We start from the raw sequence: 72089 nt of genomic DNA, 5'->3' as shown, positions 1-72089 counted from the left end.
TTCATCTATTTTTCATAATCATGCATTCCTTGAAATTAAGTTATCCTTCTTTTGCTTACTTTGCAGAAATAACATACAGTACTGTATGCATATTGCACGTTAGACACTGATATAGTAGGAAATTTCAGTTCCTCATAAGTATACATCAGTAAATGTTTAGGACAAATGGTTTTCTCTCAACAGAATTTTAAGGCAACCACTTTCATTTTCAAAGAATATTATCAGTCAAATTCAATTGAAAACATCTACTATATATTATTATTTTCTGTATCTTGCTGTGTACCTCTTGTTTCATTCTGTTTTATGTCTGTAATGCTGTAATTGAGTTAGCAAGTTGTACTTTTGCTTCTGTGACCACAAAGGCAGCAGGAGATTTAAAAACTAGCTGGCCCTAGTGCATGGAAAGCTCTACCAAACCTGGCATACTTCCATAAACCATACCAAAGGACCAATTTGCTGCTGTTTAAATGTTAACCTCAGGACTGCTTTTTAATTTACCATTGGTTTCTTGGAACTTTGTTCTTATGCTGTGAAAACAACCTTTCAGATATTCCAGCTAATGAAGTGAATTTCAATATTCCTGGCCACACTATGTCATTGATATTAATTGCTTTACAGATTCAGAAAATAAAAATTTTGATCAATTTGAAATAACAGTAATTTGGGAGTCAAGCAATGAAGGTGTTGAATTTTTATTTTATTTCTATGAAACCAATGAAAGCATAAATTGGAAACCTGATGCATTGTTTAGGACAAGCCATGTGTTTTGGCCACTGTTCTAGATTTTCAGTATCTGAATTCACTTCAGACCAATAGGAACAAATGTGGTGTATACTGACATGGAGAGATTCCATCTCAATGTTACTGCCATGTTTAATGTATTTTAAAGAAGCTAAAATAATATTAGTATAAATTATGCACTGGTATTTCGTTTCTCTTGTTTGTAAAGACGAATGTTACCATTTGTTATATCCTTGCCAATTTTACTTTTAAACTACAGTTTTACATTAATTCACAGTATAGCTCAACTTAAAAATAGTCAAATTATTGAAAATAATTTGTGGTTGAATGTGGAGTTCAAGGTTAGAAAGCACTATAGTGTTCTCTATGCTATTCTATTCTGTTCTCCAGAATTTGTAATTGAAATATTGCTCTGTATACTGTGGTAATCTTTAAGCAACATTAAGCAGTGTATACTGTATATAAAGCCAAGTATAAACACCTTTTACAAATTTGTGATCTGGTCTACTGTATTATCTATCAGAGGTTATAGTTATTAACCAAGTTCTATTATACTGTAGGTCATATGTTCTCAACTTGCTATAATGCATGTTTTGCAATACTACAGTATATATTTGCTTGGATTTTTCCTTAGTTTCAGCAGCCAAAGTGCATTCTGTTCTATGTACAGTACAGTATAATAAAATCCTTTTTAAAGATTAATGATTATTTACCACTCACCTTAATAATAAAGAAAATACATTATTTTATTATTTAAATAAATTAATATAATTATATTAAAATAAATAATTTTATTTTGGTACATTTTACAGATGGTACAGTATATATAGAGCAAATATTCCTTACATTTTGATAAACTGCAAGCAGTGTTCTATTATGGTAAAAATAACCTTGGCTAATGTCTAATGCTCTTCCACGTCTATCAAAGATGTGGGAGTGAAATCAAACTCAAAAAAGCAGTTATCTCTAAAATGCCAGTCAAATGCAGATTAAACACTTGAAATTACATTCCTCACATATCTACATAAACTATTAACTATCAATAAAATTACTGATGAACCCATGTGTGTTTATTACAGGTCATAAGAAAGAGTCTAAGGTAAATGGATTCCGTAATGAAGTGGATTATAATTGGAATGAGATTAATCCATTGCATGTCATTTGAATTCACAGCACTAGCTATCGGAAAGAAAGGAATAAAATTCCATCCCCCCCGATTTTAAAGAAAAATATGATTTTAAAGGGAAAGAAAGATGTTCAAGAGCTTAAAGGTGAGTGACTGACTTTCCAGTCCATATCCAAGCCTGCAGGTAAAATGGATTTTATGTCACCTGAAAGAGGTGCTGGACAGTGTGTGAATAATATAAATGCAGTGTACTGTATAATTTATGTATTTGAAATCTGTGAATTGTGTGTGCCTACAGTATAAATGAAATGCCATGCAAAACCCGAGGAATAGCCATGGCACCACTATGGCCACGTGTTGTTTATTGACAAGATGCCTTTGACCAATGCATTAATGGCTTCATAGACATGGAACTGTCTTCCTAGACATGGAACTGTCTTCCTTCTCTGAAATGGAGAATTTTAAATGAAGCACCTTGATCTAAACAATTGTGAAAGCTTTGCAATTCTTTGTGGTCCAATAATAAGATACAGCATATGTAACCTGAGGTAGACAGGTAGGGGACCGAGACAAGAAGATCAGTAGGCAATTCAAATGGATTGAAGCACATGCCATTTATTGTAGCAGATGTCAGAAAGTGAAAAGCAACATGAAGCACATAAACTGAAAAGGTCAGTATTTCAGAGATTAATTAATTCTGAGATACAAAAAAGCCATTATAATTAAGACAATTATTCATGTTGATGACTTTGACCAGGATTTCAGCTACTGGATCCAGTTATTACAGATATGTGTGTGTGCCCAAAAGATTGTAATTGCAAAGCTACATTTAAAGGTTTTGCTCCACATTAACAGCAGAACATGCTTACATTGTCTCAGGTGTTAAAATTAATCAGTTGTGAGCTAATGGCATACAGTAAATACTGAGGCCAAGTGTTAAAATAAAATTATTTTTTCTCTAGTCTCATAAACAGTGAAAACGTCCAGCAATGGCATCTGAATTTTATCCCAATTAGCACTCGTCAGTGTTACAGTATATCTTGACGGTTGTCCTCTTAAATATGTGTACTGCATCCATTAAAAAAGCATGTTTTTTTATTTATTTTCTTGGGGTGCACTGTCAGGTGTTATCTTATTGAATGTTCTACAGTAAACAAATTGCTTTCATCTTTTACCTCTGCTAACAGAGAAAATTGTCTTTGGTAATATACTGCACAGTGAACTCCAAAACTTTTGCTAGACCAATGCAAGGAATTACCCCCAAAATAACAGGTATATTGTATTCTACTTACCAAATTAATCTCATTATCACAAATCCAAAACACATTTGCAACCCCAGTACATTTGGAGGGCACTGTAAATGTACCACTATTGCAGATGTATCCGTTTTCTGTCATTTTGTGCTACCGTTAACTGCAGACATGTAACACAACTATTTTCTGAGGTCACCACCTAGCATAAACAGTATTCCCGAGACATTGTGGGAGGAAGGATAAAAATGCAGCTCTTGCAAAATTTACGTTAACACAACTTATTGCTTGCTGTACTGTTTTGAGCCTGTGCTCCTGGAGATAAATGCTGAACTAAAGGAAGCAGACTCTGTTCTCAACGGATGCAGTCTTTATCCAGAAGTTGGGAACTTTCACAGCTGATGAAATGAAGGTGCTCTGTTCTTTATAACTGTCTGTGCTCCCAAGGACCCTGGTAAAAACATTCTTTCACAATCCCTACAGCCATTGATCTACAGTACTTTTCCTCTATGACCTTTTCAACTTGAAGCCAAAGTGTCCAATCTCTTGTGTTTTGTATTCATAGTTTTATTTAGAGATTGCTTTTTTTAATTCAGGAACTTTGCCCTGGATTGGGCATTGCTGATGCTTCTAAAGAGGGTGCCGTTTAGAAGAATGATGGGGTCCTTCCTTCTGGGGGAGGAGCTGGTGAATACTTCACAGCTGGGCAAAATAAACAGTGCACAATGTTAAAATAGGAGTGCCTCCATAATTTGGGTTGTCTCAGTTAGAGAGAGAATCCATTTGTTCTATTGGATTTGAAGTTATTTTAGAAACAGACATGCACACAAAATGCTGTTTAGTGATAGCTAATCAAACTGAAGAAATTTGAGGTTTTTTAGCAAATGGAATTTTAAATGAGCAATCTGTGTCCATCAAGAATTGCATGCAGCATTAGACATCCGGTTAGAATAAAGTGCGCTTAAATGAGTTAAAAAAAGCTCAAATTCGTGTGGTAACAGCACAGAAGTTAAAGCTACTGTGGCATGCAAGCCCAATTATGGGCAAAGTTTAGCTATTATTAATGATCTCTTTCCCAGAAGCTCTGCAAAGATGCTTAAGCATACTTTCTTTCTTAAGATGACATGTTTAGGCTGATATTATGTATAGCCACAGAAAAGCTAAATTATGAATAAGTACTCTACATGCAAAATACAGTAACTGTCAAGAAATGCATTGCAATTTGTAGAATGCTAGTGATAGTCAAAACATTCTTAAAGAAGTCAAAAAGCCCTTTTTGGAAGCATATACAATACCTGTGTGTGCAAAGGAACAGGTAAAGGTTCATATTCCATGCTGGAAGTAAAAGAGAAACACTCTTACCTGCTCTCTGCCCCTTCTTAACTACTTTGTCTTTTGTTCTCCTATGCCATATTTATCTGTTACTTTCCCTCTCTCCCTCAGACCTGAAAAAAGCTCCACAGCTGAAACTTTGTTTCTTTCCTTTACCTTTCAGCGTGGAACGAATCTCTACCTGTTTCTTTGCAGCCTTACTCAAATGCCTTTTACCAGCTGTATGTATTAGCAGAGTGTACTGTACATGCTAAAGCTTCAAAGGGGAAATACCCACTTCAGGTGGTGTACTGTATCATGGTGCACAGCTGCACTGTTTACGCTTGTTAACAATAAATTGCCTAACAGCTCAGGTGTTTGTGAGTGAATCATGCGGCTGTGCTGCTTGATCTTACCAGGGCATCTTTTCAGGGATCGCTGAGAGAGAAAGGACGGTGACATCTGGGTCCCCAGCGTGGAAGGAATTCGTGTCTGAATGAGATGTCATCCCCTGCTGCGCAGTTTTGGCTTCCAGTCGGTGGAATATCAGATAGCATTGTATTATTACTGATGACAGTTCAGCAGGGGTTACGCCCCTGGGCATGTTGTTCTCTGTACCACAGGCCCCACTCTCAAAGGGCCTGCTAGTTGAGCTTCTGGAGTTTAGTCTAGCAAGTATGCTGGGGTCCTTCCTTCTGAGGGATGAGCTGGTGAATACTTCACAGCTGGGCAAAATAAACAGTGCACAATGCTAAAACAGGAGAAAACAGGGGACACAAAGCAGTTACTGCCAGCTGTCTGTTTTGTAAAACATTTCCCCATACTGCACTGGGCAGTTATAGGTTTGATCTTATTGAGCCATAGCAGATCTGTTTCAGATCTGTTTCCTGAAATTATTGTATAATAGTATGACGATCTCAATCAAACATCCTTAGAATGCTGTTAGGAATCAGCTGCTGCCCTCAGTCACTTGACCGGTTCTGACAAATGATTAGTCAGGTGATAATTTAAAATCAGGAAGCTGAGGCTGGTTAGTCTATCCACTGTCTGGGGACAGAGACAACTTCCGTGTCCCAAAGGTCGCGCAAAGCCCTGATCCTCCAGGTGCGCTCTTTTGTGACACAGAGCAGATGTGGATCTAAGGTGTGATTGCACTGTTATCAAAAGGGCACTGGGACACCCTCACATGACACTACTCGTTTGCCTATGACTCATGGTATAAATAAAGTAAACTTGGAAATACCTCTCTATGTTTATTCAAAGATTTGTAAGACTAAATATTTTGTCTTTCCATGTGCAGTACGAAATGCACCACAGTTAAACGAATATTCATCAGTCGAAATGGGGTACTTGACAGACTTCATGTCAGCAATTTGTACCTGGAATACCTGTGAATCTGAATTAGCCCAATGCAGTAATGCCTAATGCTTGTTGTTACATAACCTATTACAAGTTTTAGAACTGTAATGAAGTAAAATGCTACGTACACTTGAATATTTTCTTCTCCAGTGCAAGCTCACTCCGGTTTGGTAGATTAGAATGTGAAATGTCACAGTTTCACACAGAATTTTGGGTAATTCCCTTCAGCGAGGTCTGGTCTGATGCAGATATAAGAGAAGGGCACCTAAAGGACTCATTGGGGGTGCTCACAAGCACCATGTGAAATACAAATTAAAAATGGGATACCCCAAGTCCGTGCAGACCTTTGTGGGAATGTGCGTATGAAGGCCACAAGACCGCAAGTGTGCACATTGGGACAGGAACAGCCTGCTGTAGGTGGGACAAACTTACACAGGCAAGAAATGTGAAGGAAATCAATGACCAAGAATCCAAGAGACAACAGGTCTTGGACATAGTCTCAAAGAAGAGACTTGTGTTTGAGAGTGTTTTTGAGTGGTAAAGCTGCCCAGCAATAGAAATAGTAAGGGACTAATGAATAAATGCAGTTACCAGTTCAAAGAGAAGCAAAGCTTTTGCTTCTGTGGTTTGATTCCCCCCCCCCAACACTGTAAATAAAAGAGCAGTTTTCCTCTGGGGTGCCACAGGAAGTACAGTGCAACCTCAATAAGGGGTGTTGCCTGAACACTTCCACACTCCCATCCGAGTCACGGCACCAATGCAATCTTTGCAGTTCCACGTGGGGTCGTGCCCCCCGCCGCCTGTTCCGTTCCCCACACCTGGGGCGCGAACCCGGGTCTTCGGCGTAACGCAACAGGGCACCGACCCTGTGAGCTAAAGGAGACCTCCCCCAGCCCAGGCAGCTGAGGACCCTGCTACGCGCAGTGAGGGCGCTGACGTCACCACACCAGCTCTGGTACACGGACAAAGGAAGAAGTCAGAGCCCCACTTTGAGTTACTTTTGATTGTTCGCAAGACGCAGCTGTGATACACTGTGATTCAAACCATCTCATTTCTCACCCTCTGACACTATTATTAAAGATCAGGGTTTAGAAGTTTCCACCCACCTATATCATTGCCTAGAACGGTGACCAGAACCTTTCCATGTCTAAGTTTGGAATTTGGGTATTTATTACTCATGCTGAACTGCTAAGAATGCCATTTTTTATGCGACAGGCCATTATTTAATTACATCCAGCTAATATTTTAACATTGTGAACATCTATGGATGAAAGAAAGCAACATGTATTATCATTTTCTACTTATTTTTGACTTTATACATTATGCTTGGCAGCAGAAATGCATATTACTAATCGGAAATCAATCTTTCATCCATTCATTCAGCCACAAATACTTGCATAGATCTTCAACAATGAAATTGTTGCATTTGGTTGTAAAGAAAAGCTGGTGAAAGGAAGAAACCATTGAAATTGCCACATCAGAATTGCTTTGTGTGGGCTGAATTTTAATGAATTCAAAGCCCATGTGAAAAAGCTTCTTCACTAAAAGGGCAAAACAAATTTCTCTATACTACTGCATTAATGCAGTACTAGTGTACTGCCTGTTTCATTCTAATATCTGTATTAGACAGTCTACTTCCTTAAAGTCTGAGACCATCCAATTTCTCTTCCTTAAAACAAATCTGTTTTATACCTTGAAGTGCACAAAGGTCATCTCATCCTTTTGATTGTGTCAGTGGAGTAGGTGAGAAGGAAACTAACTGCTCAGGAGCTTTAAATTCAGGATGCCTAAGACAGCTGGTTGTATCCCTACATTGTCAATACAGAACGGTGACCCCTGTCGCAACCCTTGCATCAGTTGGCTTTTACTAATTCAGTAGGATAGGCTATTGATGATGGCATTCCAATGTGTAGCATGTCCACTTCAACTTCACTTCAAGCATAAGATAACTTGGCATGCCACGTGATTTCCTAACAGCAAAATTCTATACTGTAGTTTCGTGTTTATACCAGTGCAGATATTGGGAAAACATGTGTTGATGGACCAGAGCTAAACACTGTCATCACATTAGGCAGATTGATGTGTTTTACTACAATCTGAAATTTTTATGAAGTGGTTCTCTTTGTCATTTTGAATAAGCATGTAATAAATTAACCATGGCTTCCATGATTAATTGCTTCTTTCAGTCTCATTCATAGTGGCTAATTTTTTTGAGCTGCCACGGGGGAGGCGGATAGGGCAGGTGGGGGCGGTGTGTGTTTAGTTTAGTTCTTGCAACACCTGGGTTTTGCTAAACCACAAACCTAAATAAAATTGATAGATTGCACTTTACAGCACATTCTATATTATTATGTGTATTTGTATTGTTTCCTCAATAATGAGGACTTTCATACAAGATAAAAGGTTGAAACTAGGCAGCTCAACCACAGCACAGCAACTAACCATGGCTTTAATTGGACTCAATGGCATTAAGATTCAGGACCTGTAAGTGTGAACTGACAAGCTGGTGAAGGAAGTCAAACTTATTCTCCCAGCTGTCACCGAAACTATGTAAGTCAAGAATGTCGCAGGTCTCAGACGTTTTAAAAGGGCACCCTGACACACAGATGGGTAAGACAGAGCACCAGACTTGGCTGAGCTTGCAAACATACTGTAGAATATACTGTAAGCAGACCTGGGTGAGGAAGAAGACTCCAGAGTTTACTTTATTGTTTTCTGAAAGGATAAGTTATCTATTTCAGTGACAACTGAAATATCAATACCTCTCTCCTCTCAATCACTAGGATGAAACACAGTTAGCAAGAGTGATACAAGAAGGCACAAAACCTAAATTAAATACATGGGGGACATATTCCTGTGATATCTGGGACATTTGGGTTATACTGTACAGTATGTTGAATAAGTCACACTTGGATTAGCTGATTTAATAAACCATATCCAATTGATCTCTTAACAGAGGTTAAATCACAACATATTTTTTTTTTTTAGTGAGCACCCATTCAGGAACAATTTAATTCCACTTTTTAAGATCATGGAAAAACAGTATACAAATTATTTTTCTTATTCATTTTCACTCCAAAATGCCTGAGGACTAAAGACAATGAAACATTTGTAAGTGTATTCCTGTAAGAAAGCTCTTGTATGTATTTTACATAATATATTTTACAATATATTTTAAAACTTATCGTTCATCCAATAAGTATGTTTTTTAAAGCAACTCGATATTTGCCTTGACTTTTAAACTCAAATGCTGATAACACAGTTTTAAATGTTAATAGAATGCTACAGCAGGACAATTTCTAAAACAGTATTAATTAATTTTTGTTGCAAAAAAGTGTCTTAATAAAGCATCAAAAAGATCAAACTATTTAATTAAATGTCCAACCTACTAATTTATTAATTAAAAGTAATGGACATACTACACAGGGTATTGAGAATCTGAGCTCAGAGAAAACAATGCATTAATAACTTAAAGACAGCAGAAACATTATAGGTTTATAACTGAGCAATGTCCGGTGAACAATAATACCAGCCTTAGTAAAATACACAAAATTAATTCCTTTTATCAAAAGTATGGATTTTTAATATCTCTGTGATATTGCTGTCTAAACATACACTTTGTGATTCAAAAATCAATAAAAAATAACTATAATTTAGAGTTTGCGTTCCAGACCCACCTCAGTCTTATGAATTGTGAATGATGTATTTTGTACCCTTATATAACACAATTTTAAATTATCTGAGCATAAAACACTTATGATCAAATACATGTATAAGTTGAGATGCAATAATAGATGTATTATATGCAGATATTCACAACATTAAGGGGGGTCTTTCTAGATCAACCAGCTGTGCTAAAAGCAAAAAAAAAGTTAATATTTTCTTTTAGTGCAATTTCAAAAAGCAATTTTGAACAAATTGAAATTCTGCAGAAACAATTTAATTATAATGCTTTAAAATTAGATGTACTGTATGTGCCTTCTGGCTAGAAACACACATATATATTTCTTACCTTGTAGTAAGGCACTATAACTTACCTTGTGCTGTATGTCAAACCTGAATACTATCAATGTGAATCATTGTACAATGGCAAACTATTTTTCCAAGTTACAAACCTGGGTGGTGGAGATTGTGTGTGAGTGTACATGTGTACTGTATTTGCTTGTACTGTACATCTGAGTGCGTGTGGATTTGTCTGCTCTTTGGCTTCTGTTATGCAGCTATGTTTTCAAACCAGTATACGAGAGCAAATCAGTGCATAAGCTACAGCTTTCCATTCCTTTCCATCTAGAGGCCTGCTTCTGCAGATAGTGGCATGCTGAAGGGCTATGGAAGATTGTCAGTTTCTGCCTGACAAATCACGATTCTCCAAGAGGCATTTCTGATGGCCTTTATCAATGCTCATCTACTCAGGACAATTGCATTATTATGGAAGATGGTACCGCAGCTCAGAACACCCATGCAAAGCAATGATAAGAAGAGAATCTTGGCCTCATAGTTCTGCTTTAGTTTGGCTAAGTACAAGACATGAATTCCTTCAAGCACTACAGACATGAGGGCTATTCTTAATGCAGCACTGTGAAATCATCCCAGTAACACCTAAAGAAGATTTATTCCCCCAGGGTGAGTAGAAAGACTTCAAATAATAATCTCAGTTAACTACCTGCTTCTAAGACTCAATTGTGAGGATACAGGAATAATGTATGCAATGTTGTGCCACTAAAAAAAACACTAATTTCTTTCACTAAACTAAACTATTGTTTTGTTGCTTATAAATCAATTTGGCTAATTCAACCCAATTTTAATCATTCTTATCATAATCAAGAAAAAAATACTTTAATATTGTATCTTATTATATAATATATTTTTATCTATTTTGAAAAACCACCTAACATCCCAGCTGGTATGTATTATTTAGCTGAGTTAAGTCTATTAAGGGCTTTTTCACATGCATGCCATTGACAATTTGTCAAGCATCACATGTCTTTGACTTCACAAACACTACGGATTTCTGCCAATCTTAGCTAAAGTAGTCATTTGGATATAAAAATGTTGGAAAGACATTAAATCTGGGCATCAGCTATACAATGTATTAAATAAATTAAGCAGAAGACATAAATCATTGAAGAAGTAAGGTAAGTTTCCAAGGACTGATATTACTTTTTTCTAAAAACTAACCCCCATCCACATTTGGTCTGTCACACACCATCTTTACAGCACTTGTTTCTTAAAGAGGAAGGTGTGCACAAATTTTAATGATAAAAAAATGTATATGCATAATTAAAAAAGGAGACAAACAGTTTTTTTAAAACAAATATACCATAGCAAAACTGGCGGTATAAAACAGGAATTGTATTGTACAGTACATAAATAATTTTAAAATCCACATCTCTTAAAATGTTATAATTTATATATCATCCTACTTCATGTTCTTTATTATAAACAAGTGCTGAGAATTACTGCATTTCACATCTAAATTTTTGTTATATTATGTCCTTTATTAGACCTTCATAAACATTAGGCTTTCCCCTAGCCAAATGCCGTGTACATGACAGTAATTTATATGATTTTGACATTTTTTACAATGCTTTACTAAGCAAATCATTCATGTACAGTACATACAGTTATATCTATAAGTGGATTTTTGTGCTGTATGGGTTTCATTGTGAAATGCCCATAAGGATATAATAAATACAGCCTATAAACTGTTATGTGCAGTATACATCTTTGAAGAAAGAGACTGACTACTGTGGATGGTTTAATACAGTATGCTTTCAAAACTATTGTATAGCACAGTACTTCATCTGAGGTAAAACTGTTGTGGGGGCATTCGGCCCTGTCTGATTTCTTGTTTTATAGGTTATGTCAGTCAAATTTTCGACACCAAAAACTGTTGTCAAATGGGCCTAGACTACATGTATCATTTAATTTCAGGCAGAAAACCAGAAGACTCTGGCCCTAAAAAGGCCAGAGACATTCTGCCCTGCCCCTGACAACATTATCAAACACGTCTGTGCTTACTAAAAGGTTGTTTTATTGCTCTTTTTCATTTGTAAAATATAAAAATATAAACATTACAGTAACGGTGTATTTTAAGGGTTGTGAATTACGATTTCTGTTTGTATTCCAAACAGGCTATTAACCATGAATTACATTTCTGCAATGCATTTATATATGAGAACAATCTTCTTTTTGGTGACAGAATCCCATAAATCACTTGTAGAGGTCAGTTACTGCAAGGTTAATGATAATTTCCATCTATTAAAACTGTGTTAATATATTATAGGTTATAAAGAATCTACAAATTTAATTTGCAAATCCATAATCTCAAGTATCACCCATGTTTCATGACTGTAATTCACTGCATGTGTTATGGTGTTTTACAACTGAAAAGTTTGAGTCTGCTAGGAGTCTGACTATATTATAAAGTCTGTTATAACAGAGTCCATGGCATGAAGGAGGAACACATTTATTCAAGCCACTATTACTCACATACTGTACACAGTATGTCAATACAAATTGTGTATTGAACGTATTTACAAATGGAATATGCAGAATTTCATTTGCCTTTTAAAGATTAACACAATCTGGAATCCAGATGTCTTTATAAAAATGTTCATATCTATTCAGTTTCCTTGAGGATCCATCCATTTACATATTTTCTAACCACTTCATTCAATTCAGGGTTGCAGGGGAACCATTGTGCTGCCTGTAGGGGATCCAATTAAGTTGCACAAAATACTGTATGTTGATATTTGGAAGTTTACATTTAGCACATTATACAGTACTTGAAGAACATAAAGTACATGAAGATGCGCTTATTTTAACAATCAATGCATACCAATTTTGGTACATTAGGACCCTTTGAATTGAGTAAACAGGTTTCTAATAAAAATGCAAGGGTGATGAATATGTTGATTCTAACCAGGCCCTCATTGTTTTAAACAAAATGAAAAAAAGGAAAGAAATACTCTCAAGATTGTACAGGATTTTACCATATTATTCACATCTTATTTTTTTTTCATTTGGACCAAGAAACCCCCTTATTTCTTTTTCCCTAATTTTTAACATTTTGCTGGTCAAATATGTTAACTCACTGGATTTGACACACCTCAAAGATTGCATTTGATTTGCTCAACATTTTACAAGACATTTTTAAGAACCTCCACAGAGAGACTAATCCCTACGTGGATAATGCTGAAGAAAAAAACAAAAGTACGAATCCAGTTAGTTGTTCCCCATTACACTGTGAAACCATCCGCAAGAGAATTACCCTGAAGACTGGGTTTTATTTCTGTTGAAACTTAAAAACAAACTAGAGACCTTTAATAATCCCCTATGGTAGCCAGCTATGATTAAAGCTCCCAGAATACAGTAATGCTCTTTAGTCACAAACTGCAGCTTTCCAAAAGAGTATTGTGTTCCAGTGTGTACAGTACTTATATTTATTTTCAAAACCAATTAAAAATGACTTTTATCATAACATCTTTTAATTCTGATGTATCATGACTGCATATGCTACACAGTGATTGAATCTAGACCATCAAAGAGTATCTACTTAAGATATACTCATTTAATGACCAAGCACACTGTGTACACTTCTTAAGCATACACACTCAACCAATCTTAACCTTAAACTCCTTTCAGTGGAAAAATCTTTTCAGAACCTAACTAAACAAATGTTTTGTTTGAATTTATCGTTTTTATTGTTGTGAATACAACAGCTTTTCTGAATCGTTTCTTAATCATTATCCATCCAATTTAGTTTAAATTGCAGTTGCTGTTAACATGTCTTTTTAGTTTAATCTCGAAATAGTTTAGTTCCATATGCAATTTTGAAACCTTATATCCAGCAGAATCTCCAGGTGACTGAATTTAGCATGAAAAATGTTTTACTGACACATTTACAGTATGCAGTAACTTGTAATCCATTTCTTACTGACATTGCTTATGTACAGTTATAATAAAAAAGTGACAATACCTGTTTTCATACCTAATTAAAGACAGGTAGAACAAAGAGCCCATGTACTGTATATCCATAATATCTATAATGTGTTCACTGTGACTCTCTAAGATGTGAAAGGCTACAAATTAATCCAAGAACTAACAAACTGCAGGCAACATGTCTGAGGTTAAACATTAGAGTTCACTAGTAGCAACTACAGTAATTGTTCCAAGGATATCATCCAGCTGTTTCTTGTGAGAAGACAGAGATATCAGCTCGTCTGGCTGTTGGTTTTCTTTCAGAATGCTCCACATGTTGCACCTGCTTAGGGAACCATTTTAGATATTTTATGTTTTTTTTTTAGCTTTTTTAGCTTCAGCCTTCACAATCATCCAGAAAAGTCAGTTTTGTTTTCTACAGAGCACAAGCACATCTGTCAATATCAGTGTCATGAACTGTCTTGTTAAGATCTACTTTAACATATTGTTCAAGTTCTCCCTAGTCTTGTACCAACTAGTTAAGACCATGTTATATGTTTTTCTTTCTTCTTCTTATAATATCTTATAATTCATATTTCACCAGCGCTTTGTAAAGATCAGTCACTTTATTCGTCAGCTACCTTACCCATCAGCAGAATGCCCATGTGGACTGAAGCCACCAGCAGAGGGACAGCAACATACAGGATGCGTACCAATATTTGCAGCAAAGGGATTTTTAACGGCACTTGTAATAATAAATCTAATAAGCCATGAAGAAATTAAGTTAATAAAATCTAAAAACTACGCTTGACTGTTCTGTAATTCTCTACAGTATGCTAATAGAAAAAATAAGCTCTTTGTCACAGAAAAAAAACAATTCACTTGCTCATTTAATGCATTATTTTTAGCGGGATAGCCTATTGCTTTTAAAGCAAAGCTCGCAATCTGTGCCACTGATAACATTTTTAGCATGAGCTAATTCTTGCCATGTCCTTCTGAATGCTTGCCGACACCTCCACAATTGGAAGGTACCGCACAAATGTCCAGTGTTTGGACAATGAATCCCCACTCTGCCAATCGTACCTGCCGAAACACCAATTTGATTTATAACTTGCTCATAAAATGACTCCTTGAAACACCTTGAGCTGCTGATATAAATTACAATTTATAATACCATTCAGTCATCATCTATAAGCCTAATGACAATCATGATATAGTGACAGCAATGATACTCACCTGAGCACTACTACCTTATTTCTACCTAAGTGGAAGAATCAGTTGATGCCGATCACCCATTTTGGGTGTGCAAAATACCTACTGAAGCGCTGCAATGACTCACTTGCTTCTCTCTCTGAAGAAGCAATGCACAGAGGCCACAGAGGTACTGCCTATTCCATTTTCAATTAGGCAAACCCTTCAGCCCATGAATGATTGATGATTTTACCATGCATGCCTTATTCAGGCATTAGTGTCTTAAGAGAATGTAATCAACCTGCAAATTTTAAGACGTCAGGCATACACATCATATTAGTTTTCTTACAGATTTTCATTTTGTATACTGAAAAATGCTTATGTAGTTTCAGAAAATAATAAATGTAATGCACTTATTTTGGAGGCAATAATCTATGGAACATTAACCAGCTACATATACAATATAAAAGTCTGTATATTATCTGGACACTGTCCAAGATCTTCAATATATGTTACACTTTATGTCTTGGGTGAGCCCAGCCCATTGAGGCTCACATTCCCCAGAACCTCTGGGGGAAGAACCTGTTGCTCTTGGTCACCTGAGGCTTCATGGGTCAGTTAGTCTGTGGGAGGGGCCAGAGAGCAGAACCCCTGGGGTTCACCACTCACGAGATAGAGACTGAGGATGGACAAAGGAATCCATGTGTGCTGTGAGTTTTGCTGATTTGGGGAGTTTTCCTTTGAAGAATCTGAGAGAAATGGGTTTGTTTATTTGGAGGATGGTAAACAGTTTAGTTGCTTGGCTAGGATAGATACAGACTTCAAGAAGAAATGTAGACGGTAACTTGTAAAGGTGTTTTTTGCTTTTAATCTCAGCACTGTGAATAAAAAGCAATAGGGTGTTTTTGAGCCTAATGGCTGTGTTTGTGTGTCTGTTAACCTGTATCTTTTTAATGATCCTGTTATGACATGCCCAGCAGCTTGTCACAGTGCTGTATATGCAATATGAGGCTAGAGAAGGCAGCTCTGACATGGCCTAGCTAATCACTGGACATGAACCCTGCATGTGTGGGATATTCTTTTAATCCTCTCAACATGACCACCTGAAAAGGAAGGATTTTTACGGAAGATGGAGCCCCATCTTACAGTGGTCATGGATTACAAAGCCAGCCTGTCACTGGACTGAGACATCATTGAAGATGTGAGCAGTGTGCAGAAGTCACTTCCCAAGACTCCCTTGTAATGATTCACACAAACCTTCTGCTAGGAATTTTATAAGTGTCACACCTGTACTAGGGGTTTCCAGAGAAAATTATGTAGTGCATTGCTGTCGTCAACCAAAGAACAGTACAAAAACCATCATTATCATGTTTTAAAAGACAAATTATATGTTTTTTTCCCAAACTTTAGCACCTATTTACTCATTCCTACTGTCTCCATCACAGCTGTAGTCATTTTGTCACTGTAGATACTGCTGTTGGTTCAGCCCTGGGTCTTGAGTGTCTGGAATTGTTTCCAGACCCTCTATAAACCTTCACCAGAATAAGTGACTTCCTGATAACTGGTACTGTAGATGGCTGGCACTGGATAATGAATTAGCTTGTAAAAGACTGGGATATATATTGCAACTTATTTTTTTTTTCTGTGCTCATTCATAACTTTGAAGGCCTTAGGGATTTAAAATCTTTACCAGCTCTAGAGGTGGCATAAACAATCAAATATTTGATCTTTGCTAAGCATGAAATTTAAATCCCTGAAACACTTAACAGGTTTTTCAAAGTTACGTTTAAGCAATTTTGCCTGTTGGTATAATACTTCCATTCTACGGTTTTCTTTCTATTTCTGCTTTCCTGTCTACTGTTATGTATTTGGCAGAACAATTATTCTTCAAAGGGAATGCAGTCAGAAAGTGGAAAAGATCAAGTTATGGTACAATATACCTCTAAAAATGGGGCCTTTCTCAATCTTGTTTCATATGCACACCAGTGGTAAGTCTAGAGGCATCTTTCTTCTCTTGTATAACCTTGTTCAGTTAACATAATTCAGGAAATGAGCACAGTTGGATGGCGACAGAATTGGCCATGGGATCCGATGTACATAAATACCGAGCATTTATGGTTATGTCAGATTTTCAACCTCAGAATGTGGTGTTCTGCATAATTTTGAACGCGGCTCAGTTAGCTCAAGGGTTTTTTTTTGCATTTGAATAACATTGACAGATAGAAAACGTTAAATGGTGGATCGTTTCTTTCCTGCAGGCTCAGCTTAAACTCTTATTAGCTACAGTACAATTATCTAACTGTGTGCTTCAACACATAGAATGCTGAATTATATCTTCAATTGGAACCACTGGATATGATACAGGAGGTACCATGCATTACCCTTCTAGAACAGAGCTAATAACAGTAAAAGTTAAAAAAGGATGCACAAGAACAGTCATATTTTCTTAAGGCTTGAGATACAGTTTGAATCACAAAAATACAGCTCTGATTCAGCAATCTGAATCAGACTTCAAATTGGAAAGAAAAGGCTTAAGTTGATCAGATTTAGCTATTGAAAGAAAGTTGGAAGAGCCCTTGTGAAATTTAACTTTACAGTTTGTCAATTAAGCAATCAGCATATTTCTTCAGTAATGATTAATCACATATTGTACCAAACCTGTAAGAGTGTGAAGTGTTTATTCACATTTTACTCAATTGGGAGAGACAGTAAGCAGGGGAGCAGCAGTGTGAAGCAGTGCTGGACCTACAGTATACTAGAGGGCTATGGGTTCAAATTATGGGATGGTACTCTCTAGATCATCACCATAAATAGGGATTTCTTCTCAATTGGCTGAACAGGTTAAAAAATTCAGAAAAGAGCTGTAGTAGCATTCTTTGCATTATTTGAAATCTCAAATTCAATTGATTTCAAGGTTTCCAGCGATGCTTTTGTAGGACCCAGGTAATAGAGTGACTACTTCAGGCACACTGCCCTGTTTGTGGCATCAGACTTCATAGCACTTCATCCTGTGTGCAAAAACGCACTTCATCTTTGAATTCATAATGATGCATCAAGCATCATTTCAAATAAAGAGGCCTAAAGAGGTTTTTCAATTATTTGCTGTAAGCACAAAATCATTGGTATATAATAAAAGAAATGTCAAGGACTGTGATACATTAAGAGATCCATTTCTTGCTAAGCCAACAATCAAGCTGTATGATGCTAAAAAACTGAATTCCATTTACAGTGAAAAATGACACATTTCTTGTAATGCTTCAGGGAATATAAAGGACTCTCTCCTCCTCATCAAGAAGTCATCATGCATTTCACAATACAAAGACGCATTCTTTGAAGTATACCCTTGTCCATTTGATAATATTTTAGATTATTTTTTACTCTTGTTTACCTTGAAGAATTTATCTAAACACATTCTCAAAGATATTTTGATATCTCTTACTGCAGTTTAAGACAGACAATGTCTTGAGCAATCAATCAATTGCCCACTGAGCCATGATGTATTTCTGACAAATTCAGATTTTATCCTTTGGTTTAATTACTTACAGTATATTCTGAGTTCCGAGTTTGAAATAATCTTATGCAAGTTAAAATAAAAATTAAGATGAAAAATCTCAGTGGGTCTTTTCCCCTGCTAAAATATTGTAATCAATAAAACATGCAGTGTGTTCCAGAATGTTGGCACCATTATATCATAAAACATATTTTTCCAGGCTGCTGTGGCTCATACTGTACAAATCCAAAACTCTTACAAGGCTGAATTTAAGAACTTATGTTGAACTTTTGTTTATACTCTGTCTTATAATGCAAAAAAGAAATATAATTCTCCAGTTCTTGAAAACTATAGGTTGAGTATGTTGATGGTGTGGTTGAAGGAATGCTGAAAACATACTGTATAGAGTAAGGTGTATCTTGACAATAAGACCAAGAAGTGGAAAGATGGAAGTGGGAATATAGCCAATATAAGTCTACACAACAGTGTATAATGGAGAAAATAACAAACATGGGTGTCTAGATGGCAGCCTTAGTGCTATGAATATTTTTGTTAAGTAAAAAAAAAAGTTTTACAGATCTTCCTTGAGATGGATATTACTCATTCAAGACCACCTGCTTACTTTAGGCAGCAAACAATTTCCCCCATCTAATTCACTAGAAAAATACATTCTTATTTTTCTATTACACATGTAGACTTTTTTTTTAAATAGAAGGTATTGTTGCTTTTCTTCAACGTTTCTAACTTATCTAGTGCGTCACAGGCTTGAGTAAGATGAATTGAGCAATATTGCCCTCTGCCCTATTACCAGCCAATCTTTCCCTCAAATCACATGGTAATACTGGCAATTTTGGTAGGCCAAGAAATATGTTGCAGAGCTGATAACCTAGTTTAAGTGGTATCCTGCACAAATATTCATGAAATGTTGGTTTTCTCAATATCCCCAAACAATGATCCTATCTGAGCTTGTTCCTCATTCTTCTTCACTTGTATCGCAAGTCTCCCACTTCTTCTACCCATTTAATGATGCTTATCCCAATGGCTGCTGCAGTAAGTTGGAGTCTATTCTTGGAAGCACTGGGTGCAAGATGGGATTCAGAGCACAAGGGATGGTTTAGAATAGACAATCAAACCTAGCCAGCAAGTCTCTGCTAAGTAGGAGGAAACAGAAGCTCCAGGCAAAAACCTGCATGTTCAGAGAAAAAACACATGAAATACACACAGATAGCAGCTCCCAGGTGAGTGCACGGACCATGTCTATTTTTTATTTTAAAAGATTTTTTTATGTTCATGTCCATACCCTCCTAGGCACTATAAAAACACACAGATAGTAACCCTCCTTTTCACCCATACATAAGCAGTGTTCTGTATACTGATAAGATACTTGACCCATGTTAGAGATTAACAAATCAAATGTATTATAGATTAAAAAAACTATACCATGATAGGATGGGTATACACTGAAGAAAACGAAATTCAAACCACATGTGAACACTCTCCAGTATCACAAAGCAGTGCTTTCAAAATGGCACACTTCTTTGCTCCTTATGTGGATCTTTTACCCTCTCTTTGTAAGCAGAAGTAAAAGCAGAAGTATCAGCAATGTGTTAAACAAATGTGATTATAATATCTATTATCCCATATATAAACTCCACACTAAGCAGAATATGCACTTGGGACATTAATGGGAATGTATGATTTAAAAGATAGCCTTTAGCCAACGGCATAAATGAAGCAATGCATTTCAAATATACTCCTAATATATTCCTGTCAACCAAAGAGGATCAATGTTTACACTGGTTACTGAAAAATCTGCTACAATGTTTAGTACAGAATTATAATCCTGTACCCTAATCCTTCTTATTATTAATGCAAGACTTTAAAAATGAGGCTAAATGTTTGTTTTTACTCATTGCACTGGCACAGACGTCTCTACGCCAGTGCAATAAGATGCAGTAGAACTAATTCTAACAAAAAAGATTACAATATAAAGGAAGAATCTTAATATTTTTTTATGCAGTAAAAAAAATGTTTAGTAGTGGATAGTTATTATATCTTCCATATCGAGAAAATCTTACCATACACGTCATGCTTAGTCAACTGATTGTAAATGTAATTGCAAACATTTTGGAATGATCTATGAGTACTCCACATCCCAAGATAATGAGCCCAAGATAATTTTTTCTGATTTTATTCATAAAATATTCTTGTACAGTTCAGGTGCAAAGGAATTTTAGAATGTTAGAACTCCAGATAATGACACTGGGAAATCTGTTTCATCCTCATTTCAGCACTTTTAGTATATGTGACAAAATGAGAGGATCGTTTTTGACTGGAGATGCACTCTCAAAAACATCTAAAAGGCAGAAATCATGATACAATAATCAGGCCAAGCACTGTATGTTCAAAGTTCTTCTTGCACAACACAGTTCGATAACTGTTTTTTATGTATAATTCAGTGTTAATGGCATGCTAATTAAGCAATTAATAAATGTTGCTTTCTGAAGAGCTACGAAACCTCTAAAACTGACAGAACAGCATGAAAAAGCAATTTCTATCAGCACTCCTTATGGCTAAAGATCACTGCAGCCAAGACCTACTAAATCTATTTGCATGGGTAGTGAGACAGATGGCTATATCTCTCCTCAATACAAAACACTTCTTGACTGACTAAATTATTTTATTCGATGAGTATTATTTTAAACTATTTTAACAGCAGTGCAAAGTAGAAGAGAGACCATTATAATTCCACCCTAGTGTATTTCCTATTACTCAGTTAAAGGAATATGAAAGACGCCTATTAAAAAAAAAAATATTGCTTTTTAATACAGTTTAATTTGGAACACATCAAGAGTATGCATGAGTACAAAAACAAAAACTAAACATTATGACTAAACATTTAAATTCTAACTTCAGTGATCAAACATAAGGTCTTCTTTGTTAGACTAAAATAATAAATGAAATTTGTCTCTTAAAGAATCTGATTAAAATGCTTCCATGTAAAGCAGCTTTTATAACTGATGTGCTTTCTTTCTATAATTAATATAGATAATGGCCTGGCATCAACATGAGGGATGACACATATTCTAGGAGATCACTAAACAGTGTTTTGAAAGGTGTGTGGCAAAGAAGCACAAAAATTAATGGAGCTATTATCAAGGACAACACAATGGACCTGAGTATCTACTCTGGAAATTTGATTCTCAAATTGAATGGTTTGTTTAGATAAATACACAAGAATTAATACGATTCTAGGAAATTACAATTACTTCATGAGCACCCAACAGATATTATTTGCAAATTGAAAATCACTTAAAGCATTGCTTTGATGTTGCCTTTTTGGATATAAATGACTGCAAAGTAAAGAAAAAATCTGAAAACGCAATAAAATAACTATTTTGCTAAGTGCTATTAGCCACGAAAATGCAAACAATGTTTGAAGTAAATGAAAAATGGCAAGGAAAAAAAAACAGATTAAACAGCTTTCTGTGTAAGGACTGCTAGATCAATAAGAAATATCCAGAAATATACTGCAGTCTGCAGTGTCCAACATATTCACTATCATATTAGAAAAGAGACCCATTGATTTTAATGAGAACTAAATGAAAAGTATGAAGATAAGATTTTCTTGCATTACATTTTTTTCAGTACTTTTTATTACTATTGTGTTTTACTCATTCTGCCATCAACCGTTTTTGCAGGTGTAGTCTTGTATATGAGTTACTAGGAGCATTTTCTTAGCCAGTATTTCAGCACAGAAATGGTTCTTTCATTCAGTTAACTTCACTTTCTCCACAACATTGCTTTACGTTTTTCAGGAAGACCACACCACATTTTTGTTATGAAGAAGAAGTCTCCTCGAAAACAGGATGCAAAGCAAATGCGTCTCATGAGTTCAGTGCTAGGAGGCTACTGCAGTCCTCGTCACCAGATGGTATGAATGTCAGCCCTTCATAGACCAGATTGCTTTCAACTACTGAACCCTACGGGCCACTGTAAACAGTACATGAGCCAATAATTTCTTGAGATATGAGGACTTCACAAGCTTGATGTTTTACACCTGGCAATTCAGCAGTAACGGTGCAAATGGCAATTATTCATCGCAGTCACAGCCAGTAATTACTGTATGAGATCAAAATGTGCTGCTACATCAAGATCCAGCCAATTTTTTTTTTCTGCATGGAGCTTAATTTGGCTTTGTATCTTAAGGGACACATTTCAATGCAGGCACAGTTTAATACCACGAGATATTAGAACAAAGTATTTGTCTTGTTTGTCTTTTGTGTAGCACTTGTTCGGTTGATAACATTGTTTCCACTGAGGCATGTCGTCAAGAAAACAGAACTGTAAACCCCTCATTTAGAGCAGGTTTCATTGGCATTCCCAAAAGGCATTTTTAACCTGAATTCATTGCCTAACTTTAATGCACATCAATTGAAGATTTTGAAGCTTTGGAAGGAATAAAGTATTGTAACTGAACTCGATCAGAATTATCAAGATGATTTAAACCTGGTGGGTGGGTTGGTGGGTTATGTTAGGGCTTAATACTAAAAAATAATTTTCTACAATTCAGGTTAAGGTTTTGTCAAGTTTAGAATTAAAATATTTTAGCCTTAAACCTAGAAAACATTGAGTGCTATGTTTTTACTTTTTCTTTAAGGGAAAAAGACTGGAGATCAGAGGCAGAAATTGAAACACTCCAGATTTGCTTTACTTGCATGAAGGTTGATAGACACTTGGTCTACTCATTAAGCTATAACTAAGGAAAGTAATTACAGGTATTTACATTTGTTGTAAGGTACTGCTCCATTTTTCAATACAAATCTATATTTAATCTAAAGTCTAGTTTTTGCATTTTTGACCCATAAATATAGACTTCATCCAGGCCTGTTTAATTAAAAAAGTATTTATTCTGTAACTAAATAAACTAAACTTTTTTAAACCTTTCTAGAATTCTTTAAGGGGAAAGCAAAACGTTTATATTGGAAATATTGTATATTGAATGATTATCAGCATTTTTCTACAGTATATAAAGTATAATAGCTGTCATTATTCTGATCCTTAATGTTAATGACGCTAAAGTGTGTCTGGCCAAAATAGAACCACTGATTTGTATAATTGTGTAATATAAAAAAGATTTTTCTACAGTCACCTTAAAAATCCCTGTTCCCTGGGATTAATAAGAATATTAAAGATTAAAGATAAAGATGATATACTCTAAATTTTAGTTTGATCAGTACAGAGTAAGTAAAGAGAATCGAAATGGAAATCATCTAAAGCAGTTCCTAAGAATGGAACAAGCTCTTACTACATCCTAGGCAGACAAATGTTGCTTTGAAGAAAAAAAGTCCTCCTAATTAAGCATCACAGTAATTGAAAGTAATACAGTATTTAAAATCTGGAAAGTACCAAATAAAATCCCATTAAAAGTTTGTAAAATCAAAATGAAGAACTTATTATACAATAGGCCTAATTCAAGGGTAGTACTCAAGGACTAGAGAATTGCTAATGCACTGTAGTATCAACCATCCATAAACAGGGTGAGAAAACTGAATCAAATAATTATAGACCAATAAGTCTTACTTTTAATACTTGTAAGGTAAAAGAAAGTATTACTAAAACTAGAGGATCAGTTATGTAGGAATCTAATTCTGAAGGTCTTGCTTAAAAATAAACTTGATAGAGTTCTTTGAACAATGTTCTTTGACATTAACAAAATGTCAGTCCATTACAGGGCACACACAGACACAAATACACATACCCTCACACCAGGGCTTGTTTTTTGTGGGAGGAAATCGGAGCACCCAGAGGAAACCCACACGAACATGGGGAGAACATTCAAAATCAATGTACTGTAGATCACACCCCGAGGATCAATGATCTAGGTTCTGTCAGTTGTCATATTTGCTGACAATACCAGAGTAGGTGGATTAGCAAATACAGTAGAAAAAGCAAATTGAATTCCAAAAAATTGAGCTGCAGTTCAAAACTGAGCAAACCCCTGGCAAATGAGCTTTAATACTGACAGGTGCATGGTTTTACACGCAGGCAGTGGATCAAACCATAAATACAAAATGAGAAATGTTAGGTTAGGAGAAGCTAATTGTGAAAAGACTGACATATTTATGTTGACACATCCCTGACTTCCTGTAACCAATGTAAGGAAGTGATATAAAAGACAAACAAAATGCTAGGATATATAGTCCAATTTAAATCAAGGTAATTTTGTACACCCAACTTCCAACTCCAGTCACCACATTATAGGAAGGATATTGTTTCTCTGGAATCGGATACTGTACATTCCAGGGCTTAAAGGAATACAGTACAAAACACTGACACTGAAGAAACTGAAACATTTTAGTCTTGAGCACAGATTACAAGAAAACCTGACACTCGTATTTAAAGGGAACCTGTGTGGTATGCAAAATGTCTTACATCGTGCATGTAAAATGTGGAACAAGATGTGCTTTACACAAAGGCCTGTGGTACTGTGGAACAAACTAGCCAGGCAAGCTACTGAGCCTATACCTTGGCATCTTTGAAGAAATAATAATAATAATTGCTTACACTTATATAGTGTATATAATCCGCAGGATGTCACCTGTCACGTGTCCCTGTCACAGTACTGGGGCTCTTGGACCCACACAGAACGTGGGATATGCACCCCCTGCTGGCCCCACTAACACCCCTTCCAACAGCAACCTTAGTTTTTCCCAGGAGGTACTGGCCAGGCTAACATCTGCTGAGCTGCAGTGGGCTGACAGTTGTGAGTTGTAGGGTGATGCAGCATGTGCACCATTTCCCAGGCAACCAGTGGGGCCCAGCACATACAGTACAACCCATTAAATAGCACATAGAGTAATACCACAGTGGGAAATGACCTCCATTCAGACATGGGGAACTTGAACATTCTTAGTAATCCTGAAGAAGGACATCATTACAACAATCTAAGGTTATGTAGAAAATACCATAACAATACGTTATTGCAATTATTACTTTGCAAAAATACGTCCTTAGTACAGATAACAAAGGAAGGATTTAAGATTCGGCATTTTTGTTTGTGGTTGAATGGTGGTTAAGAAAACATTGCTAGTTTTCTTCCCTGAGGCTACTTCAAGCAATCCATTTTTACTGACTGCTCCTTACTCACTCTGTTAAGTCTCAAGAGAATGAATAATTTAATTGCTGGAAGTCAGAGTTCACATGTAAGTGTAAAAGAGAACAAAATGTTGTTTGTTTTCATGTAGTGGTTGACTGTGGCTCAGAGGTAATAATTTTGAAAAAAAAAACATAAAACTATCTTAATAAGTGACTATAGAAGAATGAACCTTCACTTTTGTGTAAATTACAATAGAATATTGTATTACTAATTTGGTAAAAACGTATCAGTCAGAGCAAATCTGTGTTCACAGGAACAGATAATTCTAACGGAGATTGAGGTGGAAAACTATGTTCTGGAGGCAACAAGGACTATGCACTAAAATATATATTAACTTTTTATATTTTGATTGTTAGTTGTATTTCTCATGATTCCAGGAAGAATTAAAATTAGAGGTAGGACATACAGTTATTAGATGCTTAACCCTGCAATTCCTATGGAGAGAAAATAAACATTAAACACTGAGCCACAGTTTCCATTTCCAGCATCCAGGTTGTAATTAATGCAATCGGTTATGATATGCAAGGTTTAGCGCATATAAAATGAGAAATGCAAAATCTGACCTTTAGAAGAAAACCAACAGCTAAAAGCACTGCTAATATTATTACTGCTCTAGATGTCATTAAATCAGTTCTACCCTTTAATACGAGTAAACTCCACTAGCACTGAAATCAGGATTCAGCCTTCAAATGACTACTGCTGAAGCTGATATGAATCCAGGCACAATGGCCTTAATATCACCAACCAACCAGCAGAAGTATAAAAATAACATTTCTCTTTCAGGATCTGTGGGCAGACAAGCTCCACATAGTGAATGGAACTCAGGAGGGAACATGTACAAAACTTTCAAGGAATTGCAACTCCTTTATGTGCAATTTCCTATCCATTTAAGGTTCTTTAGTTCAGAGTAGCAGGAACTCATTGATCTTGAAATGGTTGGTGAAGATGTGGAGTTTAGGTATAAAGTCTTCAATGCACGTTCAGGAAATTTGCAAGGGGCTGAGATGGCTTTTACAAGTCAGTTACCACACACTACTACTGACCTTTGAAGCAGTTTTTAAAATGTTTCTACAGGACTGGTTACATTATGTTTTAAGTGGCTTCTTTAAATGTCAAACACCATTCCAAGCGCTTACCCACTAGCATATAAATTCCACTGTGAAGGGTTTCAAGTACTTTTTAATGCAATAAAGTCCCAGGGGAAATAAAGTTGTGCCACAGTGGGTCAGGCAAGCAGTCAGCTCACGTCTAATATTCTTATTGTTTGACTGATGTCAAAGATTTTCAAAGGGAGGCCCTGACCATAGAACATAAAGGAATTTATTTGATTCAGAACCATTTTCTGCCAAAGTCACATAATGTGTTTTCTAAAAAGAGGACCATTAAAATCAAACATTTTTTAAAAGAAGTTCATGGAAAAATCAATACATGCATGTTCTATTACAGAATAAGTCATTGTGTATTTCTCATTTCATGAATATCTACTTGCTTTTACATTTTTATGTTTTTTTTCTTTATTAACAGGTAGCATCACATGTGGAGACCCAATAGTGAGTGCTGAGACAGTGATAGGGAGTGTTTGAATCCCCATGTAGAGGTAAATTAATGGAATTTATTTACCTTGATGGAACTGATGGAATCAATGGCCAGCAGCCATATCACCATTGCAGCTCACAACAGGCAATCCACTGAAACTTAGAAAGAGTGAGTCTGGTCAGTACCTGGATGGGAGACCTCCTGAGAAAACCTAAGGTTGCTGCTTGAAGAGGTGTTAGTAGGGCCAGATGGGGGTGCTCACCTTTCAGTTTGTGTAGGTCCTAATGCCCCAGTTGTTACTATACTGTAAAAAGGGCACTGTCCTCCACTCTCTGTTGTCATTAAAAATCCCAGAGTGTTTATCGAAAAGTCAGGGTCTCCTAACAGTCCCCTATAAATTGGCTTCATCGTTCTGCTCTCCTCCCCACTGAGAGCTGGTGTGTGGGGAGCATACTGGTGCACTATGGCTGCCGCCGCATCATTCAGGTGGGGCTGCACACCGGTGGTGGTGGTGGAGGGGATCCCCATTACCTGTAAAGAGCTTTGAGTGGAATGTCCAGAAAAGCACTGTGTAAGTTATAAATAAATATAAATTATTATTATTATCTTTAAAGTAAAACAACAATGCTCTCAATATTCTCAACATTAAAAAGGTAGGATCACAAAACGTCTGGAATGGCAGCCAAAGGCGTTGGAAGCCTCCACTCAGAAGTTCATTTACTCACATTCTTACATTTATTGGAAAATGGTGCCGCTAGTCATCCTAATATTTTTGGTTTGCTGACTGTCAGAATTTTTTTCATGGACACTTTTGTGTTCATGTATTAAAGAATGTTTCTGTGGATTTATAAATGCTGATTTATAAATACAAACAGCATTTTAAGAGCACAGCATGCTGGCACAGTAGTTAACATTGCTCTCCCTGGGGTCAGTTCTGGACCTGGGGTGCTACCAGTGTGGAGTTTGCATGTTCTCTCTGTTTGCATGAGTTTCCTTCAGGTACTCCGGTTTCCTCTCACAGTCTAAAAACATACCAGTAGGTTAATTGGCTTCTACGAAAAATGGCTCTAGGTGTAACTGTGTGTCTACCTTGTGATGGACTGGAATTCTGTCCAGGGTGGATCCTGCCTTGCGCTTCTTAGCTAGGGGAGATAGGCTCTTTTCTCCCCTTATGTCCTGAATTTGAAGATACAGTTAGAAAATTGATGGATAGAAGCAGCTATAAATTCACATGCTGTATATTGAAGAATACAGACAATTAATTTAACGGACAGTTATTTACCCGTCTTTTCTTGATCTTCTTTAAGTAAAGAGAGGTAAAAAGGCAAAAATTGGTGTGACAGGGTCATTGCAGATTAAGACATTTACCACATTTAGCAATTACTGTCAGATTCAGAATGAATTAACTGCACATTAAATGTAAGAAGTACTCAATAGTATTTTCAAAAGGGAAAGCCTTAGTCATCTTCATTCAAATTAAATTTATTCTTTGGGATTTTACTGTTTAAGTTTCATGGAATACCATTAACTTCTAAAACTTTCATTGTGGAGCTGAACAAGTTTTTGATGTGAATTCCCTTGACCAAAGATGTAAATTAGATACGTTTTCTCAGACCAATTACCCTCCATGGAAGAAGACTGACTAAAACAAAGATTGAAACTTGGGTTATCCAAATTACAGTGTCTTTGTTGTTTACTGTTAAACAAACTAGATGTGCTGGGATCTGCTCTAACTTATAATTAATTAACTTCCCCCAGCAACTCATGTCTAAAACCTAGTGGTGCTGCAATGAGATCTTCTTTTGTTTCACTGTTTTGGCCATTAGTGTAACAAAGGAAACCAGTTTTTCAGTTAGAGGAATACACAAGCCATTACTTTACAGTATTCTGCTACTCCCGTTACTTTTAAAAAGTTCAAAAACCTCTGCATTTGAATATATTAATCATTTTCGTGCTGCCCCACTAAGTTGAACAGAAGGATTTAGCCGCTGCTGTGAACTGAGGTTTGAATAACAATAATACCTCTGAAATGCGGTTAACTGATCTTTGGCAAGGAAGAAAAAAAAATTGGTATGGGTAGCACAAACTTTATTGAGGCCTTTCCTGCTTATTTCTCTGATGTTTCAATAATAAAAAGTTAGAACATGAACTTAAAAGCTGAATTTTCTAACAAAGTTAGTCCTAAAAGTTAATTTGATTCCTCATTTCTGAAGCTGAACCTAGTTTTGAAACCTAAGAATCTTATTTCTTACCATTTTAAAGTCCCCTTTCATCATTTTCCACTTCACTTCATTTTTTGGACTTAAACTCACATTACTTTACAGATGCACGGTATTTCCCAAGGCATAACAGTCGTGTTACATTTCAGAGAAATCTTCATGACGGTCTCATTTGAATATATGACAGTGTGATAGAAATGTATGTTAATTATTGTAATGGCGAAATGCAGTATTTCATTATTATAGTAGTGTACAGTAAGCAAACTCTAGTCATTATCATTAAGATCAGATGGTAAAGAATTTGTACAGGCTATAGTGTCATTGTGAAATTGTCTCAATGCAGAGTGAAAAAAACTTGAATCGTGGCACAGAATATAAGACAGTAAATTTATGTTTTGCTGCTGTGTCCCTTGGCCCAGGATTGTCAGGTCTGACCGGATCTCCTTCTGATGATCCATCCTAATAAGAATTATGTTTTCAATTATTCAATTGCTGTTTTCTCTGTTTAATGTCGAAGCACTGCACTGGTGGCACTTCGTCATTATTCATTTTCATCTCGTTCTTCGTACGGCTTGCACTCTCTTTTAAATACTCCTGTCCGGCATGTCAGGAATTTCCCTGCACAGTCCTGTTGCCCTGGCATGCAAGACCTATGCACGCTCCTTTTCCTGGGAGCTCAGCAGCAGGAATCCACTCCCCATGGTCGAGTGAGTGACACTACAGCTGAAGCTTCCCAATGCTGGTCGATGGACAGAGTGTCCAGGGTCCTGTTCTGCAGGGCTCTTACCAAACTACCCTTACCTTTCTCTGCGTCTAAAGCCCCTCCGTTACTGCACCTGCACAGCAGCTTCAATTCATGTCTTCGCTCTATGTACTCCTCTCCAAACTCCAGTTTCAAGTTTTCACTCCAGTCTGCACCGCAGCTCCTGGCCTTCGCTCTGGAGCTCTGGACTTTTTCCCACTGACCTCCTCTTCCCTAGCGTTTCCAACCCGCTTCAGGAAGCAGCCTTTGTTGTCCAGGATCCCAGGGCTCTCTCCTTGCAGTCATTTTTCCCTTAGCCTAGTGGCCCCATTCCTGTTCTGTGGAAGACACTACAGTCTTCTCTTTGACTACAGTACTTTCATTCCTGCCACCTTTCAGTGAAGCTTTCTCCCTTTTCTTCCTAGGAGCCAGGGATCCTGTTCCTCTTCCGATCCCTGGGAAGCATCACTCTGTTAGTGTGAGCTACCTAAGGATTCCTTTGTTCGTGGGCTCTTACGGGGAGCATTCCCTGCAGTTGTGCTGACTTGGGGCTCCAGGTGTTGAGAGGGGACTAAGGATGTTTTATTTTGTCACCCCTTCCTTGTAGCTGTATCCCCCGATTGCTCCAGAGGATGCCTGGGTATCCGATTCTGTTTGCACCTGGACACTTTTGGACTAAGGTTCCTGAGAAACCGAGCCAACAGTGCACACCTGACCTGCTCTCAGAGCAGTCACCCCATTAGGACATGCACCTTGATTCACTGGCTTTTGTGTCCCCTGACTGGATCAACAAGTGGGGTTTCCTGTCTCACCGCTTTCCAGTGAGGAAAGCCTGCACCCTGGCTACTCAGGGTACCTCTCCCCCAAGACCCATGCTGCCACCTTTTTCCAGGGAGCTCACCAGTTGGTCCCATCCTGAAACCAATGCTCCCTGTTTCCAACCGACAGGCTGTGTTACATACCAGCAGTTTAACAGTGCTGTTTTTTTGCCAGGGATGCAGTGAACCCTCCGTCTGTCCTCACCTCACCTCTCCTCTCCTCCCTCGCGCCTCACCTGTTCTTTATCTTTGCTGATCTGCTGACTGGTTAATCCTTGCTTTTAATTTTTTTAGCTTTTCTTCCATTACCAACTGGCCTGAGCTGATTAAGCCTGGCTGGCCAGTAATGTATTAAACTATTACACCTCCTTTCAGTTCGCTTTCCCTCTGTCCCAGAGCTCTCGAGCCCCAGCCAGTCAGGTGTCTTTACTCCGGTCTCTTGCACTTGGGTTCTGACAAATCACCACCTGTGTAGCTTTATCTAGCCATGTTCAGTATTAGTTTAGTATTAAGAAAAAGTTTCTCACATACAGTAAAGAAACGTGTTATATTATAATAATAGGATAAAAAATATATTGTAGCTTTGTTGATAGATTAGTGGCACATCCAATAAAAGGTGCTACTTAACCAACTGAGTAATGATCCCATTGGGACAATCAATAGATGTCAATTACTCAAAAGAAATTGGTGTAGCCAGCACAATATATGTTGGCCTTTAACGATTCCAATGACTTATTTCCATTGTCTTTTTAACATGTGTTAGACAGGGATATTAGCAAAGGAGACAAAGCAAGGTTCCTGTTATATGATGTCAGCCAAGGCCTTTCTGAAAGTACGCAAACATAAATTACAGTTGTTGTTCTTTGTAAGTGCAGATTGTAACCTTTGTAAACGTACTTGCATAAATGACATGACCTTATACCGAACACAGAAGGAATGTAAATGACCATGGGTGCTATGGTTTTCCTCAGATGCCTGTGGAAATCGACTAGAACTGAAAATCACTTAGCCACAGAAGACAAAGAACCTGAATGATTAGTCCCTTATGCATGCTAATACAAGCAGTCAATATGTGCAAAACCAGTCATCACAGGGTCTTGACATTGACTTGAATAAGTCACACAAATCTGTTAATTTGTTGCAGATAAAAATACCTACAGTATTGTATGAGCACCTTGTACTGTACATGTAATAAACTTCCAGACTGTATTACTTCTCCAAGTCTTAGGATGCATACAGCATGATAAAAAACACGTACTGTAAATGCAAGAGATTTTCCGTCGTTAACATTTAAAGTCCTCTAATGAACATAAAGTCTGATCTTCAGCACAGGATAGTATGCATAAGTGTCTTGGCACCTTCCAAAATATACAAGCATTTAATGGATAAAAAATGACATTAAATGCTTGTATATTCTAAAGGCAGAGCAGTATCCTCATATCACACAAGACCCTGGGAGGCTTTTGGGTTTATCAATCACATGCCTGTGAAGGAAGTGATTAAAATGTGACAAGTGACATGGATAGATGACCAATCCTTGACCTTTAATTATGGGACTAACATCAGTGTGGTCTTTTTTTTATCGCGCATTTGCTCTTTCAAAGTGACCCCACCACATCTTAAATAAACAGAGACAGAACTGTGCAGGCATTTTGGAAAATAAAGATATACTACACAAATACAGTGTCAATATTATTACTAATGCTACTTAAGAAGAGTTGTTATTAAATCACACAGACAGCAAAGAAATATTCATACGCATGTTTGACACTGCATGTCTACATTTTGTAGCTTGGGTCATGAAGCATTAAATTAACGACACATAGCAGGGTTAAGGGACCATTGATTGTAGTCCAGTAACCTATCTAGGTCTGCCACTGGCTGGAGGGGAAGTCACTTGGTCCTTTGTCAGGGTAATGAGTCATTGCAATTACACAACCCATCTAAAAATAGCATAGAACTACCAGTGGAGGGTCATGAGCAAATTAATATACAGTATACTGTAGGCATCTAACTTCGATTTTGATAAAAACCCTACTGATTTAGAATATACACAAAAAATCAATCACCAACCCATCTTTAATAATCCATCTTTCAGCCACTCTCTCCAACAAAGCCTCCTCCCCGTCTCCATTTATAATTATTTCTCAATTCTATTTACCAGGTTCAGTGTATTTATATTATTATTCGGTGCATCACAATTTAATATTAGGCTTTGTATTCTTTCTTTTGGAAATTTGGAAATTAGAAATCGGTTAATGAAAAATTTCTGATGAATATGAAAATGTTAACTACGTCAATAGTTATAAAAGAAAATTTAAATTGTACAAAATGAAAGTAATAAAGGACATACTATTGCTTTCATTACTATAGTAATTACAAATAGTAACTTACTTCTAATTTGCTTGTATTGTAAGAAAATATATCCAGCAATTAATTATTTTTAATTAGTAGTTACCTTGTTTTTAAATGTCAATATCATTGAACACATTAATTAAGAAGAGAACTCAAAATATTAGAGAAAGAAAAAAAGAAAAATTAAAAAGTTGTTCTTTAATTACCGATATAGTAATATGTATTGTATTAAAAATCATTATTCCCCATAGAAATGAAATTAAAATAACATTTCATTAACAAGTTTAATAAATCACACAATGTGGAGCAGTTTTTAAAAAATTAGACGAAAGGTGTTAGTACGTTATGAATGATATTTTTCTCTCTTCTTCATGGTGAAGTTTAGACTGGACAAGGGTATCATGCTGCTATACATTGGGGAAATACTTGACATAAGATTATTGCTTGCAATGTTAAAATCATGTTTGTGTTGTTTCATTTTTATGCATAACATATTATTTTGAACTGCTGTGTATATTTACAGGTATGGAATAACGTAACCAGTAGTGATCTTTATTTTGAATTGTTTCCTTCATATATTTGGATATTGCATTCATTTTTGTTTTATTATTCAGAGTTTTTTTAAACACTTTTTACTGCAATGACCACCTAATGACTCATGTTTACTCACTGGATGAATCTGTTTACTTCACATGTGCTTTATGTCAGTTGTTCAGCTTCCCTTTAAAATCCATGGAGGTTATCAACTGTATATTCTATAGCTTAGAAGCTTCTTTATCCAAAAGGCAATATCCTAACAGGTGACAAACAGATTGCTGCTTGAAACCCTTCTCTATATTTTAGAGCTTCAGCTGTGTTTACATAGAACATGTGGCTTTATTCCTTTGAAGATTCTATTTGCCAGGATAACAATTGGGCTTTCTGTAATTCTGAAAGGCAAATTTGCTGTTCTACCATACTGTCCTGGTTTAGTGAATGTACAATAAGCCATTGTTTGTATGGTTTATAACAAACGCATCAACTAAAGTCCAATACTAAACTCTGCACATGTGTTATAGAGAGACAAATGTCCCATGTATTTTAAGATTTGATCTGTTTTCTGGTTTCATAATAGCTATGAATCGGCATGACCTAAAATTGTGTTTCAACTAAATAATCTTTGCTTTAAATTATGATTCTTTTCATTTTGTGGAAAATTGCTTTTAACCCAAACCCCAGTTCTCTGAGGATATCAGTTTGAATATAACACACCGATTAAAATTTAACCTGCAATTTTCCAGTCTAGGTCTTAACACAATAACACCTGAGACCTCCCTCAGGCTGTATTCATTTGTTCACCTGGGGAGGACTTTTTCCCTTGAAACAGCACTTAACTGGTCCTATTTCCTCTGTAACAGGAAGAGAAGACATTCACAAGGGATGCTCCCCCTAGGTTAATCAAAGCCACAGCTCTGCAGTTTTTATACTGTAGGTAAGCAAACATCCTCAAGAGCTAAAGATTTTCAAAACCCTTATACATTATACAGTTTATTAAATGCTAAAGTTTGCTAATTGTGATTGTCTGGTGGGATGCAATACCTTACTCTTATTAGGGGCCTTGATCAGACAAATAATTAATCATACACACATACTGTACTCAAACTCTCTCTTCAGTTAAATCACTTAGAGATCAGGAGAAACAAGAAGAGTGATTCTCTAAGAGCAGACGTACTGTACAGTACATACTCATCTGGAAGTAAACATTATTACTGCTCAAGTAATATTATCTGATCAAATCACATTAGTGCTGGTACTGTACAGTATTTCCTCTGGCATTCTGTGTATAGTGAATGTACACATGGTTTAATGAAATCATGGTATTTTTGAAGTGGTGAAGACAAACTTATCTAGGGCTTATACATTATATATAAAATATTTTTCTGCCTGTGTGGATGTTCATACTGTGTGAGGCATGTTACTACAAGGTCAATTATTACCACAAGACTTTTCTGCTTATGGAAATATTAGAAGACAGACCTGTTTCAAGTGTACAAATATTTTTGCTACAAAATTAGAAGTTGATCTTTCTTCACTTGAAAGATGTCTGAATAGCTTTTTTTTCTGGATAATATTGGTCCAGGTAGAACAATGCAAACCGTTGTACATCAGTACTATACTGTAGTTTATTTTTGTAAGGGCTCAGTTAGTGTCCTTGCCAATAATTAGATACATAAAAAATCTTTAAAAGTTATTTAAATTCTGTGGCTGAAACAAATTTGAGTGGAAGTAAAAAAATAACGGAAGACACATATACTTATTAAGCATTAATTTCAACAACAAGAAATAATTCTATGAAAAATGGTTAACAACTGTATTTCCTAGAGGTTTGTTTATACGTTATAGGATTAAAATTAGTGAAGACACAAATAATATGCATTTCTTTTTTGCCATTTTGCTACTTCCATTTTGCTAACACCCACTCTATTACAACCTTACCTCCACCTTGCTTTACTATAATATTTCATTACAATGGAAGTTGATTTGAAGCTGTCAAAAGTGCTTGCTGTTTCGGTGTTCATCTCATACATCACCTGACATTAATCACTTGAATTCTTTTCCTGCCGGATCAGAACGGCTGATGCCTACTAATATGCGATATATAACCACTCCTGCTTCAACTTTAATAGATTTCAGGTTTAGGGAAATCATCCATAAAGTTGGCAAACTAATTATTGAGCACAAAACAGTAAAGAGCTAGGCATGCAAAGGAAATCTGAACAGACATGCTCACATGGAGACATGCTGCTTGAAACAGGTTTCTAAATTTTTAATAGAACCTCACAAGACATTTCTAGAGTTCACTGTGATTTGTTAGAGTTGTACAGTATAGCGCTTTTCATCCCAATGAGCTTTACTACAGGAGGGGTTTGTCTCATCCACCACTGCAATGCAGCCTCCACCTGATTGACGTGTGGCAGCAATTATGCACCAGCAGATTAGGTCAGATGAAGAAGTAAGAAATTGCTTCCTTGGTTCAATTAAACTGCAACTTGAGGGAAACCACATTTTGTTAGTCTGGATTGGAATTTAGCTAGGACCCCTATTTATCACCCCAACACCCCTATTCTTTTAGGTTTAACAATTCATCCAAACAAGAATATTTACACAAACTTTAAGGAAACAATTTCTCTTATTCTTGTATATTCTTTTTTACAGAAATAAAAGCTTAATATAAAGAACAGACACAAATTTAAAATCTGAATACACAAACTTGAACATGTGAAAACAGTAATAACTATTGGGATTTGATTCAGTGGATGTCAGTGTTTTTTAATCCTGTATGACATATTCAGATTAAAATGGAACAACCTCGGACAGTAAATGTTTACCATGCAAACGTCACAATGTTTCATACCATTTCTGTTACAGCTCTGAAACAGTAGGACTAGTTTGTGACTAAAATATGAATGTGCCCAGAGGATTTCTGGTTCTTATTTCAACACTCAGATTTTAGATTTTTTTTTCAACATTTTAAGCAAAACCAAAACCACCGCAAGCAATTTTTGTATCTCTTTATGCCCTTTTGTGCCTGTGAGATAAATTCATCAGGAATGCTTTATTTAGATATTAAGTAACACAACAACTACGGTAGCTACCATTGTGTACATTGACTGTGATAATGCAAGACAAGTGTCAGAGGGAGGAAACACAGTAAACCAATAACAAAGAATTACCCCCAGGAAACTGTCAAAAGATTAAAACTAGTTCGCTTTTTAATACTTCAAATTCTCCCTTAATGTTGTATTAATATTAAATACCTTTAACTGTGTTTGTTATTCTTCTTATTATAAAGGTATATTAAACCCTAATATTTTAAAACACTTCAATCCTCTGAAAATTTATTTGATTATAACAAGAAATCCTAGAAAATCACAATCTCTCCAAATGTTCTTCCAATAAAAAAAACACTGCAGCACAGGTGCACATTTTCTACATTAATAAAACTCTTATCTTTTGATATACTGTACAGCACAACTGAAGTTACATAAACAAATATGCAAATCTTACATTTGTGCCCCTAACGCCTTTTTTTCTAACACAAGAACCTGAGTCTTCTACTGTTTTCCTTCCTGCAAAAACAAATGTCCCTAAGTTTTGGAATTAATTTCAGCTAAAGCATGAACTATTGTCTGAACTAAATGTGTAAGACCAGAAGGTCATTCGAAATATTTTAACGCAAATGCAAACAGACATTCAATGTATTGATTTAGAGTGGCTCCTTCACTAACACATGCAGTACAAACTGAGCTTTTAAATCAGATATTTTTCAACTTTCCACTAGAATCAAATAAGTGAAAATTAAACCTTTTATAATCATTGTATTTAAGCATATTATTGCTAACATTACAAAATGTATATTAAATAACTGGCATTAAAACAAATACTTTAGCATGCTCATAAAATAGTTGAATGCAGGGATTCAGTGCTTTATAGAACAAGGCAAGCTTTACTGTGACAGAATCAAACAAAAAACATCTCCTGATGTATCATCCGCATCTTTATTGCCACAGACTGAGCTTTCTAGCTGTCAGGAAACTGCTGTGAATCCTTCTGGTACAGTATGTTTTACTTGAACTGCCCTTCACAAGATGCATTGCTACAGAATTTAGCAATTTTGATGCATACAGATTTGTAATTATAATGCATTCAAGACCAATTTAAAATCATTTATATAGATTGCTAGCAGTCAGTGACGCATTATGTTAGAGACTGAATAAAAATCAATACCGCCCATATACAAAATTTTGATTGATCGCCATTTTATACATGCAAAACAAAACAGGTCACATTGCAATTCCATGAGACTGAACAACCTCGCATACAAAGACTAGAGCAGAAAGCAATGATGTATAGACAGTTTATTCTATACATACAGTACATATCCTGATACACAGAATATCTGCTGTACTGTATACTTTTATGGGTATTGATATGTCAATGTTTTCCACTTCTCGGATAGAGAAACAATGGATAGAAAATTAGGTATTTACTGTACTGAGCTTTCATGGGTCTGGGAGACAAAGATCAAAGGGGGCCTTCTGAGGAATTAGTCTAGTAAATCATTAAGAGTTATCAACAACCCAGAAACAGATGATAAAAAAGACAGGTAGGCAAAAGCAGATAAAAAAGAAAAAAGAGACAGAGAGAGGAGAAAACTTGTGCCAGGAAAGAGTATTTTGTTTGAATGAACCTTACAGACCAGATTCTGCCTAAGTATTGGAATCTTGTTTAAGAGAACTTGCCGTTCTGTTATTTTAGGAAACTCCAGTTTCTTTTATATGGAATCCTTGGGCTAAAGGCATCTTTCCTGTTTAGTGGATGCATTTTTAGAATATGGAGATAGATTCCCAGTCACTTTGGAGCATTTAGATTTTTAGGAATGGAGATTTAAATCTGGATTGTACTGTTTTATTTAGGGCACAGATTTATCTATTTGGTGAGTCTGTTTAGGTATTATTAAGGATTTCATAGTACTAGGATAGCAGGCCACTTTTTCTGGTCTGAGATGCCGTGTTAGTAAGCAGAGTAACGTGTATGTTATGCTAAGTGTTGTTAAGTTTGAATTATTGTCATTGTTAATAAGCAATTCTTTATCCCAGTTTGCCTCTGATTTATTACTCTTTCACCAAAGCCGTGTCACAGAGAACAAAGAACTCAGTTGCCTCTAACTATACCATGGCATTTCTTTAACAATTTGGGTGTTATACTACAGTATATACTGTAGCTATTTCAGTTATTAATTATTCTGGGTTATTTTCTTAACCCCCTATATTTGTAACAATACATGTATTATAATCACTGTTAACTGTAATGCATACCTGTGAGTTACTTTCTGAGTGTCAAAGTGCTGAAGGTACAGTGTTGCAATGGGTCTCCTACAAATTGATTGCCATTGACACTCATGTCAGTGAGGAAAATTATTTTACACTATACTCTACTTCAAATCATATATCAGTACATGCTTCATCAGGTATGCCAGAATAAATAAGGATAAACTGATTTTCAAGATTGTTAAAAATGCTAGTAAATTACAACTGAGAAACCTTCCTGTCAAACTATTTCATAGCCCTGGAACTTTCTTCTTCTTGTAAGAAAAGACACCGATAACAGGTGCAGGATTATGTGCCAAATACTCATGCAAACAGTTATGAAATGAATAAGAATACCTATTGTGATATCTGCAGAATATTGTTTCCAAAAAATGATGGCATTTTATAAGTGGAATTTAAAATGATAGTCAAAATTTACCTCTATGTTCATAGATTAAATAAAAATGACAGGCATGCATTATACAATACAGTAGTCAAAATGTATCACACGACATGTTTCCTATACATTGCTGCTTTCTGTTTTTGCTAGAAGCAGTTGTTCAGTCTTATAGAACTGCACCTGTCTCAAGTATTCAAAATTCTCAAAGGTACTGACAAAGTCAGCCCAGTGGGTTATTTCTAAATCAACAGTAAAACAAACTGGAGGGCACAAGTGACAATCCACAGAATAACATTTCAAACTGCATATCTTCTTACATCAAGGGTAGACGTCTGGAACTTTTGCTGTTGGTAAACATACCCAGCCATGCTGCTGAAATGCATATTTTGACTTCTATTAAGAAATGGCTAGATGATAATCAGGTTAATTAGCTGTGAATAACAAATTGAGCAAGATATACTGGATAGTCTCTCCTTGTTTGTAGCCAGTGCTCTTAAAACAACTATTTTACATTTTATTTTTAAAAAAGATTCTGAATTCAGATTAACCGTACTTGGACATTTCCTGCACAAAGCTTGTAATTTCATATTCTGTTTCTGTGATAAAGGTAGAAACATCATCACTTGTGGTACCGAACGAGTCAGAAACAGATAATGTGCCTAAAAAAAGCCACCTGCAAACAATCACAACAAAAGCAAAAGACAATGAAAATGTAAGAATTTGCTGGAGTTAACATCTTTTTAGAATAAACACTGCATTAGAATTTGTCACAGGTATACTAAAAACATTGCACTAAACACATGCTGAGACCTAACAGTTGCTTTCATATTCTAGGTTCATTATTGTTTTAATTTGTTCTCCTTTGTGAATATGTACAGTATTAGATTGATGGACTCAGTGATCTAGTAAATTAATGTTTGTTGTTATCTTTTTTTGCTAGTTGGTAAATGGACATGCTGGAGGGTCATGAAGAATTACATAACAATTGACTTCTGTTTTTTGTGTGCCAAACCTGGATATCAGATGGGTTTGCTGAACTGCACATAAGCAATTTACAGCAGGCCTTGATCTGTAAATTCATTTTTGAATGAGTGAAAAACCCTATTGGTGTTACATTTTCTAGTGTCTATCTTTGCATTGTTGTTAGAGTAAACATTCTGATGTGGAATATGGGATTTAAATTGGTTCTACAGTCATGGGACTTGTAAAATGTTTAGTCAAAGATAGAAAAAAGACAACATATGAATGTAAAACACTGCGCTATGTAGGAAACACACACCTTTTGGTTCAGCTAGTAGTTACATCATGAATAAATAAATACAAATGAAGGAGTTGTTTGTTAGTGCTTGTCAAAGTCGACCTATTGATATTATTTTCAACTGCTTTTTTTCACAGTAAGGTTGCTGCCTTTTCATTTCATTTTGAAGATATGGAGCCATGGCCCAAGCTTCACAGAATTTACAGTTTTAGCAACTGTTAATGCAAGGAGCCCATACAGAAGCACACTGCTCCCACTGTGAGTGTCATACTGTTTAAATTCATAGATGGAGAGTAATGTTACTTTGATTTCAGTTGTGTTGTGTTTGGAAATGTAAGCAAGTGAGTGGAGAACAGAAAACAGTATAATATGTACAGTATAATATGTATAGTATACTTTCTGGGTAATTACATACTGTACATACAAGTGATTTTATCCAATCATTTTAGAACAAAAGCATACTACCTGTACTGTATTAAACACAAAGGTGTTAATAAGAAATTGAGAAAATATAAAGATGGAAGTAATAACAGGAACATGCTTGTGTCATATTCTGCTTCAATCATTCTGTACATTTACAAATAGATTTCCCTCTATTTGTAGAGATTTCCCTCTGACATTGTGACTTTCATGAAATATAGACCTTTAACTTCATGTCCATAAACCCACAGTATGTGGGCTTTTAAGAAAATCTATACCTTATTGTCATGCAAATGGTAAAATTACATGAGTACAACTGACATTTAAAAAGATAGTGCATTAGTTTAGTTGCAATAAGACAAATGGGGTGTATTCATTTTAGTGCAATACAGTATATATTAGTTTGAAGCCTCTTCCAGTTCACTATTTGGCACCATCGTGACAACATCTGTCTATTCCAAAGCATCATAATTATATGTAAGTGGTTTCACCATCTCATCACTTGCATTAATAAGGGATCTGAAAATTTCAAGATAATTGCAGTTTAAACACATTCATTTGCAGGGTGATGAAGCTGTGGCATATCTTCCAAGTGTTTGATGAAATACTAAAATGAACTGTCAGTAAATTAAAAAGTGACTTTACTGACTGAGAGACACTTTTCTATAGCCACAATATGCAGAAAAATGTATTAATGAATTTTATATTTTTCTAGCAGTATTTCAAGATTGCTATCATTCCATTACTCAGTGTATCTTGAGGTACCCAACTATTCAAACTATAACCCAGCTACTGTATATGAAATGCTCTGATGGTGACTGAATCTAGATATACTGTACTGTACTTGATCCATGTGCCAACGACTTTGAACACGACTTTACAAAACATCTTTTTGTTGAAACATTGTACATTGACATTATGCTGGATTAACAATATCTGTCAAAGTTGTCAAACCTTGTGAAAAATGTACTGTACATTTGTCAGAGGTCCACAGACCTAGTTAGTATCTACTGTAGGTCATCAATACGTCTTAGTTTAATCAGTTGGAACATGCATTAGAAAGCAATGACCTTAGATAACCTTTGTCTCTGGGAAAGTAAAAGTGTGCTGCCAGGAATAAAAAGTCTTCTGAAAGGCAATCTTTTAAAGCCAAGTGTAAAAAGGCTGCATTATATAAAGTTAATAAAATCTGCTTGCCCAAGAGGTCTTATGCCAAGTCAGTTCCTTTTAAATATTACATTGCTGATGGCCCATTTAAAGAAGTGGCGTGGAAAGATTGACATCAAAAAGCTGATCAAAACCATTTTAACTAAACTGATATGCAGCTGTTTTTGTTTAGAAAACTACACTATGTTGTATCCGACTTTTGCACAGCAGTGCATAAAATCCCATTCTAAGCTATGTGCTTCAGCTTTCCCAGCAGTTCAGTGAACAGATATTATAATTTAATTATGATTAGGAAATAACAAACATTCTTTTTCTTTTCTGCCGGAAAAGCACACAGAACTGCTGCCTGAACATCAGAGATGGAAACAATTTGATTTTTGTACCCGTAAGACAGAAATGATTTGGTGAGAAATGTCTGTGAAAGTTGAGGACCACCTTGCTGCTGCAGAACACGGAGTGAAGGAAGCTGAAGGCAAGTGAGGATGTTTGGCCAGATGATGCTGTTATATTCACCCACTGAGCTTAATCAGATGTAGCTGCCAAGTTCTGAAACCCCTCAGGACTGAGCTCAGCCTGAATGATCTTTAACCAGCCTCACCTGGAGCTTGATCAGTCGGGGTCACTGAGACATGATGAGCTGAATCAGCCCTCCAGCACATACCACCAAGATGCCAATGTTTTCTCCCTACCAAAGACCATAAATCGTTTTATCATGATATTCATACCAGCAAGGTCTTTAATGCATTTCTCGGCAGTCAAATGCAGTGATGTACCGTTTCAAAAATGTAAATGAATGGGGACTCCCATCTTGGCTATGTTCTACTCAGAAAAAAACGCAAAGTATTTTTGAAACAAATAACAAATTTTGCATGCACAAGTATTGAAAAACATACCACAATTAAAAATAAAATAAATGCTTGATCTGTAGTTCTCAAGATTTGCAAATCTGCTAAAGATCACCTTGAGAAAGGAGAAATAAACATGGAAACATGATTTAGCTAAATATATTTACAGTCTGATGAATTTTAAAGCTTATCAGGTTAAAACTTTAAAGATTTATTACAAAACTGATTACATGCGCTTCTTAAAAGGTATAATCTACATATTATGAATTTGAAACTACTTTTCAAATTTGCATAATAAATATTATTCACTGTTCAGTGAATAAAAAGCTGTTAGTGACCCTGTGTGACTGTCTCAGTCAGTCACTGCAGCTCTCTGAAGGACACCGAACCATCATCTGAACTACATGCAGTCAGGCACATGCTGCCTGTCTATAAGGCTAATACGTGAGCGACATTCTCGTTTTTCCAGTCCTAGATGTCATTTGAATAAGTTCTTCATGTTCTGCCAGAAACCTAAATGTTATAAATGTCTCGGAGAGAAAAGATTTTCAGCTCCAGTTCCTGAATAATCAACATACAGGATATACTGTATTAAAAATCTTATAGGATAATTATCAAGAAAACTGTTGCCTTATCTTTAATCTTTATTCTTAGTTGATTCTAGCTAAATGTTTGTACAAAGAAGATCTCACAAACATAGACACGGTTAAGAAAAAATGTTTGAGACTGATGTGTGTTTGTGATGTGCATTGAGGGACTTCAGAAATCTCTCCACATGCAGGTACAGTACATAAAGTACACTTTGTTGGACCTGTTAAAAACATGTACACAATATCTGTTTACAATATATCTGCTTTTTATTATTTTTCTGCAAAGTGCTAATTTCAGTGCCTAAACAATCAAAAACTCTGCTCCACTTCTATGTTTTCGAGACCATGGGCAGTTTAACTAATTAAAGGTCTATTTAAGTTTACACAGTCCATAAACAGGGGAAGGACAAGCTCAAGAATGGGGGGCACATTCTATGAGATCCACCAGCATCTTTAAATCCATTCAGCTATCCACAGGCAATGTCCACACTAATAGCTTCACACTCGAAAACAGAAGAAAACATGAATGCAGTCCACAAATGGAAGGTTGTAACATTTAACCCAGTTTGCCCTTGAATTAACTTAGTTTCTTTTGTTAATGAATATATATGATTGCATGTTTGTTTCTACTCATGTACAGTAAACAACAGATTTACTTGAAGCTAATTGATTTATAATTAAAACTAGATGTTCTAATTAAAAAAAACAGGCGTATTTTAAAATTACATCATTGAATGGTTATGAATGAACGCATGTCTTTATATACTGACAACTAGCATCATGCAAACATGTGCTTTGCTCCATTTGGGTAATGCCTCTCTTCCAAAAACAAAGGATTGGTGAGAAATCTGAAAGGTGTGTATTTCACACTTTTGCTTTGCTGGACTGGCGCTCCTGCACAGTCTCTACGTTGAAAGACCTTTCATGGGAAAAAGCAGAAATGGCAGATCCCCAGAGACACCAACAGCTTTGTCTGAACATGAAATGTCTAGGCTTAATTGATTCTAGTACTCTGGTAATATTAGTGTATATTAGGAAAGCATTTGCAACTAGATCGTTACATTTCACTTTAAATTCAATTTAAATTCAATTAATTTAAAATGACATTATTCGGCACCTAGACGCTGACGTTCTAGAGCTTTGCTAAGGCAACAGCTCTTCTGTTACTTCCATAATGGAATTAAAACTATGGCTGAAATCACATTCTTCTCACAGCTGTCATTCTGACTGATTAGTACAAGACAACAAGCCAACCCACTCCCACTAAAAAATAGCACTTGAGAAAGCATTAGAAGCTCACATGCCTGGCAGAAATGGCCATAAAATTCTATTAACTTGAAACTATAATTAAAATTCTTAACTGCTAAATTAGAGAAAGATATAAAAAACCCACAAGTTAAAAGCCCTCTGCAGGCACTTGATAGATGGATATCAATTAGCTCAGATCTAAATGTAAATTTATATATTAAGATATGAATGAATCAATGCTTCTAATACACTAGATATGCAGTAAGAGCAGCAGAATGTGTGGGTGGTACAGCCACTGGAAATGCTAGCTGACCGCTCTTGAACTTGGGCCAGGGAGTGCATGATGTCAGTACAGTACAGTATATAGCCTTACAGTAGTTAGCAAATCCAAGTTTTGACTGGTGATTATGGCCTTATGGCCAAATACATTAGTATGTCCCTAGGCTGAGTAGGAGCTGTGTGTGAAAGCTGTTGCTGCTTGATCTACAGTATGTACAGTACTGCAGACACAAGGGAATACAGATGCACACTCAAGCACAACTACTTTTAAAGTAACTCATCTACTGCTTAAAGTTGGATGAATCCCCACATGAAAAATCCAATATTGGATATATATATATAAACTGTTCATGAATTGATTTTGCTTTAGATTTTTAAAAGATTACATATGCTGGATTTGATCCAGCAATCCCCCGGCAACGTAATTTATCATGTTGGTGACTACTGATTTTGAGGTCTGCGCTATACCTTCCAAGCGCTGTAAAGCATCAGATAGCAGTTCTGTGGATTTATCACTGGCAGATGTTACAAAATGTGAAGAACTACACAAAGCTAAGCAGACACTCAGCAGACTGGTAAAGTACACAACGTACTGTAACAGCACTGTACACCAAGTACACAGACAGAGGATCACACATCACCATACTGTACATACTCTATCCTCCTTCTCCCCAAGCCTGTGCAGGAGAATAGGTATTTAAAACCTCATAGGGGGCGTTTGGCAAACAGTGACTTGGGGGCTCATGTTTGGTGAAGACACCAAAGGAGACAGCAGGCAAATTCTTGCCAAACAAGGTGTAGAGCTTCCACTGCAGCACAAAGCAGCGTAAATCCTCACCTTTTTTGTGTTTCTTCTCAGGCTGTATTAGCCAATGAGTAAAGTTAAAACTTAAGAATAAAATGATCCAGCATTAACTATTGGCCTGCTGTCACTGAGTATAATACATAATAAATTAAAATCATTTGATATTTAATAGTTGATAGATTTGATAGTTAGAAAAAGCATGCATAAAATGCAATGCATAACTAGGGAATAGGGATTTATTATCTGTAGTGCCTGCTGTGTGGAAATACTGTGGAAGAATAACAATGCAACAACAGCGATAAATCAATCTTTGAAGCCTTTCCTTTTAATGAACAAAGGGTCCCAGTTTTCAGAATGCATAACAAGCTAAAACAGTAATGAGACTCTAAAAGCAACGGCCTTACTTGTTAAAGAAATAGGCATCGTCACTGCACTGGGGAGAAGTTGTTTTGAACCCCACTTCCACAGATCAATTGCTTTTGCTTCTGGTCCAGTCTGAAGAAGTGTCCTCTGTTCTGCACGCAGACAAACTAATAATGCTAAAATAACTCTTATTCTTGGACTTCATGGATGCATCACATTATAGCTTCATTCTGTATTACACTACAGTTATAGTATTATTTACTGATACTTCATTACATTCTTTTCACTAAATATGGTCACTCTTAAACTCGCAAAGGCACATATTCAAACCATTCTCAAAAGAAACAAAGAATATTCTTTGTAGCATATAAAGAAGGATGATCAATACTTCTGTTGTTCTTGAAAGATTCTGATCTGTTATGGACAAGATATACTTGCAAAAATGTTTGCTTACTCACCAGGGTGTCTTTGTACTGTACTTGAAGAAATATTTATCTTAGACTAGAGATTTATTTCAAAGAAACACCACTTAAATTTGCACTGTGTGATACATTCCCTTTGGGACTCCGAAAACCTTTGTCATGTCTTTCAAATGTTATTAAAGTATGACCTTGGAAGACGAAGTAAGAGAAAGATTCTAAGAAGCCAGCTGCTTATGTTTTGTCTTGCAAGGTCTAAATTATTCCTATTCTATATATTTATTCTTGGTTATTTACATGAAATCAATGAAGATTTCACAGCACCAGGTTTAGATAGATTCAAGCCTCTTTAGATGGCTCCTCTCGATCCAGAGAATTACACACTTTCACAGTCTTCAAGATCAACAAGTACTCATCCTGTTTGAAGAAAACAAATACTATGAGAAGACAAATTGTGAAATAAATTAAAGACAAATTCTCCTGTAAAGTGTTTTTTTTTGTTTGCACTTTACTGTCACTTTGGAAAGTGACAATACCACTCTATATTGTTCCAGTTCCTAGTTCTTCATGCTTCAGTGAAGCCCACCTTAAAAGGTGTTTGAACATGTAATTCAGCATGAAATTCCCAAGGCTATCAATGCTTTGTTGCATTTGTCCACGTTTGGTCCTTTTTGTGTGATTATGTGGCACGTAAATGTATTTTAAATGCATTCTTGGAAGTCAGAAAAATAATGTATTTAAATTGCATATGAAATAAATATTAAGAATGTACTGTATGAAAGTAAAACAAACTTTGATAAAGTGATTTACAGTATACAGTATGATACCTCAAGCACTGGTAGAAAATAGAGAGTTTGTGCTTTTTTCTTTACACTTTTCTTACTTTCCTATTTTTTGGGACTCCTAATAGACAAGGGGGGATTGCTAACATGTTATCTGTTGTCCATCTTCATATAACAGCTAGAAAGGAAATTATTCATTAATTTCTGTTTACTGGTCATGTTGGTCTTATCTTGATTGGATCAGGGTTAGATCCTTTTTTTATTTTGGAAAATTTGGTAGAGATCACTCGAGTAAACTAAGAAATTATTCTTTCACATGTGAGAGCACTTCCCACACAGGTGACTAAACTTTGGCATATGTATTTCGTATAGATAGTACAAGTCATCAATATTTATAACATACATGACACCCTGTAGTTTATCTCAGCATGCATGATTGCTCACTCCCTGTATGAGAGAGTCTGCTTTGATGTCTTGAGCTTTTTAGTCTTCTTAGCCATGTTGTATAAATGCACTTCATAATTTATGGCTAACTAACTTTTTCCTGAAGAAAAAAAAGTTTAAAGTAATTACTAACTTCTACTGATCCAACCATCCTGTTATCAGTACAGTTTAAAACAAGAAGACTTTTTTATACATTCAGAAACTACACGTTATATTGGTGTACTGTAAAATTTCAGAAATGTACAACAGTGAAGTAAATTAGTGAGGGGGTTCTTTTAAGAGGGAATGTTTGATAGGTTTGAATAAAAATATACAGAATATACTGTATGCATGCATATACTGTTTAGTAAGTGTGTCCAAACAAGCAAATGTTTCACAGCTTTGAATCAATGTAAAACATGCTGCAGCATCTTGCAGTCCCAACTGGTTTTACAGAGCCCTAGCTTTTTCGGATATTCAGGAAACGTTATGTGGCTGTCAACAAATCAAGACAGCAATCAAATTTGAATACATAATACTATAAAAATAATCAAAAGCCTCGTATGGATTAGCAATTTCTGTCATACAGTAAGATTTTATAGGAAACTGGAGTTCATGGAAAAATTAAGTAGCATAATATAAATTCTCAACTATAAAACTAAGGTTGCTGCTGGAAGAGGTGTTAGTGGGGCCAGCAGGGGGCACTCACCCTGCGGTCCATGTGGGTCCTAATGCCCCATTATAGTGACGGGGACACTATACTGTAAACAGGCGCCCTCCTTCGGATGAGACGTAAAATCGAGGTCCTGACTCTCTGTGGTCATTAAAAATCCCAGGGCGTTTCTCGAAAAGAATAGGGGTGTAACCCTGGCGTCATGGGCAAATTTCCCATTGGCCCTTACCAATCATGGCCTCCTAATAATCCCCTCTATGAATTGGCTACATTACTCTGCTCCCCTCCCCACTGATAGCTGATGTGTGGTGAGCTTTCTGGCGCACTATGGCTGCCGTCGCATCATCCAGGTGGGGCTGCACACTGGTGGTGGTGGAGGGGAGTCTCCATTACCTGTAAAGCGCTTTGAGTGGAGTGTCCAGAAAAGCGCTATATAAGTGTAAGCAATTATTATTATTATTATTATTATTATTATTATTATTATAAAAACCAAAAATATTATTAGATTATTGATTCCTGTAATAGTGAGATTTTTGCATGTGATTTGTTTTGCATTGCAATCTTGTGACTCTGCTTTTTTTGTCTACAAATAATGAGGTACACAGAAAACATTCTCCTTCTGCAAATTATCTGAACATCACAGCAGCAGTACGCTTAATGACTCAGTCAAAATGTCTATAGTTTGACTCTATATTCCACCACAGATGCTGTCACAGCAAAGGAAAAAATTTGAACAACACCATAATAATTTCTCATAGACTATCATAGATAGCAGTGCAGATAATAAGTGATTTAAAGGGTATATCTCTCCACTAGTTTTATTATAAACACATTAATAATTCATTTAAGCTACTGCAGTCTGGCAGTACCAGAGTTTTAAAGATCCTCTGACATCAATTCTCCTAAAAGCATGCTGAATACCTTTCACTGTACAGGGAATACAGCAGAAATGAAGTCATGCCACATTCACTTCTTTAGAAAAAAGCAAATCATTCATTTAGGTAACTTTGCATGTCTTCAGGATGGTGCAAAACCTAAGATTTCTTGTCTGAGCAAGAAATGTGAAATCGTAGTCTACAGTGCTACAGTGTCTCATTAACAGAAACTCTTTCAGGGTGGTATAGAAATGGAGCTTTAGTTTGCATACAATACATGCAAGAAAATATTACTTTAGATGGACAGATTTCTTGTAGAGGTTTTAAACTCAGGACAGCTAGCAGCATGAACATGTACAGTACCTTCTTCTTCATTCTTTCAACTGTTTCCCTAACCTAGATTCCTTTCTTCACAACCTGTGGGAGTAGGGAGCTGCTGTACATCTGGCCCTTACAGCTAGCTGGTTCTCTGTGGATTACCTAGGGGGCGGTGTGGTGGCTCTGTGGCTAAGGATCTGTGCCTGTGGCTGGAAGGTTGCCAGTTTGTATCCCGCGGCTGGCAAAGGAATCCTACTCCATTGGGCCCTTAACCCCAACTGCTACAGGGGCACCGTCTAAATGGCTGACCCTGCGCTCTGACAACAAGCATCTCTCCCTGTCTTTGTGTCTCATGGAGAGCAAGTTGGGGTACACGAAAAGACAAATTCCTAATACAAGAAATTGTATATGGCCAATAAAGTGATCTCTCTTATCTTAACTCTTCAATAGGTACTAAACTGGGGATCCATCCATACAATCAACAGGTGTGTATCATAACATGCTTCCTTTGAAGCCTTTGAATACTTGAAACAGGCCCCCTTTTGATCTCTGTTTAAGACTAAAAATGATTCAGTTCTTTTATCCTTAAAGTGTAGGACATTCCTTTAAACCTACTGATGAATCAACATACTGTGTTGAAACTAAAATATTGAATGGTGTGGTTACAGGCTGTTGCTAGGATCAGAACAATTTTACAAAGGAAAGTATCTACTCATACAGATGCAATATTGCTTCTCTTAAATGCATTTCTGTGATGTTATGGGTGTCTAGCAACTTAAACATCTTCGGCAGTCCTGCAAGAAGATTTACTGTTGAAACATTTTGTCATTGAGATTATTGACTTCAGATGAGCCAGTTTAAAAACACATATATTGCCAAGAATCATTTCAGATTTGTTATGACATATTCACAAATCAGTGTTTCCATAGAACAGAGGACATAGAGTAAAGCCAATTGCTTTAATTAACAATAGATACTCTGTGGTTCCTGTGTTTTGAACAATTTGGTTTGCAACCTGCATTATAGTCCTCAATCACCAAGATTAAGCCACCAACAATCATTAACAATCATTCCATTGTGGTAGTTTAATCACCTCAATTAATTATGCTAATACTGTAAAATAATTACGCATATTAGTACAGTACATCAATTAAAAGAGACATGTTCATGAAATGGCTACTGACATGTATTTAATCATGCATTCCTATGATGGTAATATGTTTGATTCCATAGTATCTAGGAGAAAGTGTCAATAAATTACTGAGATGCTTACCAGTAACATTTATAATATATCCACAAAGATTATTTTTTGTTTTTAAGAAAGATTTTTGCTTTCTAGCACTGAACTATAGACAATTTATATACAGTACAAAATTTATAAGAACTGCTTTTCATCTCAAAGGACTCTAAAACACTTTTGCAGCCAGAGGGCGCTCCTCTGTCCTGTCTCTTGTTTCCGGTGCTTTGCTGTCCTTCCGGTGTTTCGCTCTCTGAGGCTATTTATTTCCGGGTCTTTCATTCTGCCTTCGCTCAGCATTGACGTTCGGATGTCCTGAAACCCGCCTACAGTAGCACCAGGTTGCCCCACATCCGCTACCTGAGGCCATAGGTTTCTATACGGCATTCCCCGAACAGCTGAGCCCGGGCTAACCCCCGTCTCGCCGATACGCATAGGGTCTTTTTCGCTCTCCTGTCATTCCACGGTTCGTCCCTTCCAACATCCGTGACAGGAGGGGACCCACTTCATCTACTACTGAAGTACAGTACTGAACCAGTGATGCCTGGCACTCAGTAAAATAAGAAATTACACAATCCAGTGAATTATGTGGGAATTTTAGGGATTCCAGATAGTTTATCTCAGAGTGGAATCTAGAAACCCCTACCTACTCTTATGAGCAGTGTCATGGGATATTTATTAAAAACATTGGCTGTAATCATCCATTAATATGCTGTAGTAACTGTTGGGTACCCTTGATTACTCTTTGTTACTGTTGGTTCTAACTGTAAACTACGGTATACCCACAACACTGTACTACTGTTGTATCATTATACTGTATAACATTTTCCTCTGTGTAACAGTATTATTTTATTTCTTACAATACATATCTTATCAATACTTATCTTTTCTCTTAATATTAAAATCTTGCATGTAACAGAGTCACACAACTCCATCATATACAACAGAGGGGATATTCAATATATACAGTACACATATTTAAAAAATTTCACTCTTATGCTTCTTTTCCTAGTACAAAGAATACATTTATTAATCAATCTATCAATTAAAAGTTAAATTATGTTAAGTATTGCAAATTCATATAATTTGATTAATGTTACTTTCCAAATATACTTTCTAAAAATTTGAAAAAAAAAGTGTTAAAGCATTGAAATATTTGACTGAGCGTAATAAGTACAGGACATAAAAATACTAGAGTGCCAACACATACCCAGTTATGTTGATTAATTGCAGGATACAAATGAGCTGTATGTACTGCTTTCTTACTTTACTGCCACACCAGTTCAAATGTTTATTTGCAGAGTTGAAAGAAGATGATCCACAAGCAGCTCATCTTACATCCCAAGAGACCTACTGTTCTTAGTGTTCTTAGGTGACAAGAAAGTGGAAACAATGTCGCTCATAGTTGCCTATTGAACCTTTGCATCGGACTTTCATTCTGAAATCCCATGAGGCTCAGCAGGAACCACAAAGGCTCTAAAGATCAGAGCAGGTCAGGAGAGTTAAAAAAAAAAACTCTTCAGTATTTTATAGCTCTTTCCTGCTGCACTAGAAAGGGTTGGATTGCTGGGCAAGATGACCTTAGGGCCCACAGAGAAAAACAGCACACTGAAGAGAAATGCCGGTGCTCCAATCAGCTTGTGAAGCTTGGGAAATGGAAGTACGTTACATGGTACTACAGGAAGACACCTGCTGTCTGATGACCTTCTTGCACCTGCTTAGACAAAGGCTGCCCAATCCTGACCCTGCAGGCCAGTGTGTCTGAAGAGCTGGGACAAGATGCTAAAGTGGTCCAGTTATTCCAGTTGACGACAATAGCTGATGAAGCTTGTCAATAGTGAGATGAACTGGAATGAAAACCTGTTGACAATCTAGGTTAATGTAAATGTGTAACTTGTCTTTAGTCGTTTATTATAGCTTATCTTGTATTACATCACATTTGTGATATAGACATTTACATTTTAATTTGTGTCACTTGTTTTGATCATTGTAAAACAAAGGATATTACTGTTGTTGTTTTTGTATTATGCCATAATATTCTGGGCCAATCGTTGGAGGAAAGCCACATGAACATGGAGAGAACAGTGCACAAACTTCACATGAATAGCCACCAGGGAACTTGCACTGTGAGGCAGCAATGCTAACCACATGCTAGTACTACTGTTACTGCTATGGCTACTACTACTATTACCCCTACTACCAGTCCTACTATTATCATCAGCAGCAGCAAACAAAACCCACACTTGCATTAAGCCTTAAATTATGCCTTATTTAAAATGACGAATAAATCTGAAAGAGTGTTTTTTAAATTTGAAGCTGAGTGACTACTGGATTAACTGGAAATCAGCAGGCTGACTAAATTTATCCAGACAACATGAAGACTTTGCACTTAAACCTTAAAAGGATTTGAGTGATATAACTGACAGTATAATTACAGGACAAGGGAATTCTTGAAGGACAGGCTTTAACAAATTATTTGGACTCAAAATCAGACATATGTTTGGATATGGATACCTTTGGAAGATTCTATGATGGATTCAAAACACTCTTCAAATATCATTGAATATTACAGTACATCAATTTAGTAGCTTAGTCAGATTGAAAAAAAAAACTTTAAGCTCCTACTCTGTCCCTAGTTTCCTGTTCTTTGCTGTCCTTCCGGTGTTTCTCTCTCGGGGGCTATATATTTCCGGGTTACTGATTAACCTTCGCTCAGCATTGACGTTCGGATGTCCTGAGACCCGCCTAGCATCCAGGTCTCCCCACATCCGCTGCCTGAGGGCATTGGTTTCTATACGACTGCTGAGCCCAGGGCTAATCCCCTATTCCGCTGCTACGCATATGAGTCTTTTTCTGCTCTCCTGCCTCTCCACGGTTCGTCCCGTCCGACACCCATGACACAATGTTGCATTAGAGGACGTGGCACAACATAATACCATTATTCAAATGTAGATTGCATCCCAGTGCAGATTGAAAATGAAGCAGAAGACTACGACCTGCTGTCTGCAAAAAACAGCAATACCACCATATGGTCACAAATGAAAAATGGCATCCATACGTGGTAACAACAGTTTCTAAGGCAGCTGTATTGCTTGCCTCGTAAAATGCTAATTAAGCATTTTCTCACAGAATGTGAAATAGCTATTGGAGTATAAAACTAATAATTTATACATGATAACTGTCAAAAGACTACTTACTGTAGGCTTCAGTCAGATTAGCATTCTGTCAGTATCCTGCATGCTTAATACTGAACTTTAGAATGACTGCAGCCAATTAGAATAATTATCTGAGGCAACCCATGGATTGAGAGCCAAAGACTTTGATTCTATTTAAAAATCAATTTGAGTAAGTGATTTTTTAATGATTAAGGGGTTTGGTGATCTCATCTGTTGGTTTCCAGGATACTCCCCAACCTGAGCCTAGCCTTGCCTTTACAGGCATATCTATAAGGGCTATAATAAATTTAATGGAATGGAATTTTAGAAAAAAGGAAAGTATCGACCTGAAACAGTTGTTTGTATAATGTACATCATCATTTCTAAACCAAGCAGAAATGAAATTCAAAAATGGCAAAACATGTCTCTTTACATTTTGTTTTTTTAGACATGGATAATAAATAGTACAACCTCCATATTCAATATACTTGATGTGGAATAGCATTCATCAAATTTTGGTTTATTTAAAGATGTGCAGCTCTTGTGGAATCAAAAAGACAAACGTCTGACCTTGAGCTCCTTACAACAAGCAGTTCCTAAAAGCACAGACCAATTGTACTGGTAACATAAAAACAAAAGAAAAATTAACGATGAGGCAGAAAAAAGGGGAATGAAGATACAATGAAGTGTGTTACATGTCTGACTGTGTACATTATTCATCTTAACCCACTCATCCTGCTGCTAACAACATAATGATTGCATGTACAGTATACTCTTCTAGCAATGTTTGTGAGCTCAATGTTCTGAGCTCACAATGCATGATAATTCAATGTATCCAAAGTCAAATGAAGGTTCTTATCATCACAAGTTAACAGATATATTCTGCATTTTTTAAATAAAAAATCAGGCGGGGCTGTGTTGGAGAATTCCCAATGACTAGTATACTTCTGAAAATAGAGGAATGTGGGAGAGACTCATGTTAGAATGCCATCATCGTGAATCCTGGCAGATAACTTGAGACATGCAGATTACACGAATGAGAAGTCTAATGCCTTTTGAGACTACAGGCTCCAGTACAGTTAAATTAGATTACATAAGGGAAATGAAAAAATAAGATAAAAAACAAGAACGACATAACAGACCAGATTACAGGTGTTTCTGGCAGAATTTTGTATCTAGTTGTCTTAAAAGAATAATGACACAGTTGTTTCAAAAGGCAAAAACAGAATAGTATCAATACAAACAATTATGTATTTATTGAGGATGTCTACAGGGAAATTGTGCATGCTTGCAAACACGGCAGATATACAGAGTAGAAAATAATAAAAAAAAACTTTACATATGATTTATGATCCTGACACAGGCTCAGATGTATTCAGCAAAAGTGTAAGGAACTTGAACATCTTTAAGGAAGTTAATATTGCAGCTTGTTTTAAAAACAGCTTGCAAAGGTCCAGTACATACTGTATTTGATATTTCCTTGACATGGTGATAAGAGACAACAAACCTACTGCTGAATTCAATAGGGGTATAAATATGAAAATATTTACATTGTATTTGCTATCTAAATATTTACATCTCCTAATAAGATCTCCTATCTAGTTTATCTGATTGAATATTTTACAAAATGAATGACAATTCAAACAATCATCTATTAGTACAATCAGATATACTTATATTATGATATGCTGAATGTGTGTCAATCTCATGTTTGCTAAAAATGCATAAAGAAAATCAATATATTTGAAACCATAGATTCATATTGTATTTAATACTGTATACAGTAAAGATATTAACAAAAACAATTAACAAGTAATAGGTTTATTTCATGCTGAAAGAAAGAAAACACAACGTTTCGGCCGTGGAGCCTTCTTCAGGTGTGAGAAAGACAGGGCAGTAAGCAAAGGTAATGTAGTGGGAGAACAAAGGCTGGGAGAGAGGAGGAGCGAGAGGTGGGAGCAGGGGACAGAAAGAGTGTGTGAAGTCAGGATAGGTGTAGAGAGGTGTAGGCATCCTCTCACGAGGCACCAATAAATGTAGGGGTTTTGTGCATTTACTGGGACAATTATTAATTGTAGCAGTAAATCACAAAAGATTCTTTGAGGGCTATTAGAACACCGACCTTGCGGGATAACTCAGCACGCACACACACAGATACTAATACATGGGAATACATTTATTAATACATAAAATGTGCATATAAACATAACAGATCTTATAGTGAAGGTATTAGAATACAAAATGTATATATTCAATCACGAAGAGTTACAAACCAAGAGGGACATACATTCAGTATACCATTCATTTAGACCATTTCCTAAATGAACTTGGATTACAACTTCTACACTAGTTACTCAAAAGCAAGTACATCACTCATAGGAATTTAATTGATATCAACTGGCATTGAGGTAACAATTGAGTTCTCGAGCTGTAATGCAGAATGTTGAATATTCATCCACTCTGTGGGGATTCAGATCTCCCGCGGACACAAAGGAATAGTGGCAGGCTGTTGCTGTGTCCAATCGGCGTTCTTTGGCCCGGTGCCAGGCAGTGCTGGTTCAACGTGAGAGAAGGAGAGAAATTTCTGCTGCAGCATGCTGACAGTGACTCTCTGAAGACCGGCTAGTTAGTTCTGGCTTTACTAGCGAGAGTTTGTGCACATGGAAAGTGACTGTGGGTCCAAGCAGGTCACACTCTTTAGATGGGAAGTAGACCGGTTAATTCCTGATGTAGCGCTGGCCAGAATCCTGAGATTCAGCTGTCCACAGATCCGACCGTAGTTCGCTTGTTGATTAGGTGAGCGTTCGCGGTGGGTTCACGAGGCTTGCTGCTGGGCTAACCTCAGGTAGATCCTTTGGTTACGCGCTGGCAACCTCCGTTCCCGACTCTTAGAACAAAGTAAAGTCCTGGCACTCAGACACACAGGCCGTAACGTGGTTGTCTGAGCTGAGTCTGAGAATGTCCTGGAGGGGCCTTGAGGAGTCCTGTGCTGCCTGTTTTACCTGGAGGAACTACGGTCGTTCATTGGTTGAAAGTTCCGTGGTATCCGAGACCCACGTGGGGTTAACCTGCCCTACCAGTTCCTGATTGACTGAGCATGAGTAATAATGCACTCTGACCTTAGGGTTGTAAACAACTTGGGATGAGACTCTCCCTTGGAATCTCCCAGACAGTAAGAAGCCAGAGATGACCATTTATTAGGGTTGCTGGAGAATCTCAGCCTTGGGAGTTGTTCCTTATCAGGACACTCTATCAGCTAGAAAAACACCTTAAATGTGAACCAAATGGAATGGCCTCTCTGTATCCAGCACCACTGAGATGAGAGACAGAGAGACTGGCAAGGGAGCAGCAAACTTAATTCCTGTATTTAATAAGCCTTGCCGCTACAGAGGTGTGAAATGAAACCTTCAATCAATGGAGAAAATGTAGAAGAAAAGTAGTCTGTTGTTAAGAGAAAGGGGAAGGTGTGATTATAGCTGCAGGGTTATTTTGATTTCTGTAGTCTTTCTGATGTATGAGTTCGGAAAACGTCTTTGAGAATACAGACGGAGAGATTAGAGTGGTCATGGCCGTCAGAGGTGAAATGGGAAACAATGGGCTTGGAGAGATCTTTAATCTTCACAGCCCTAACATGTTCTCTGAAGTGGTCTCTGCGTCTCCATCCTGTTTCTCCAATGTAGATGGCATTTATTTTTAAAAAGCCAGGTTTGTACAACAACACGCAGGAATACTTGCAACCATAATGGTACAGTAGACTGTGCTAGCATGTTTGTTTATATTTCCTTATACTGTATACCGTATTATATGTAGTGATACAGTATACTGTATACAGTACATAGTTGATTGAATTTCTTGAGGTCCTGCAGCAGACAAACATTTCATCAGCACATTTTTGTTTTAGTGTGCAACTGGCAAAGTTACAGTTCAAGACAGGTGAGATAATATCATTTAATGTAACCTAACTCAATGCCTAAAGATACATTACTCTTTTTCCTCATGAGACAAAGCACTGCAAAACAAGAAAAAAAAAACTGCTGTTTTTACAGTATTTATTAGGTTTGTGGGCCTTAAAATTTTTCACCCTTGTTGATTTTACCATCAATTAGAATAATCATTGCTTCCAACACAAAAGGTGGTAATGAGAGAGAGATGGGGTAACACAGAAGATTAGGTCATAGAATGTTGTTACAGTCCTTTTCAGTAAAAAAACTAAACAAAACAGAAAGAGATACCATAATATCAAAGTACAATACCTGAACAACCTGAACATTTGGACAACTCTAAATGATTCAATCTTCATTCCGCACCTCTTTAAACCCTCTGCTCACTGCTTCCAGCGCTCGGTATTAGGATTTCATCTGCCCTCCTTTCCTGACACCCTCTCTGCCTCGCCTGGATCCCCTCACCTGCGACTCTTCGGCTTTGGGTTTCTCGCTTACTCTCTCTCTTGTCTCGCCCCTCTCGGATCTGTTTGCCTGACTTCATTCTGACTACCTGGGTTTGACCTCGCTTGGAATTACCAACCACCCTTCTTCGCCTCCCGTCTTGGATACCTTCGCTTTCGTACCGCGTCCCGAGACCTGCACAGGGTTTGTTAACAGCCCAGCGCTAACATGTACTTCCCTGCAAACACTAAAGAAAAAAAGGAGACCCATCAATGTCAATATTTTGTTGTATGTAACCAATTCTAAACACTAATGTTTCCTAGAAGGGATTCCGCTGCTCTCAAATAGGAGTCATGCTAGGGTTTGCATGGTGCCAGCTTGGACAAGTAAAAAAAGATGGTGGTATTACAGTATAGGGAGTTGAATTCAGAAGCAGATGGACTTGGTGGGTGATCTTACTGACACAGTGTCCTCTTGCAGCCAGGAGGACAGATGTTGCTCTAAACTGTTCCCTTACCCTGTCAAAAGTGGATTATTCATTTCATTAAATATTAAAATTCTGAACATAAGCCTTAGCTGCTTCACTAATTATCTAGTAGAATACATGCAAGAAGACAGCAGATTTGCAATATACAGAACAGTAGCTGAGAAATCATGTAGGAAAAAATGCACCACATGCGGATCAGTGGTACTGTCAACATGCATTCTGAATTTGCATGCTCTTACCAAATGCTAACAAAGTGCTTTGACGAAGCAAAAATACATTCTCCAATGAATGTTTGCAATATGAAATCATTTAAGCAAAGTATCAAACAAGCACAGTATCAAACATTACTCCAATTACTTAAACTTTTATTAGTGTAATATACAGGTATGTATTGCACTGTCTTTGGAAGGTCCTCTCAAGTCAGTGTAGATTTTCTATGGGTGTTCTGATTAACTACTATCTCTAAATTGTTCCTGTATACTGTATATTTGTAACAGTGCCCCTTCGAAGGCATGGGCTTGCCTTGTGGCCTGTGCTTTTGGAAAAGGCTCTGGGCTGCTGCAGTCTTTATCAGGAATAGGTGGCTGTCCAATAAGGGATGAATAAACAGACAAGGTACAAGAAGTGCCACCTGTGACATTACGTGACAGGTATACCTGATCCTTTAGCCATAAACTTCATCTTATTTGTTTATTTCCCCTTTTGTTTTGCTTTGGGCACCATTAATGATGTCAAGAGTACATAAAAAGGATGATTCCCCCCCCCCCCATTTTACCTTAATAAAGAAGAAATAAAAAGAACTTGAACAAAGTAAAATATTTGGTAAGACATTCTGAAAAAGGTAGTGCTGTTGAAATGTTGTTCTGTTCTTGTTTTTAGAAAAGCAAGAATTAAGAAAGAATGTACAGTAAACATTCATTCATTTTTAGTATGGGCAGTCACAAAATATTTTAGGAATTATTAGAACCAATTCAGCATGAATTTACTGAGATTTGTTTTACGCTGAAACAGGAAAAAGTTGCTTGTTTCGTAAAAGCTGTTTTTTTTTTGTCTTTGAAGACAAATTACCAAAAACATTTTCTGAAAATACAAAAATCCTATCTGTGGTTTTAGTACAGAAAGAATGTTAAAAACTACAGAATTTTATCTACTGTCTGAAACCCTTATTTTTTCTTTTGACATGTACAATTTCAAAATGAATGCTTAAATTTACATTTTTTGTTTTATTTTCTTTCCTATTTTTTCTACCTTAATTAGAAATTTGAAAGGAAGGCATATACAGTACTGTATATTAAGTGTTTTGAAGAGCAGACAGAAAAAAACTTCTACAGAAAACCCAGTCACAAACAGATGTCTTTTTATGTTTATAAGGATGCAATAAGAGGCTGGCAAAGACACCAATAAAGATTCTGCAATTGCTATCCTGTGTGCCTCCCACAATACAAAGTAAAAAAAAAGAGCTGTTGCTAACAGACCAGCTGACAATAAAACAAAGATGCTGCTGTTGCAATACTACAATTTCTTTCTAGGTTTTATGTAGCACTGGGTCCTATTTGCAATGTACTGTACTAATATATAAATAGGATTTTCACTTACAACACTATTTTTAATTGTTTTACTCAATATCAAACAAGAATTGTAGATATTGACCAAAAGTGAACACAAAAGAAGAAAGTGAACTGCAGAACTACAGAAGACCATTGGGTGTTTTCCCCAAATCTTATCATCTACTGTACATTACTGGAGTAGTGCATAAATAAACTCAAGACTGATATTTGTAGTGATATTTGGTTATGTTCTGGATGGACATTAAGCTGTGTACATGGTGGACTCCTTGTTTCATTAAGTGGGTATGTGATAGATGGGGTTATTTGAAACCATTTTGCCAGAGACATTGATGAAATACCTTAATTTTGCACAATGTCAAATTAAGGGTAAAATATGGACTTCTCCATAGCTTTATACTGAAAAAATAAAGCATTGTATCATGATTTTTTAAAAGGTTTTTCACTCTCTCCTTTTAATCAGTAGATGTTCTACGGTCACTTGTGGATGGATTACAGTACTTAACAGACTTATTTGGAAAAAAATATTATTGGTTAAAATCAGTGTCCTAGATCTAGACTTCAAAGGAAATTCTTAAGAAAAGCTTAACTGCTGTAGTAACGAAAAAATTAGATACCGTTCAGACATTTTTGTGTATGCACACAATGGAGTTTATTTGATTCTGTGGCACAGTACTTTATCTGTGAGTACCAGAGCCAGCATTCCTAGCTGTGTATTGATGTTGCTACCTCTGCTTCCTGCAAACTAGTTCCGTACCTTGTCCCCTCTTTAAAAGGATTGCATCGTACTAAAGACATGTTCTGTTGATTCTGTTATACAGGGGGAGGGCATCTCCTTGGTTATGACATGCACATTATATTCATAATAATAAACTTTATTTTATATAGCGCCTTTAAAGGTGGCTTCCCAAAGCGCTTTACAGGATGACAACAACAATAAATAAGAAGAATACACAAGATAAAACACAATTACAATATAAAGAGGGGACTGTGGATGGTGGTACTAAGAAAAGCAGAGGGGTGAAGAATGGAACCAGTTAAGTAAAGGCTTTTCTGAAGAAGAGGGTTTTGAATCTGGATTTGAAGGAGTTTAGAGAAGGTGACTCTCTGATATCCTTGGGGAGAGTTCCAGAGCTTGGGGGCATAACAGGAGAAGGCCCTGTCACCCATACAATGTAGACGGGCTTGGGGGACAGTAAGGAGAGCAGAATTAGAAGAGTGAAGGTTGTGAGGTGGGGAGTAGGGCGATAAAAGTTCAGACAGGTACTGAGGTGCCAAGCCATGCAGAGCCTTATAGGTGAGCATGAGGATTTTAAAGTCTACATGAAATTTGACCGGAAGCCAGTGCAAGGACTCCAGGATAGGAGTAATGTGAACATTTGCACTAGACCTGGTCAGGATTCTGGCTGGTGAGTTTTGGACCGAGCAGAGTCAACAACAGTAGCAAACACGTTATTAAGCATTATGGAAAACTAGAATGACAAAATTGTTTTAAAAAGCAGCCATGTAAACAGAGGTAATACACTTCACAGAATCCTGATGTACACAGGGAGTTTGATCTGATAGGATGAGTGAGTAAAAATTGACTGTGGCTGGTCCTTTTTTTTTACTGTTTCCACAACAAATTTAAAGCATACTGTACTTTTTAGTCAAGAATAAAAACTCACGCTTCGGCCATTCTTACCTTATAAGATCTAAAAGATGAAGTTAGAAAGAAGAATAAGAGAATTCAAATGTTTGACTACTAAAGCTTTTTATTTGACCTTCCCTGTACAATGATCTATTATGACTTTCTTTACAATCAATACAGATAATTGAGGAATAGTTTTGTTTACTGAATGAATTCAGACATTGTCTTCAACACCTATTCCTATTAAAAGTTAATTGAATCGTGGCCATCTGCTTCAGAGCTGGAGATTTGATTTTCTTGGCCATTTAAGTAAATTTTAAAATAAAGAAAATAATTACATCTGCTAGAAAAAAAATGAGAACCATATTACAGATGAATGATACAGGCAAAAGAAATTTAATTAACTTGCTTTAAGTTTATGGGCTATACATTTCTCAGTGTCACTAGGACAAATTCTACATAATGGCACAAGGTCTTGCTTTGTGAATTTCAGATAACAGCCTAAGAGACAGGTTTGCAGCGTAATGAGAAGGGCAGTTTTTGTTCTCATGACTCTATTTGAAATGCTATGAAACATTTTAGAATCTTATATTGTATTTTGCTTTTTAAAACTCTGAAGGACTTCAAAACACTGAATTGTGTTTGCCAGTTATTCATCCCACTTTAAGTGTAGTATGAGTTTTATTTTTATTTCTTACTGTTTTTTTTTTTCCTTTGATGTCTGTTTTTGATTCTATTCGGACTGGTACAGTATTCACCTTGGTGGTGAATGTTTCAGCAGATTTCAGTCCTGAAACCGCTTTTTCAAGCTGATGTGAGAAGATGTTGTAGAAGCTACAATTTCACAGTGTTCATTGAACAAAACTACTACTGTAACGATCGCTACTCCTCCTCTTAAGGGCGCTCCAGCCCTTCCTTGTTCTGCCCCATTACCCACACCTGTTCCTTATTCCAGCCCCTCTTCAGTTCCCCCTTTAAAGCCAGACGCAGACGTCACTCGAGGCTCTTCATTGAATTCCGTTTCGTGAGAGCCCGGGTCCTGCTGCGTCTGGCTCCTTTATGGTTTTAACTTTCTGTTCCTGATCCCCCCCGCCGGTCCCGACCCAGTTCCTGGTTTTAAATCCCCTGGATGGATCGCCTTATGCTTGGACTTTGGCTCCTGTTTTGGTTTCCTGTTTGGACTTCGTCTTGGATTGTTCGCCCCGGACTCACTTCCCCTGGACACCTGCACACCTAGGACACACCCCCCTGTCTCCTTACCCGTCTCCTGCATGACTTTTTCCCAGTGTTTCCTCACTATTCCGATTGTGTCGTCTGCATAGGGCCCGGAAAGAACTGTTCGTGACAACTACAGGTTACCTTTGAGATCCAGACTGATTTTCAGATTTATCTTTCACTTGGTACATACAGTATGAAACAGCTCTGCTTTTAAACTGTTCCCTTACCCTGTCAAAAGTGGATTATTAAATAAAGTACTTTATTATCAGATGAGGAAATGATAGGATACGGATTATATATGCCAGTCCTTTTAAGGCAAATGCATTGGAAGAAAACAGTGGAACCTACTTTAGCAAACAAAGGAAATGTCAGAAAGTTATCCATCAAAAACATTTACTGAGAAAAGCCAGTAAGACATATTATTCAACAACTGAACATAATAAAGGACAGTTATAATAAATTAAGGAACAAAAACCTAAAAAATAATTGATGGACTTGATTAATAAATATATTTTTTTCAGTAAACATACACTTTAATACCTTGCAAAATAATGAATATTGTATTTTTTTATCACATCTGTGGCCATGAGTAATGTCTTCTACTATGCAAACTTTTCTTTGACCTTTATCTCACATAGAAAAGTATTGAAATTCCATATGGAACATGCCACCCTCCTCCATTTACACTTCATGTACTGTACAGTAATTGAGATTGACTGTGACATCTTTAAAAGGTTAAAAAAAGTTAAAGTTAATATACTGTTGTTTGTCACTGAGTTGTAGTACTGTTTTGAAATAAGGCTGTCCTGTAACTACCTTTCTAGAAATCACAAAAGATCGCTTAAAAAACAACACAGGGGGACAGAGACCTTGCTTTCCGTATACTGCGAAAGCGATTGCAATATTCACTTCACTTCATTCAATTCATTTAGTCCGTTAAAGTCACAACAAGATCTGGTTACAATAAATGTGTCATTAGTCATTTCCATGTTAAAGAAGATTAAAATTAATCTATCCTGTCAATCTAGTTGTCAAAATGTAAAAAAACAGATGATTAAGCTGTGAAAATTTAAAAAATGGCATGAATGGCAGATAACTGAGATTTTCGGTTTTCTTCAAAATCCGACACTCTCATAATGGGGGAGAGTTGGGATACTTAAAAAAGGGCTCATCAAATAAAAACTATACATGTTTATCAAAGACAGTTTCTCCATTATTCTGGTAACAATAAAAAAGTATAGCTTCAGGATAACACCTGTTATACCTTGAAATCTGTAACCTTATTTGCAGGTATTCATAATACTCCAGATACATTTAAAAAATACATAAAAGCTTTCCTTTTGTTTTCTTTTTTTTCCCCTAAAAAGCATTTACTTTTGTTTCCAAGCTTTGAAGCTCGACATGCAGGCACTGTGCGCCCCTTAACTTGCATTAAGGGAGAGGAGGGGAAGGTGTGTATGTCAGGTGGAGAGTGGGGCAGGGGAGGGGGCAGGATATCACTGCAGATATTTTTTACAGGGAACCCTGTGGGAGCCCACTGTGCAGGAGCCTAATCAGTCAGTTCACCAATGGGGAAACAGATAAAACAATAGATCAATGACACAAACGGTTTGAAGAAAACAAGACTAAAGGATAAAAGTCCCCACAGACTGTAATGTATTAGTTGTCCTGTCAGCGGAGGCAGAAAGATTTATGCCTCCCGTTCCCCGTTTCTATCACAAGTTTAGAGTAATCACATCAGACCTCATCTAATCAAGCTCTATGCGTCTAATAAGGAAGCATCTTTAATTTACTGTAGCTGGGAATATGTGGTGCCTTGAAACAGCTCCATATTTTGTCAAGGTCCGTTTTGTGCCTTTTTTAAAGTAAGGGACCAGACATCAATTCGATGAAAAAGAGATAAGTAAAGAAGTTTAGTGAAAAAAGGCATTGCATGTGATATAAAAGTGCTTAACCGCATGAAAAAGCCAGTTTAAAAGCCTATTCATCAGTGCAAGATCTCATTAGAAGTACTGCTGAATTATCAGTTGTCCTTTTCCCAACATTCAATAGGAATGAAGCTGATCATTCAGAGAAGATGACAATAGTTAAGGAGCTGAGGGTGACTGGGGTTGGGGGTAGGATGCTGGGTTTGGGGTTAAAAAGAAATTAACACACTCCTGTGTAACTCAACCAGAAAAAGGTATTTGCTTAGAGCTCAACTTGAGCCCTAAATCCCAAGCCATGACTGTGTGGCTGAGTAAGAGTCCCTCAGCTGCACACGGTCAGAATGGGGTGGGATCCACATCGGTGACTGCTGTGAGTTGTCATTGTCACCCCTCTCATTACCCGCTAAGCATTATGTCGCTCAGGATATGCAGAACTGCAGATGTCTTTAACAATTGCTTGCTGTGGAAGAACATGGGCTGTGCCCTCCATCTCGCCCATACCAGGATGAATGTCAGAGGTACTGGGGACAGGTGCAAAACTGACTAATAGTGACTCTAAATTGGAAGGTTAGAACTAAAAAGAGAATCAGATCCTCGAATGGAAAATAATATACAGTAACAAGGCACTGAGAGGACAACTGGTAAACACCAGATTAACATTTGGAAGGTAGGCTGGGTAATAGAAAGGAGCCAAGAGCCTTTACACTTTTTCAACTATCTTTGGACTCCTGACAAATCAGCAAGCCATAAACTCCAAAGAACTTTCTGAAAAATCTGCAGTTTTAATTACTCTTTCAACTTGACTTGCTGGAATTTGTCTTCGATCCTTCCATTTTCTAACCACTTCATTCAGTACAGTGTCTCAGAGCAACCAGTGCCCTGGATACACCCTGACTGGGATACCGGTCAGTGACACACCAGGGCCCGTTTTTGGACTGTTGGAGGAAACTGGAGCACCTGGGGGACACCGGTGTGCACATGGGGAGAAAATACAAACTCCATGCAGATAGCACCTCAGGAATTGAATCCAGGGCCCTAGTGCTGTGAGGCAGCAATGCTAACTACTGTGCCACCATGCTGTCCATTTGTCTTAGAGCAGCTTGTAAAAGAGGAACAGAGATCAGGAAAAGCACAAGTGGGGCTAACGTACTTAATTCCTTTTAAATACCTCCTATTCAATCACTGCTTGCCCTTTCACTAACAAGTACAGTGGATGGAAATACCATTAATGAAATTCCCATGGTGCAGACCCATAATACTAATTTAAATCCCTTGGCATGCTTTTGTCAAATTGGTTTTAAGATAGCAAACCCAAACTGCAAAAAGGAAAATAATAACCATAAGAAATATTCAGGTTTCACCTTCTGTAAAATGTGAGACGTTGACAGAAGTGTTTGTGTTTGAATTTCCATGCTTTGGGTCCAGTTACACTTCCTGTAATATGTTTTCTCAAACTGTGTGCTCTAGGCTACATAATGTAAATATGAGATACCTAAGGCAGACTGTAATGCCTATCACCAGACAAACAAGAAAATACCAACAAGAGCCACCAAAGAGAGAATAAAATAGATGGTATCTAAAGGCCTGACAGATTGTTTCCGATTTATCTGATATTAGACAGAATGGATTATCCCCCATGCACATGTAATCTCTACTATTCACACTTAGAAAACTCATTCTGTTTGTGCGCTAAGATAGCCCTTACTGACAACATTTCTTTCCTCATGAGAGAAAATTTAAATAAGAATTGTTTCTTAATGTACCTTAGACATTTGTGCACACATTCAACAGTGTTTTAGAAAAAAATGCATCACTTTAGGTACAACACAAAAATGAGATATTTCCAAATACAGAATTTGCTATTTGAAGTCCACTGTCCAATCTTACAGACCGAGATACTGTAGTTTGCATTCCATTTTCTAGTAAGATGCACTTTGTTGCACTTTGGAAGATATCCTCACTTGAAATATAAACTTATAACAAAAATGTAATGAGAGCCATGGTATTTACAATATAACACAAATTCACTGCAGAACAGAGACAGTGAGTTAAGATTAAGGTAATATTTTATCTAAAACTCATTTTCATTGGAATTTTTACAATTTCCAGTCATTAATATCCTAGATTTAAAACACACAAAAACATGTTTCTATATTTCAAAATGTATTTAAATATCTACTTTAAAGAGCCTTGGGTAGATTTACTCAGATGTAAAACAGTTTATTTTTTACAAGATTATATCACTTAAACCTTAATTTCCATTTCCTGATGCATATACTGTATATACTGTACAGTATAAAAATTCATTAAATGCTGCCAACAACAAAGCTGCATTTTCAACAAAACTCCTGTACATACTGTAGTAGACTTTGTACTATTTGGTCCTACATATTAGCTCTTTTTTGTAAACACAAACATAACTTTAACATAGGATATTGCTAAAAGTTTCAGCAAGATCGTATAGTCACAGACAACAAAAAATAGTATATACAAGTAATGCATTATTGTTACGGGGTATTGCTTACTTTTTCAGTTTCACTTTCATAGTGCTGGATATTAAAGAGAAGAAAATAAAACTGCAGGAGAAATGTCGCATTAAAGCTTAAACCTAGGAGTGTAATGTGTTTGACACTGCATTCCAGACACAGCAGAGATGAGGGAGTGTACTGTATGTACTGTAACAACGTTCATTTTTCAAGGAAAAGAGGATTGACATTTTCTTATGCAAATATCGCCTGATTGACATACATGTTGAGTGGATACACAGAAGAAACATTTTCCACACAACAGTAGCAGGACTGACGACCTCTGAGGAAAACCAGCTTACTGCTTCAAGGGCTGTTAATGAACCAGCAGGTGGCGCTTTCCTCTATGAACCATAGTTTCTAAACCAATGTCCTACTGTGGTGGCCGTAGAAAGAGATGTCAATACGAGGTCTGAGATCATTAGAGATCCTTTGGACCTGTTGATGAAGTTCACAGTTCATTCTACGAAGGTCTTGTCATATTGGTTAACAATAAGCCCTTCCTAAATTCCCATCTTAACTCAAATGTTGAAACAACTTCTCACTCTCACACCTGATCTGCTATGCAGTGCTATTGCTACTGCAGGCACATAATGGCTGAAACATGTTTACCCGATAGGTGCAGTTCTTCAGTGTTAGATGAAGTGTGTAAAAAGTACATTAGGATCCTTTAGGATAAAAGGCACAATAGAAACACAAAAACTTACTAACTAGCTTACTGTAAACTCAGTAGGAACACAAGAACAATTCTACCCTTATTTTTAATGCCAATGGCTTTGGGGGCACAGTAACTGTCTTCAGATTATAAAAAATACATAACATTTTAATTGATAATTAATTGATAATTGCTTACACTTATATAGCGCTTTTCTGGACACTCCACTCAAAGCACTTTACAGGTAATGGGGACTCCCCTCCACCACCACCAGTGTGCAGCCCCACCTGGATGATGCGACGGCAGCCATAGTGCGCCAGAAAGCTCACCACAAATCAGCTATTAGTGGGGAGGAGAGCAGAGTAATGAAGCCAATTCATAGATGGGGATTATTAGAAGGCCATGATTGGTAAGGGCCAATGGGAAATTTGGCCAGGATGCCGGGGTTACACCCCTACTCTTTTCGAGAAACGCCCTGGGATTTTTAATGACCACAGAGAGTCAGGACCTCGGTTTTAAGTCTCATCCGAAGGACGGCGTCCCGTCACTATACTGGGGCATTCGAGACAGTTTTGACCTTGGGTTAGTTTTTCCCATAACAAAAACACATGGAGGATGGTCCTGTTGGTGCTTCCAAACTGGTCACTCTTCACTGAAAACATTCTGCGAGCAACAAGTTCTACCAGAGATGAAAGAAAAGGAGACATGTAGCTTTTAATTCATGTGGTCTAAAGAAGCAGAATTAAGAACTAAAAGACCTTTAATTTAACCTTGAATATACATAATGACAAAATTTGAGTGCAACTTCCCATACTGTAGGCATATTTTAATGTAACTACTTTTACATTTAAATGGGATATTATGCATCATCACATGTGCAGATCAAGCACTCCAATACAGCGTTCAAAGTCATCATGGCACATTTAATCAGTAACCTTCATGGCTCTGCATAGCTCATTTACTACAACAATGGCAAAGACAAGGAGTCTTGGTAATTTTAGTACTTTACAACATTTACATTTACAAGAAACAAAGACTGGAGTGAATTTGAAAGGTTAAAAGTTTTGGGTGCGTTTCTCCACTCAAACTGCATGTAACCTTTAGGACACATAAAACAAAAGCACTAGCAAGATTGGGAATAAACAAGGACTGGATGCCAGTCACCTTGATCTAAAAACCATCTTACTTTCACTGTTCCTATATGGCATCATAAATAACATTACTGTATACTATATATATTACTATATATTGTAAGGAAAAATATCTACAGTAAGAGCTGATATTAATTTAAAGAGATTTAAGTTTCTGAACTTAATATCCTCATTTCATTGCTTACTTAGAACATCAGGACAGCAGGTCAGGTATCACCACAGTGATGATTGTTACATCCCACTGAATCTGAAAACTCGAAACACCTCAACTGTGAAACACAGGGTAGATAGAGTTTAGTTTAGCAAAAGCACATCTGCTTGTATTTCCTGAGACTACTTGTATTTCTTCTGCTATTATCATGACCAAATATAACTTACTGTAGGTTTGTATCATATGACATAGTGATACTGTGTATCACCTCTGGAATGATTAAGTATACACTTCAAAACACTATACAGAAACACCATTTTACTAGTTCATTTCACAAAACTGATAAATTGATCTATTTAAGATTAAGTAATAGGTTTATTCCATGCTGAAAAGAGAAGAAAGAAAACACGTTTCGGCCGTGGAGCCTTCTTCAGGTGTGACACCTGAAGGTTCTTCAGGTACTGACACCTGAAGAAGGCTCCACAGCCTAAATGTGTGTTTTCTTTCTTCTCTTTTCTGCATGGAATAAACTTATTACTTGTTCCTTTGCAGCCAATGCATGCTGACGCAGCTACCCACCTGAACTATTTAAGATGAAGTGATGTTTCTTTCTTTCTTCATCAAAGTAATCTATGTTTACTGCCTGTATATACAGTAAGTGTAATAACATATCTATGACATGTGTGTTTTGCATTTGGTTGCTTACATTTCCATGAAATACCATTAGGTTAAATATGTTATATTTTAATATAATATTTTAATGCACAAGTTAACAAAGCAGCTCTGACATTATATTTCTTACTGTATATACATCTACTGATGCTCACCTTGGTCCCATCCTTTAGACTGTTGTCTTTCTGTCCCTCCCAGTCAGCCAACAGTTGTCAGCAACTTGCACACTGATTGTGCAGGGAATCCTCTGTACCAAACCTCCATCAGGAACAATCACATCCTCAACCAGGTCTTCATATTTGGCACTTTTCCTCTCAAAGGCCTCCTCACATCCTTCCTCCCTAAGCCGGCGATGGAAGGATATTGTAGACTGCCAGCAACAGGAAAGATATGTGGAAGGGATCCCACCTCCACAATTCTGTGCAAGTGAATTTTCTTTCAGGAAGATTCCTCTTTGTCCATGGTCTCTGCACTCCCAGCTCCACTGCTGTGCACTTCTGGCCCTCCTTCTCCGGATACCTCTCTTGGATCACAGAGACTGCAGCTGCCCACTTCTTTCCTGATCTGGTGATGATTCCTGCTCCTCTTCAGTCTCTTGAGTTTCTAGAGGACATCTCCAACCCTGCATTTTGCTATCTCAAATTCTTCCACAAGTGGAGGTAGGGGGAGTTACAGCTGTCTTGATCTTATATAAAGCTTGGAGGTATTCCCAGCCACTTTCATAGGTGCTTGTTGATCTTTCTCTCTACTCCTTTCACCATAGTCATGGGTAACTCATATATTGTTAGCAGCCACAGGAGTCTAGACAGCAGCCCATGTTGGTAAAGCCACACCTTGAATTCCCCTGGAAGTCCTAACCCATCAACCGTCCTCAGCCAACCACTTGCCTGCTGTTACATGTTGCTGATATTATCTCTGTCTGATAATATCTCGGCAAACATCTTCTGGAATGGCTTCACCTTGGATCTGGAGAATTACATTTCAAACTCAATGATTTATTTTGAGATTTTAAGGCTCAGAAATCTATATCCCTTGAAATTTCAATCACTGTTGCCTTGTCCTGTCTTTTTAAAAATATACGTATAAGCAGACACTTAAAAACCAAAGAACAAAAAAAAAGATCTGATTGTATTGTTCTCAGTATATTGTTGATAGAGTATGTGCTTAGAATTAACCGGTTTTTAATACAAGAATGTGCCACTTTTAATTCTTCCAAATTAGTTTGCCAATTAAAAAATTCATGAGGAGTCCATTTTTTTAACATCTGAGACCTATTCACCTTTCTGGGAGTTCAAGAAAGTTAATAGCCAGTGTGAGAACTGCATGGTTGTGACTCATAACCCTACAAAGTATCGCACGTGTTCCTTTCATCTCTCCAGTTGATGTCTCTTTGAAT

Source organism: Lepisosteus platostomus, chromosome 2 (assembly GCF_059453375.1).
Source record: "Lepisosteus platostomus isolate fLepPlt1 chromosome 2, fLepPlt1.hap1, whole genome shotgun sequence".
In the NCBI taxonomy this organism is placed as follows: domain Eukaryota; kingdom Metazoa; phylum Chordata; class Actinopteri; order Semionotiformes; family Lepisosteidae; genus Lepisosteus; species Lepisosteus platostomus.
The sequence above is the reverse complement of the archived record's forward strand: the minus strand, read 5'-3'. Positions refer to the sequence as shown.